This window comes from Gallinula chloropus, assembly GCF_964237585.1.
Source record: "Gallinula chloropus genome assembly, chromosome: 4".
Classification (NCBI taxonomy): Eukaryota; Metazoa; Chordata; class Aves; order Gruiformes; family Rallidae; genus Gallinula; species Gallinula chloropus.
The window spans coordinates 33,471,112-33,542,770 of record NC_140088.1 but is presented as its reverse complement, the minus strand read 5'-3'; the positions used below and the strand labels follow the sequence as shown (position 1 = coordinate 33,542,770).

The 71,659-nt window shown below is 45.3% G+C and overlaps 2 protein-coding genes across 2 annotated transcripts in view; one reads left to right on the top strand and one right to left on the bottom strand.

The window, feature by feature from the left end:
- Positions 1–15,147: 15,147 nt before the first annotated feature.
- Positions 15,148–54,333, top strand: ITPKA (inositol-trisphosphate 3-kinase A; the record flags this gene model as incomplete). The annotated part of the gene is made up of 7 exons (XM_084263106.1): positions 15,148–15,645; positions 40,196–40,292; positions 42,445–42,658; positions 45,424–45,628; positions 51,232–51,333; positions 52,323–52,394; positions 54,130–54,333. 7 exons carry the CDS (start codon positions 15,148–15,150, stop codon positions 54,331–54,333), a joined length of 1,392 nt encoding a protein of 463 aa, XP_084119232.1.
- An 8,949-nt stretch (positions 54,334–63,282) lies between these two features.
- LTK (leukocyte receptor tyrosine kinase) overlaps positions 63,283–71,659 on the bottom strand; it is a gene marked incomplete at both ends in the record, with an annotated part of 96,227 nt that continues 87,850 nt past the window's right edge. The window contains 6 exon segments of the mRNA XM_084263141.1: positions 63,283–64,056; positions 64,753–64,843; positions 65,192–65,326; positions 68,090–68,191; positions 68,758–68,850; positions 71,375–71,472. Of these exon segments, the coding sequence (XP_084119267.1) occupies positions 63,283–64,056; positions 64,753–64,843; positions 65,192–65,326; positions 68,090–68,191; positions 68,758–68,850; positions 71,375–71,472 (1,293 nt within the window).

Below are 71,659 nucleotides of genomic sequence, written 5' to 3'. Positions count from 1 at the left end.
TGTTTCTGCCCATAAGCAATCCTAATTTTTCATGGAGTATGAGAGACTTAACAGGCAAACGGTGCTTAGTGTTTTCTTGTTCAGAGAACTTCCCAAAGTGGGACAGCTGTGAACACAATAAAAGGTGTCCACAAAAGAACAGTGGGAGCAATGAAACTGGTGTTTGCTGCTCCACGGAAGTTTCCTCTGATGGAGGGGAAGAAGAGGAGACACCACCTGTGCAAGTCATTGCTCATCAAACAAACTGCAGCCCTCATGCACAGCTCATGCCGAAGGTACCACAGTTCAGCCATTGCTGGAGCACAGAGCAGAACTTAGCATGAGTACCCAAAGCCAGGTAGGCTACTCCGGTTTATATTTCTATGGTTTAGCAGAAGTATCAGGATTTACCTACAAATCTATGATTAATATCCCAAATCCCACCTCAGTTGACTGCGTTGTCCTCCCTTTTTTTCCCAGATGTTTCAGTGTTCACCTGAACTGCATGTATGGACTCCTGCCGAGTTCCCACAGTCAGGGGCCACCAAACAGGTGCTGCAGATGCCGACTTATTCAGGCACAGGTTGTTGCCAGGTGTGTGTTGCTGGACGTATTGCAACTATTGTAAGAGGGCTTCTTGTGTGAGAAAGTTGTTTAAGCACCTGCTCCACAAGTGAGGTATTACTACCAGGTGAGATGTGAATATATAGAGAGGGATATTTTGAAAGCATATTCCCCTTCAAAAAATATATTAAGCTTCCATTCAGATAGATTTAGTAGATAAGGGAGAAGGATGATTTTGAGATCATTGACATCAAGTTTTGGAGGCCCCTGTTAATTATAAACCAAAGGAGGCAGGAAACCCTGTCTTTCTCTGCAGGGTTAAGTTTTGTTTAACCCCAGAGATTTATTAAGATTTGTCCCCAGGAGTTGCTTACATGGTAAAGGAGCTCCTTGAGACTTTTAGCTTTTGATAAGCATGGAAAAGCAGTGATGAAGTTGGGAGAGAATCCACCTGACATCTGAACATTCAACAGTTATTTCTGGGTCTAGCCTGTTCCAGAAAGAGACCACAGGTAAGAAATAAAAATGGAAAAAATCAAGCAAATAAATATAAACAAATGATATAATATAAAGTTCTTCAATACGAGAGTGGTAGATCACTGGAACAGGTTGCCCAGAGAGGTAGTGGAGGCCCCATCCCTGGAGATATTCAAGGTCAGGCTTGATGGGGCTCTGAGCGGCCTGATCTAGTGAAGATGTCCCTGCTCACTGCAGGGGGGTTGGACTAGATGATGTCTAAAGGTCCCTTCCAACCCTACAGATTCTATGATTACCCTGAAGATTTTTGTTATTCAGTAACTGGTCTTTGTCAGTTAGGTTCCCATCTGGAAGATAGAGATGATGGGTGTGGCTTTTTGCAGGGGTATTGCTGCAACTATTGCTACCTTTAGGTTTTGTAATTTTACAGAAAGGCTCGCAGCAACGTATTTGTACAAATATCCTTTGTTGCTGTGGAGAGCCAGGCACCCACTTAGCTGTGCAGTGTCAGATTTTGGGTTTGTTGCCCCAGTCGCTGTGGTTTACATGCTGTGGGACTCTCAGGAGTCCCTGTCTTGCTGCTGGCAGTTGACTGTGCTGCCTTAGCCATTTGTTACAGCCACTGCCAAGGATTTTCGTTCTACTCAGGTTTTGGGGGTTTGTATATTAAACAGGTTTGGTCTCCATGTTCTCTAAACCGCTGGGTTAGAGGTTGATGAAAATATTTAATCTCTCTAAATTTCTAGTTATATCCATAAAAACCAGCTCTGCAACAGCTGTTCTGACCACTCCACGTGTAAACTGTTTGCTTTCATAGATTCTTTATGTTAAGTCTTGCAGCCCTAGTAAAGACCATGTACTGCAGTTCCTGTTTGATTTGCTTTGTTTTGGGTTTTATTTGAGGTTTTGCTGTGTAAGACAAAAGCATAATCAGGTCTGCCTAAACAGGCCTATAGCTTGGGTGCATATAGCACCCTGCAGTAACAATCGACCATTTAAATGCATCGTCAAAGAAGGTGTCACTATTCTTGTGCTGCTTGAAGGGTAAAATAGTTAAATCAGTACAGAAATGAGTATTTGCTTCTTCCCTCCCTTAGGAAAAAGCACAGCCAGTGTGTGCATCTCTACCAGAAAGCGGGGAAGAAGTGTTACTGTCCAGTTCTTGGTAGTATTTGATGGGCTGCACTGCAGCACTTCGTGTTCCCATCTGACTGCGAAGGCTTCCACAGAAAACTCCTCCAAGGCAGAGAACACGTGAACTCTGAGAAGCATGGCAGCACTTTCTAACACTGCTGTGCATTAGCAAACTGATGCAGTTACTGACACAGCACTGCAGCAACCAGCCAGAGGAGTGGCTTGGGCTTACAGGTATGTGTGTGTAGTGATTTCCACATTTGAATTAAGGCTCAAGAGGGCTCTAGATCATTTTTTTTTTTTTTTTACTTCTGAGCTAATGCATTAGTCCAAGTAGGATCTGGTTGCTGTGGCTCTTGAGTTTTGTGAAAGTCACAGTCCTTTATATGTGGAACAGGTGTATTCCATGCACACTGACCAACAAGAAATGCCTGTGAGCTCAAGATTGTCCAGCCTGGAGATTTCAAGTGGCCTTAGATGGCTGAGAATGAAGAAAAGTTGGAAAATACCACTGCAGTAGTTCAAGCATCTATGAGAATGAAGTCATTAAACACTTGGCTCCAACAGTATAGGTGGCAGATGAGAGGATCTGTGCTTTTGACCTCTACTGCTTACCTACTAATTATAACAATGTTGTTTTCCTCTCCTCAAGAAATAAAGAGCTAGCAGAGGTATCCACAACACTTTGCACCTGCACGAGGAGAACTGGGAACTTCAAGTTGAATCCTCTTACTGTAATGTGCAAGAACCTTTGGGACACCGGTGAGGGCCAGAAATGAAGTGTTTGGAACAAGAAGCCTGGGGGCTACAGCCCAACCCTGCTACATCTTGAAGTGGGGCTGATGACAATAAACAGTTCATCACAGACTCTCCTTGCCTCTTGAATTCTGTTCTATAACCAAGCCTACATTCATCTGACCTGCCCCTTTCAAAAGGTCTGGGGTGCCAGATACACTTTATGTCTTTTCTAGAAAAGTTTTTGGTGGAATTACCATGGGTGTTGAAATTAGCATTCAGCACTTTTCCACCCATACATGTAGTCATCAATTCTCCTGCAAAGAAATCTCCTGGGCAGCTTAGAAAATGAACGTGGAGGGATCCTCAAGAGACCCTCTGTGCTGAGATGTTACCTCTCGCTTGCTGGCTCATGGCATCAGAGTCCTGGCTCCCGCTGAACTTCCTGATTTGAACTCAGGGCCCTGCGCGCAATGCCAGCCGCTGGGTGTGCCTGGCCAGCACAGCTCCTCGGTGAGCAGCTGAGCGAGCTGTTTCTTATCAGGCGCTGGTTGTGTTTCGCAGGACTTGTGTTCATCTTCACCGCCCTCCTCAGAATGCTCTCCAGTTCATGTGATCTCCACCTCTCCTCAAGCGTGCTGCCCAAACCTGGGTGCAGGCCTGTGGCGAGTGCCGCAGAGACTGACAGCATAAGCTCAGATACGGCATGTATTGCGCTCCCATTTGTACTGCTAACTCAGTGACTTGTACTCCTGCATTGCTGAGCCATGGTCCTGCATCCCAACATCCCAGGATTCTAGGCGTGGATCCCAGGTTTGAACCCAGAGCTGTTCAAACTCTTCATCCTCATATGGCCAGACTTTTGGAGCTGTGGTTGGGTTTTTTGATGGGTTTTTTTTTTCCCTTTCTGTCTCTTGGCAGCTAGTACCCCTGGAAACGACAGATCTACAGGCCCGTCTGTCTTCGAAGCGTGCATCCAATTCTTCATCCCAGTTCCTACGGGGCCATCTGGTGGTGAAGTGCGAGCTGGGCGAGAGACGACTATCCGGAAAGAGGCCCTTGACGGCTCCTTCTGTGTTCCAGTCCTCTTGTATCTCGTGACTCTCATGCCTGTTCTTTCTCTCCCTCTGCTTCTTCCCCCCACCGCCCCGATCATCTCCCTCTTTTTCTGGAATAAGAATTCAGGGTCATCTTGGCCATTAGTGGTTTTCTTGTCCCGGTAGTTTGCTCCTAAATTTGCCTTAAATTGTCTTCCCTGGCTGGCTGAGATGTGAGGACTGCCTAGCTTCTGATGCTGGGCATTATCTTATGCTGCTCCAAGACCTCACTGCTTCTGTGCTGCACTTAGCTTCATAGAACCATAGAATGGTTTGGGTTGGAAAAGACCATCAAAATGATCGAGTTCAACCATCTATCACCTGCTCCACTTCTTCCCCAGTGAAAGCCTACTATCTTTTTTAATTTATTTTTTTTCCCTGAAACTGGGCAGGAAAATACAGCATTATGGATTTGACTCTCCAGCCCCCTTGTTAAGCTCTAACTGAACTTCATGGTTCAACAGTACACACAAATGAATTATAAAGATGGCTAATCTTCAGTTATCTACTGTTTAACAGTAATTTTCTTTTTGTGTGCTTTGATTCACCTCTGTCAATGCTTCAGGGAGCCGTTCAGCCATTTGCCCCCTTTGACTATCTCCTTATGAATTTGATCTTCATGTGTCAGTGGTCTGTGGAGAAAGGACAAGGGGCAATGGCTGCAAATTGGAGCACAGGAAGTTCTGCACCAACATGCAGAAGAACTTTTTCCCAGTGAGGGTGACAGAGCCCTGGGACAGGCTGCCCAGGGAGGTGGTGGAGTCTCCTTCTCTGGAGATATTCCAGACCCGTCTGGACGCCCATCTGTGCAATATGAGCTAGGGAGCTGCTTTGGCAGGGGGGTTGGACCTGATGATCTCTCGAGGTCCCTTCCAACCCCTATGATTCTGTGATAATCTGAAAAGCAGGGTGTGGTATGTTGCTATGTGTGAACATCTAACCTTTCATTAGGCATGTTCAGTGTACAGTGCAGCTCTGCACATCCAGTATTAATATCAGCCAAAATTCTGCTGATGTGTTTACATAATGAAATTTGCAGATAACATTGTTTCCCAGGAATCCATACATGTATGCATCAAAGGGAAAAGTTTTTCATGCAAATGACCAAAAACTGCCTGTGAGAGAAATGCAGTCCCTACGATGAAAATGAAATCCAGCAACCAATCCCCTAGGCACTTCCTATCTGTCTCCCTACATCATCTCAGCTCCATGGTTCCATTTCTGAAGGGGCTTATGGCCTCATGAGGCAATTTTGCAAACTTTTTGGCAAGTAATTTGATATAATAATACGAGAAATAGGATTCATTATTCCTCCAACTGAAACCAAAACATTAGGTTCTAGTTAGTAAATGTCATAATTGTCACTATTGACACTTTAAAAATACAAAAAACCCCAAGCTAAAACCAAAGTGTGTTTCTTCAGGTTGATAACAACCCCACTAGAGAAGCAAAGGTCTTCTCCTTGCAATTTCAAAGAGGATGTGGTTTTGCTTGCTTCCTGTCCGGTCATCCTGCAGCCTTGCAGAACTGTACTTACCTAAAGCAATAATGTATTGGATGCAGGAGTGAAACATCCTGGACAGTTTTCCCTTGTTTTGCTCAGGTTTTTTTCCATGATGTAAAGACCACATTAATATTTTTTTTATGACAGGACAACCCTGCAGTATTTTCCCCCTAGTACTTTTTCAGGCCTATTTTGACTATCGCTGTTTTTTAGGACAAGTTGTGTAACAAGTTCCATCAAAAAGATGGAACTGTGGAAAGCACCATGAGTTCAGGAGGTTGGAGGAACGCTTGATTATGAACCACCTGTTCTGTCGAAGGAATCAGAAGAATTTGTTGAAAGATTGATCACCTCTGGCTTATAATACAGTAATGAAGTTCCTTATGAGGAAGAATGGGTGGTTTAATCCAATCTTGCTTGCAGTGTCTTTTTCCAGCAATCTGCTGTCTTGGAAAAAGAAACAGAGATGGAAACCCCGTCTAATGATCTGCAACCCCAGTTTGGTTACCGAAGAGGACTCTTTGTGCTCTTAGCAATGGTAGAAACAACAAAGACAAATGCCAGATATTAGCTCAGTACATGGATATGACAGCATTAACTTTTGCAACATGGTCCTGGGTAGTTTGTTCATGTACAGAATTGAAGAAACCCATCAGAACAATGTTGTAGGAAGCCTCAGAATTTACCTACTGGGCTGGAGGAGAAGCAGAGTAATTTAAGTTCCGATTTGAAGTGAAAACCAAAGCCAAATCAAAATAAAAACCCCAACAGATCTGTGGCTCTAGGGAAAGTAGACCTCTCAGTCACCAATATTGATTTACTTCATCAGAAGTTGAGAGTTATGTTTTTTTAATAAAAGAATGAGATTATTTTCCATTCAGCCCACTGCCTGCTTTGCTTTCAAAATAAGATGACAAAAAGGTAATTAGAGCTTCATACACATTACTATAGAAAAACCTTGGAAGAGCTAGAAATGGTTATTTTACACACTATTTTATCTACTTTTTATACTGATTTACTCCTGCAACATCTAATGCAATAGGCTCTCCACTGTGACTGCTTACACAGTAGCAATGGTTATGTCATGGGCTACATCATTCCTGCATTAGCGTCATCGTTACAGTTACAGAGCTATCATTGCTTGACTGTTTACGGACACTTTTTAGGGGCACTAAAGTCGTGGTAGTTCTGGGGACATCTCGGTGATGACAAATGGGGGTTCCTTGTTCTGAAGGCAGAACCACTGATGTGGCTCTGTACAAACATTGAGCTTCATCTGGCTTTCGACAGTGCTTTGGTACAGATGGCCTAACAATGACTGTCACCACCAGGCAAGTCCATCTGTAGCTGCAAATGCAAAAGCCAGACATGACGTGAGGAGGTCGGTATGACGTCAGGTGGGGTCTCTGAGCTGTCCGCGGTGCTGAAGCGCGGCGGGACCGCTCGCACCCGAGGCCACACAAAGCGGGACACCCCCGTGGCACCACTCTTGCCTTAGGAGCGAGGCTGGAAATGTGCTTCGCGGGGTGTGTTTTAATCCCGAAGCTCTTGGTGGGCTTCATCAGTGACCCTTCTCCCTGACACACTAGTGATGGACCTGAGGAAGGTTCTTCGCAGCTCTGCTCAAAGGAAATGCTGGACACAAGTAGTGAGACATCCTCTGAAGACAGCGACAATAAGTGCAGATGTATATGAGTGCTAAGGGACTTCAAGACTGTGACTTCAAGACCTCAAGACTATGATTTCAAGTGAGGAAAGCATGTGCAAGTACTTCTCACTGGCAAATAAATACAAAGCATGCAAATATTTAATTTTTTATGAAAGAAGACAACAAGCCCCAGAGAAAATGTTTCCTAATTATTTGTCCTGGTTTCGGCTGGGATGGAGTTAATTCCTTTTCTAGCAGCAGATGGAATGCCGTGTTTGGGAGTTGGGATGAGAGCAGTGCTGATAGCACACGGATGCTCTTAGTTGTTGCCGAGCAATCAAGGACTTTTCAGTTGTTCATATTTCCCTGTTAACAAGAAGGGAGGGGACACAGCCAGGACAGGTGACCCGAACTGTCCAAAGGGGGTATTCTATGTCAATTACATCATGCTCAGCATAAAAGGGGGGGCCTGGTGGGAGGAGGAGCAGACAGCTCCAGGATGTGTGGTTTTGGGGAAGTTCTGGTTTCGGGACAGTTCTGAGCTCTACGGCCCGAGTTGTGTGGTTCAATGAGAAACTGCATCGTGTATCACCAGTTCCACATATTTTGCTATAAAGTCCCGTTATTATTATTCTGTCTATTTTTCTGCTATCCCAGTAAAGTATCCTTATCCCAACCATTGAGGTTTTGGTTCCTTGGGTTTTCTTCTCCTTCCCTTTCCCCCCTCTCTTAACTCCCCCCCTCGCCACCCCCCCCCTTAAAGAACAAGTGGCTCTGTGGTGCTTGGCTCTCAGCTGGGGAAAAACCACGACAATATTTTTGCAAATTATTTTAGTTTTCAATCTATCTTGTATTTCTACTTCTATTCTGTACTTCAGCTGATTCCAGAGGACAAATAATCAAGTCCCGTGAATAAAAATCCCTGTCAAATTCTTCATCATACTGGGATCTAGTCTACAAAGCTGCACAAATGTGTGTGTGATACGTGGGGAAAGTGAAGCCTCAAAAAGCCAGAATCAAAACTCAATACCCTTGGTGACTATTAAGCAGGTATCCTTTATGAAAGCATTATTCATTTCACTGAATCAAAAGTGAGCAGTGTTCTAGACAGAATGGCACTACTTGGCAATTAGGCCATGCCAAAGAATACCTATATATCCTAAAAAACTCCAAAAAACATCCAGAGCAATTTTGCACAAGTGCACATGAAACCTTTACATTAAAATGAAGCTGCTTGATCATCGTTTAGCAATTACTCCTGCTTATTTTCTCTTAAAATGTGGCATCACTAATACCACTAGAATGTGTCTATGACTCTTCAGGGTGTATTTTAGCACAGCACTGATGAATGAACTGGCAAAGCAAGCTGTGTAGGTAGACAAAGAATTCTTTAGCATGCTAACACCACCATCCCCATCCCCCAGTTATTCTATTGGTCAGTAAGAAATTTCAGGAGTTTTCCAGAAATTTTGCTCTTGAAAAGAGAAATAAAAGCCTGTAACTGTTGGGATATAAACTTCTGACCACATTTGTTTTGTAACATCATTAAAAAGTCTATTTCAATTCAACTACCACTTTGGATTAATTGTTGTAATAAATACTACTAGAGATGCTTTCTGTGGAAAACATCAGATTCTGCTCTAATCTTTGCTAAGAATCTAAACTAGTTATTTCAGACTTTTTTTTTCTCCTTTTCTGGATCTTAAAAATAATCTATACTTTTAAATGCATTAAAAGTGGCATAGACTCTTGACAAGAGGTCTTTTAATCAATTCTGACAGGGAAGAGCCATGATTTTTTCTTTAAGTACACCCCTGGATTGCAGTGGGAGCAGGTGAAATTAAACTTCTAGAAACAGCCCGCCTGTACATGCAATGGGACATACCCTGCTCTTACCTACACTATAATAAAACGGGTGTAGATACACAGAATTTAATGTGAGTGTTACTCTAAGCAGGAGCAAATGGGTTCCGATGTGCTGAGGTGGCTATAAGTGGCTAGTCAAAAATAACAACTGTGCTTGCTTAAAGCATAATGCTAATAAGTGGTTTCACTGGAGTAATTACCTTTAAATCAAATCTTCATACTGCAGCTCTCACGGTCAGCTCACTGGGACTGTAAGGAATGTGGTTGTTAGGCGGCAGCACTACCCGTATTCATCTTAAACACGACAGCAGAAATGCCTCTTGTTTCATTACAGCATTTTTGGTGTGGATTTGCTGCTAGGATGACAGTTGTGGGAGGTGAATCTTTAAAGATGAGAACAGGCAAACCAAGCAGAAACAGTGTGAGTATCTCCGATGCTCTTCGATGAAGCTGCAGCCACGCTGGGGGGGAGCACACAATCCATGCATCAAACTAACAAGTCTGCAGCCAGCGCTGCTGCAGCCTGGCTGCTCCTTTCAGCACACACTTCCCATTGTGGAACAGCACACCCATGGCCCCTTCTCCTCCCCCATTTTATTCTATTCCCTGGATATGTTGGTCCCCAGGCCAGGCTGAGAAGTGGGGGAAAAAGACTCTTTTTCTTCCATGAGGAAGAACAGCAACTGTCTGCAGCATGAGACGGGGCAGATGTGGGAGAAAAGTATTTTTTCTCCCAGGGGTTCTCCCTTCATTGCAACCTTCCCTCTCCTCACCTCCAAATTCCCTACATAGTAGCCCTAGACGCCCTTCCCTTCCCTTCCCTTCCCTTCCCTTCCCTTCCCTTCCCTTCCCTTCCCTTCCCTTCCCTTCCCTTCCCTTCCCTTCCCTTCCCTTCCCTTCCCTTCCCTTCCCTTCCCTTCCCTTCCCTTCCCTTCCCTTCCCTTCCCTTCCCTTCCCTTCCCTTCCCTTCCCTTCCCTTCCCTTCCCTTCCCTTCCCTTCCCTTCCCTTCCCTTCCCTTCCCTTCCCTTCCCTTCCCCTGGCTTTATCCCTGTGTCTTTTCTCACCATCATGGCTTATGATCTCCACCACTTGCAAACCCTTTTCCCCTTGGGGCAGTGAGGTGTGCCGTCGCCCCCACTAGTTCCCTCTCTTCCATCCCAGTACAGGAGGTAGCTGAATAGTTCAAGGTACTTTTGTTCAGGCGTATGACTTGGAGCTGCAATTTTATTTCCAGCCACGAGGGGACCTTCATAGTTTATTGTCTCTTTGCTGCATGTTCACCAGGTCGGTATGCTGAGACTTGTACAACCGTGCTCACTCCCACTAATACGCTACATCTCCCTCCTCTGCCTAGATCCCATTATCCCCTGCTAAGTCATCTCTCATATCCTTGGAATCCGCATCCAGCTTTATTCCACCACTGAAACCCAACAGCATCTCTCCAGTGTTTCAGCAGCAGCTTTGGATTCCCCTTACTATCAATCCCTTTATTTCCCTTATCCCCAGGTTATCAACTTTCCACAGCCCCTGGGCTGCTCAGGAGGAGCACTGTGAGGTACTAGCAGCTGAGCTGACAGCAAGGCTAAGGAATGGGAAAAGCATTTGCTGCATGTGCTGACCCACAGGCTCTGGGCCAGAGCTCCCAGGCAGGGGCCAGCTGAGGCACTGGCTGTGTCACTGTGCATCTTCATAACCCAGCCACGGGGTGATTGAAACAATTTCTGCCTGAGTTACAGCTGTGCTGCTGCTTAGGTAACAGCAGATTCCAAATCCTTTTCCATATGGTGTTTATTGAGCAGATGTCCGAAGTTTGTATCAGAAGTCTCCAAGGTTTGCATAGATCAATTGGGCAAATAGGCTACAAAATTAATCTGAAAAATGACGAGCTCCCATTTATTGCAGTGATTGCTTTCACCTGGGTTTGGAGGCTCATTCCCCTCTCACACACGGTAGCTATGCAGCTGGATAATTTGCTCTGGTCATGCAAACATAATGAAAAAGAGAATGTGACTGCAACATGCCCTGACCTGCTCAGTGAATCCAGCGAGTGGCAAGGCAGCAGCTACACCACCCAGCCGTCCCTTGGGGAGTGGGAGACTGGATGATGAAGCATCCTGCCCTCACTGCCCTGGGTCCTCCCAGCCCAGAACCTACTCTACTCCCACCTTCTCTGTGCAGGGAAACATCATCTTTCCACAGAGCGCCTCTGGATGGACAGCGCTCCTGAAGGAAGACCCCACTCCTGATGGGAAGTCGGCTCACCCATTGCTCTTCTTCTTTGCTTTCTGGGCGGAGTTGTGATCTCCACTTCAGCCATGGTGTAGGGGTTGGGGGGTGGGGGGTGTGCACCTTAGCCTTAGGCAGCAAAGGCCCCTCGAGCCCCAGCAGCCTTCAGGCCCACAAACCTTTCTTCCAGTCCTGAAAAAGGGCTTTCCTATGTGGAAACAGACCCATCTTTTTTCTTCCCCAATTATTTCCTGAAAGAGATAACTACTTAAAACTGTTACCTTGCTTGTAACTGTTACACCTGAGACATGTGAATCACAGCTCCCAATTACTTTTCAGGTCTTCTTAGGTCATGCTCCAGTTGGAATTGAAGGACATGGTGTTTCTCAGCTGTCATGCTCTAAGCCCTCTGAGAAGTCTCATGTGGGCAGTGAAGTATTTTATATGTGCTAAGCTCGTTAAACCTAAGGCTCCCTGCTAAATCATATTTAAACTGCTGTCTATGTGAAATCTTCCCTGTTAGAAGTGTCCATAGCATCTTCTTTGCCTTCAGATTGCCAAGGCTTAGAAACCCAGCGGGAATGCAAACTGAAAGGAAGTGAAAATAAGCAATATGTTAATGATAACAATGTTCAGAAAAGGATTTCATGGAAATGAAAGTTGTTATGTTTTTTTTTTTTTTAATCCTCCCCCCCTCAGTCAATACAACTAAAGGCAGAAAGTTCTTTTAGTAGCAGGAGTACGAAATGTGAAACCCCGGCAGTGAGAAGTAATACCGATCGAGTCAGAATGACTGTGACAAACAAAACTCTACCCCGCATGTGGGAACGTGATCTAGTGGTTACAGCAGCAGAGAGCAAATCTGAAATGCCTGTTGCTGCCCCTGACTCACCATGCTGTAGTCAACCACACTGTAGTCTGTAGTCAGCTCGTGTACTGTCCATACATCAGTCTACTCGCCTGGAAAACAGGAACACACATATCTCTTATCAGATCTAGCTCTTGCCCAAGCGTCATTGATGGATGCTGACAACCGGTCAGGAGTGAAGTGCAAAGTACAAGGCACTACCACTTTGCCAGGATGCCAGCACCAAGCCTTCCTTAAAACAGTTGTGCACTTACCAGCTAATGGCAGGATTCTCAACTGATGGAAGAATCTCTTTACTCCACTCTCCAGAAGCACTGATTTTGAGTTAAATCTTACACAGACTTCAGAAGTCAGTGGGTCTCTGAAGCTGATGCACTATAAAAGTAGTCAACTAAACCTATCTAATCTTATCCAACCAATCACCACTACTTCATGGTGTTAAAATGACATTTTTCTTTTTTTATGCATGGGTTAGCTTACTGAAATGAAATTTATTGCACATATTTTGTTTCTAGCCTCATTACCTGAAATGAAAACCTTTAAAATTATATTTTATAACTGAAATATTAACTAATCTTAGCCATACATGGAGTGAATTGGTGGGCTCAGAACCGTTGCTAAGGTTAAAGTTTCCTAAATACGGTTTCCCAATCATAGACCACACATAATCCTGTAATTGCAGAATCAGCAGACAGAGCAACGGCCAAAAGTGGCTGGAAACCGAAATGGCCTTCCACGTGCAGCAGAGCTCCCTGGGGTTCCTGTTTGGGCCGTGAAGGCTCACACTTAACCTCTCTCTGAACAACCCCCTTTTTTTCTATCTTGTGTACAGGCAAAAGCTGCTACAGCTGCGTAAAAGTAAAATCCTGTGTGTATGTGTAATCCTGGTTACCCATTTAACATCACTCTGTAAAGTCTTCTTGTAAAACCATCACTTACAAAATCATGCTTTTGATTACACTGTTACAACTTTGGGCACGTATTAGGCCTAGTCAGTCTTCAGTGAGGCCGCCTTTCTGCACTATGAAAATTGAAACTCGTTACTGAGTTAGCAGTAAGAGCAGTGACGCCGTATCTTATTTCAAAAAGAACTTAAACCCCTTCTGCTCTACCAGGAGGGAAATCCCACTGCTGGATGCTTTGGTGTTCTCCCTGCCCACTGGTGAAGAGCTGCACTGCCAACCATTTCCCCTGGCACTTTAACCACCAGTGTTTCTTTACATAATTTGGTGGTAGCTGTCACCCTGCCTCACCCACCGCAACAGCCCTTGGCAGATCCCACAGCTGGTTCTACATGAAGAACTAAAGCTGCCACAAGACTCGGTCATTTAAGCTGGAAATTTAAGATGGTCCAAATTGCTGGCTAGGCAACACTCAGTTTTAGAAAAAAAAAACAATTTGAAGGTGCCTGATTTTTTCCTTACAGAGTTCCCCAGCTGCTCTCCTGTCTGGTCCTCAGCATCTGCGAGCTGCGGGCTTTGTGAGCAGCGTGGCAGTTGCCCGGGGAGAAGGTGTGCCGCGTGGTGCCTGGTGAAACAGACTTTTCCAAAGACTACCTGCAATGTCGGGCTGATAAATAGGCAACTGCAACCAGATAAATCTGAATGAATCAGGACAGATTAGCACATTATTCATAGTATCGCAGGACCCAGGAGTCCCGGTAGCAGCCTGGGCCGCGCTGTGTTACGCGCTGAGGGAGCACAGCCCCTTTTGCGAGGAGCTTGCAGCCCAAGTACCAGGCAAGAGACAACAGATGGCGAGGAACAGATGGGAGAGTACAAGGAAACAATGAGATAAATGAGCAAAAACTAAGTTGAAGACTTTAGCGCTTGGTGCCAAGATTATTAATTTAACTAATCATCTCAGCTGATGTAACCCTACGGTGGGGCGCCTTTTTCCAAAGGTCTTAATCGCTACACTCACAACACGTGCCATAGCGCAGACTGCGCTTTAGATAAAGGCTGGGAGCAGAGCAGGGGCGAAGCGCAGGGGTTTCTTGGCCGGTGTTTGTTCTACAAAGGGGGCTGGGGTATCTCAGGAACCCGGGGCTCAGGGCGACCCGGTTAAGCACAGCTCAGCAGGCGAAGCGCTGATCGACGGAAGGATCAGGGTTTGCAGGAGGACAGCCCAAGCCCCGCGGCCCCCGCCTCACGCAGGCCAGCCGGCTCGCACACCGCCCGGGGACGTTACGTTGGAGACGGGCGCTGGGAAGGAACCTCCCCGCGCTCCGAGGCAGCCGCACCGGCAGCTGCCGCACCACGCGCTTCGGCGGGAGCCGGCGCGCTAAACGGGTCACTCACGCACAATGACCCGGTCACCCCTTCTCCCCCGCGGGGATGCCGAAGTCCCGCCGTGGCAGCCGTCGCACCGGGGCCGGGCGGCGCCATGAGGCGAGGGGGAGGGAGCGAAGGAGTGGGGGGAGCCGGGGCACGTCCCGCGGGCAGTGCTCTAGAGCGCCGGGGGCAGGCCCCAGGGGACGGCAATCCTCGGGGGGGCGTCAAAGGCGCCCCGCCCTCGCTGGGAGGGGGCTCGGCCGGGCCGGGCCAGGCCGCTCCTCCGGCCGCGCAGCCGCCGTGCCCGGGGAGCCGTTAGCCCGGCGTGAGGTAGCGGCGCGCGCAGAGGTAAGGCGGGAAGCGCCCGCCTGGGATACCCCGAGGTGTCCGCCGCTCCCCGGGGCCACCTCACGGAAAGCGAAACCAAAAGGGTCGTAGTCGGCGGTGGCGGTGGAGGGAGGGGGGGGGAGGGAAGAGGGGGCGGGGGGGAAGAGGCGGGCAGGGGCTCCCCGCGGCGCGGCTCAGTTCGCTCCTCCCCTCAGCGCCGAGGCGGAGCGGGGCGGTGGCGGTGGGGAGCAGGGGAGCGGGCTTAATGCGCTCCCATGGCCCTGGCGCCGGGTCAGCGGGAACGGTAGCCGGCTCCGGCTGTCGGCGCGGGTGAGTCAGAGCTACCCAGGGAGGGCGGGCTGGACATGAGCCTCGCCGCCGGGCTCCGAGCAGCGGCTGGAGACTGAGCCACAAAGAAGTTTCCCCGGCGGCGGCGCGGCGCTCCCCCATGCACGCTCCCGGCCGCCGGCCCTGGGACGCTGCCCGGCAGGCGCCCGGTACCGACCCCGCCATGGAGCCTCGCGCGGGGCTGCACAGCAGCCCGGACCTCAGCCTGGCCAAGCGGCTGAGCGTGGTGGAGCTCCGCGCCCTTTTCGAGGCTCGTTGCGCTGCCGTCGCCGCCGCCGCCGCCCGGCAGCTGCCCGACCCGGCGAAGAGGAGCTGCCGGCCCCCCAACGGGGTGCTGCCGCCCGTCATCCCCCGGCTCACCGTCACCGCCGAGGAGAGTGAGGAGGCGCAGGGCAGCCCCCAGGCGAAACCGCCGCATCCGGAGAGCGGTTGGCTGAGGACGGACGGGCACCTGCAGTCCCGCAGGCTTTCCACCTCCTCGCTCTCCTCTACGGGCTCCTCGTCCCTCCTGGAGGACTCGGAGGATGACGTGCTGAGCGACACGGAGGGCAGGAGCCAGGGCATTGTGCACTTGGAGCACGGCGAGGACAGCAACCAGGTAGGGGAACACAGGGGAGAGGGGACGGTTGGCCCGGGACGTGCTACCCCCTCCCTGGGACGGCGCTGCCGTGGGACGGCCAGGAGGGTCTGCTGGGTGCCCCTCCGGCTGCCTCGGGGTCACCAGGCGCCTCCTGTTTGGAGTGAGGTCTCCGTGACCCAACTCCACGCAAACTCCGGGAAACTCCTGTCCTGGGGCCAGCAGCAGCGCGATACGGTACACAAGCTGCTGCGCCGGTTTGAAAAACGCTGCTGCCTGTTGGCTCTTCTAACACCCGGCCAGGTGTGCGCTGTTTCCTTTCTGCTGTGAAATCGTGCTTGATGTCCCAAGAATGTGTGGGGACTTTTTTTTTTTCATCATAAGTGGGTTGTTGTTTGTTTTTTTTCTTTTCCTTTTTTTTTTTTCCCAGTCTCCTGTAGCAGATCTTCAAAATAAAATTTTTCCAGGCATTTACCAGCAGGTATTTTTTGTCTCTTCCAATCCTGGAGTCTTTGGTTGTCAATTTTTGAGCTGCTGCTTGCTGTGAGCATGACAGGAGACGGGGAGGAGCTTGGAATGGGTAGAATGCATGCTTTTGTCCATTCTGGCAATAGCACATTCTTCTCAGTAAATCTCCTCTGTAATTTGGCAGCTTTCACCCATGAAGTGCACTTTTGAAGGCATATAGTTAGTTGCTTTTTCATGATCTTTAATAGATATTTGCCTGACTCTTTACAATATGCTTCTTGGGGTTTTGTAACTGAAATATGTTGCTTTAGTGAATTGCCACTCCTACCTTTATTGAGACCACAACTTAAATTGTTGTCCTACTGCCAGCTCATTGGCACTGAATTGTTTCCAAGCAGAACATATGTTTTGAAATAATGTATAAGCAAGAAGTAATTCAGCTTGTAGGTGATACCTCCAGCTGGACTTTTCTCATGGTAATTGTGGGCTTACTGCTTTAGAGGACACACAGTACAGGAGCTAAAATGCTGTGCGCAATATTGGTTTTGTTTGCATCAACTTGTGGCCTGGTACTACTTAATTTGTCCTTTTGATCCCGAGATAGATAGAATCTGGTGTGGGGGAAACAATTATTACTGTATTGTTTGGCTTTTTTAAAATACATGCTATGCTAGTGGGGATTTTGTGAAAGTAGCAGAATAGAAGTTAATGGTGCAAAAAAGGACTGTTGGATCATTTGACTCAATATCACTGCTGTTGGAGTGGGCTGTATGTGTGGTTGAATTTAGTGATAACACTAACTGCTTAACTTGTCTGTGAATATAGGTTGAAGCAAAACCCGTTCCTCAGGCAAGAAGCCATGCTGCCTTTAAGGTTTTGCTCCTGCATCTTCGAATTTGTTGGTGTTGCATGCAATATTGAGTCTTAAATCATTCATTAGAATGGCATGCCTTAGATACATGCATGTCATAATGCATGCATCTAAAACATACAGCATAAGTGGATGTGAGTGGTATTACTTTCTTTTCAATTATATGAAGTTTCTAGGTAGGTTTTAGTCACCTTTTAATGACGAGGGAAAAAAATTAGGAGAAGGTCTTTAATAATGACTTACAGGCACACTAAGAATAGCTGTATTATAAGTATTTTAAACTCTAATGGAATGTCCTATTCATTCAGGTGTGTGGGAAATTGAGAACTTCAGTATTGTTATGATAAATCAGATTTTGGAGAAGTTTTTGCATGTTTCCCAAGTTTAGTGTGGCTGCAGGATTTTTTAATGCCTCATTGGTAAAGTAAGTATTCATTCAAATACAAAGTACTCCGGGGTTTTAATGGCCGAGTTACTTTTCCATACCTGCAGTGTAGGGGAAGATGGGGCACACTGCCTATCAGGAGCCTGCATTCTGACTGATGTCCTTTATCTTGCCACTTCTGTGGTAAGTTGGCAAGCCAGAGCTGGGACTGGTACCTAGGGCTCTGAAACAGCAGAACTAAGCATCCCCAACTTTGAGACTGCCTAATACATTAAGTGGGCCGAATCTTTCATCTACTTAATGCACACTCATGTACTTCATTCCTGCTTTCCTTGCTGCATTACCCACTGAGAGCTCGAATCCTGGGAATCTGCTGTTTTCCCTGCAGTCTGACACGCTGCCCTTCGTCTCAGGTGGCTGCTCTGTGGGCTTGCTGATACCTGGAGGTGACCAGGACAGGCTTGTTCTTGTGTTTGATGTCTGATGGTACTAGACAATGCTGTGATACTAGCAATCCCTATTCTCAGCTGTCCAGTCTTGAGAGGCACTGTTTGTTTGAACCTCTGTGTGGGTTCAGCTTTACAGAATGTGCCCTTTCTATTAATTCGTCTTCAGGCATGTTGGATAAGTGCATTTTGGAACAGAAGACTTTGGTTGTAAGGCAGGCATGTACATGTGAAAATAGCTAGAAATATTAGGATAACCCAAGGAATGGTTTTGTATTCTGAAGATCATGTTTAGTGGTAAATTGGCACATTTTGTTTTCATGTATTCTTTTTAGTGTAGGCAGTTTAATAGATGAAGGCTTGATCTTAGAGTGGAACATAAAGGACAGACTTTTCTGAAGAAAACTGGAATCAGAAGTAAGCCAAACTTGGTGTTTCCCTAATTCACGAGAAATTGTGACATTTAAAAATTTCCCTTGTATTGAAATTTCTAATACTTTCATTTGGAACTGTTAGAAGTTAATTCAGAGCCTGGCACCTTACTCATAAGCTCAGACCACTGCTGGATTGTCAAGCCTACTAGACTTTCCAGTGCCAACAGGGACCTTGGAAACTTGCCCAGGTCTTCAACTGCAGGAGTCGAAGTTCTGATAATGTTCCTGTTATCGGGGCTTCAAGGCTTCCATCTGCAGATCCAGGAGCTTGAGACCTAAGCTGAAGAAGGCTCTCCCAGGCCTCTCAGCTGGAAGCTTCTTTACTACTGAGCTGGAAACCAAAACCCTGTGAAGTCTTTGAAATATTGTGGGTTCCCAAGCTGCCTGTGCAGGCCCATGTGTGAGACAGGAAACTCTGGAGTTCTTCCTCTGGTTACCAGGCCTTAAATCCTGGGATGGTAGACCTGGGAGTGCTGTTCCCAGCAATGCCTATTGGACAGCTCTCTCTAGCAGCTCAAGAGGCGAACAGAGAGTTCTCCAAGAGAATGAGGGATGCATTTAAGTGTTTCACAGAGCATTTTGGGTTGGATGAATTGGCACATCACGACATGTTACATTTTTGTTTCTTATTGAGCACAGTACGTGGGCACATCCCTGGAGCCTTAGGGCCCCTGTTGCAGGAGAGAATACCTTGGGACTGGTGGCTGATGATTACAGTACAGTTTCAGCTCTACTCAGCAGGGAAAAAAATGCTCATCATATCTAGGCAAGCCCACCTTTGAGAGAAGCTCAGTGGGTAGGTGTTCCAGTTCCTTGGTACCCGCATTTACTTTTTCAGTAATTAGCAGAGGCTTTGGAAACGGGACTGCTCTGGCTTTCCTGGAGGAAGACTTCTCAAGCAATGAAGAGCTGAGAGCGTGAGAGAAGCTGCCTCTTCTGCTGTCCTGTTAGCTGAACTTGTGGTTCTGTGAAAACCAATTGCGCATAGCTGTGTCAATGTAATTTGCATAACATCGTAGCTGGAGCTTCACAAATCCTCGCAGTTAACTTAAAAATTATTGGTTAATTTTTAAACAGCCAATTGACAGAATAGATTTTACCCTAATGACAAGAGTTAACATCCCTGCCTTCCCTTGAATTTAAATGGGAAGTTTAGCTTTTCTACCCTTGCTTCAGGCCATCTGGAAAGTGTATATACACAGTTGGATCTTGGAGTGAAAGCACCAGTGGTCCATTTATAGTAATGGAGAGAGTGCAAGAGTTGTGTATTTTTGTCTTCATTCTGTGAGTTAGCAATTTTAAGAAATAAGTAAATCTGGTTAGCACCTTCTTTGTTGGGACAGAGACTTTAAAAAGTGGTTTTCACAGAGAATAAACACCATGATAATGTGCAGCAGCCTCTTGTTCTCTTTATAGGAGAATGTTATTTACTAGATAGAAACATGCCAGATAAATCTACTCGTTCTCATAACTGTGACCTGTCATTCCAAATTCCTAGATCTGTAACCATGAGAACAGCTGACAGCTTGCTAGAGAAAAAGCAGTGCAGTTCTTGATTGTGATGATACCAGTCCAGAAACTTTGGGGGATAGCCATTAGTGAAGCTTATTTGTTTCACTGATCTTACTGTTATTTTCCATAATACCAGGCACCTTAAAATGGACAAACATGTAGAGAGGGATGCACACTTCATAAATGCAGACCAAAAGTTTCAACTACTTTGACTCAGGGGTGGGTTACATAAGCTAATGCAGTAGAATAGAATTGTTATTTTTAAATGAAGAATGGAAACGAAGGGATGACATAAGTAAGGCTGTTAATGGGTTTTTAGCCTACTTTCCAAAGGAAAGAAAGCTTGTGTAATCACTCTATCAATTCCATTTTAACAACTGCAGTAATTTCAGCTGAATTTGGCAGTGGGATAGACATTTCCAAGTTCCTTCAAGAGCTCTTTAAAGTTCCACGAAGATCAGCCTCTGGATATAGGAGAGGAAACCAAAAAAAGAGTGTTTCCTTCTCAGGTGAAGAAAGTGCAAGTTCAATGGTTGTCTCCTGTTCTGCTTAACTAGCAAATTGGCGTGTGTGTACTGACTAGTCAGTCAGGGCTCACGTGTGTGAGCCAGCCACAGCAGGTAGTGCCTCTCGTTCTGAGGGTTAGCAGGAGAAACTATGGGAGGGATCACATGGTGCTGTAGGCTGGTGAGGTTAGGGAGTGTGGAAGGCCCTCATTAAGGAACAGGGGAAGAAGTTGAAGAAATCATTGGGGGATGTGCAAGTGTGAGAGGGATTGGAGGGGTTTTGGCAAGGTTTTATAGAGGACAGCGACAAACTGTAGTTATTCTGATGAGAGTGCAGGATGGTAGATACCAGTCAAGTAGAAAGCAGGCTTTATTAGTTTGCTGCTCATGGAACAACTACTTTTAATGGAATACATTTCATAGTTTAAAAAAAATACTGATTTATAACGACAGTCCTGTATACTGAAAACTTTTTGTTGTATACTGAACAAATACAAAATGAACAGTAGTAGATTATGTTCCACTTCCCACACAGCACAGTTATTGGGTCAAAACTCTGAACTGTGAGCCTTGTCTCAGTTTAAGGATGGTTTGTTCTCCACTGTACACTCAAGAGGTGGAGTATATCAAAACATCGGCAGTATCAGTTCTGGCGGTGACTGTTTATTAGTAATGTGGATTCGTGTCTGGTCGGAAATGAGTTAGATCTTACCAAATCAGTTGACAAAGAGGCAATTAAATGTCTTATCAGTTAAACATTTCTGATCCTGGATATATCTGACAGTATGATTTACAGGTTACAAGATTCTTCTCTTCTGAATCAGTTTCCCTCTGATATGATAGTTTTCACTTTTCATATGTATGGAAATCTTGTGGTTTGGGTGTACAGTTTAAAATTGTAGGACCTCTATTAAATTTTGTTCTTTTGGATCTATTGGATTAGGTATGTTTACAGGACTTCCCGTGCATGTGCACAGTTTGGACATCCTTAATATGCTTGTTATGTCTGGAAAGAGGGAAAGAAAGCAACAGCAACTCATCATCTGGTGATGCATTCATATTTAAAAGGGGATACGTAAAGAGGATTTTCTCAGGCTATCATCGACTCCAAGTTTAAGATTTATGTGTGAAAACCCATGCTGGTCTGAAAAGGAATAAGGGTAGTGGCTGGAGCAATAGTTTGGAAATTTTGTACGTCTATGTATATTTTTGGGTTCTGCCACTCTTACCCTATTAGACTGGTTTGATGAGGGTGAACTTTTTTGTAATTGAATGTGTGAGAGTTAACGTAGACAAAAATAACCTCTCAACTCACATCTGAGGTTTATTATAAATGGAATGTGTTAAAGTGAATCAGTTTGGTTAAATGCTCCCAGTGTGATGCCATTTAATATAGCTAATATTTCTGGAAGCTGAGAATGCACACTGTATTTATGTGGTAGCTGTTCTGTTTAGCAGGGACTGAGAGAAGAACTAAGGAACATCATACAGCATTTTGTGGTGATTATTTATAAATGGGATGGCAGAAAAGGTCATGTAATCCTTGCACATCTTGGAAGGAAGACGTGATCTTGTCTTACATACAGGACTAGTAGATCACTGTCTGTTTCTCTTCTATCTTCTCTGTCAGTGCAGGTTTTTTTTGTGGAGAAAGGGGGCTGAGGCAGAAAGAATTGGCTTGTCAATCCATGTTAATTTGGATCTTGCTTAGCGTAGGTTTAAGTGCTCTTCTCAACCTGCTTTATTGACAGAGCTTCCTCAAAAAAGCTCACAAGTTGGGCAAGATGGCATTGTCTGTCCATAGCATGGCATACCTGGGGAACAAGAAGCATTAAAAAACCCCAGAAGGTGTTTGCCTTCATCAGCCTCTTCTGAGCAGAAACACAGGGCAGGGGGAGAGGCTGTCTATCCAGCATCACCCTAGCAAACACACTGTTATATTGTTTCCAGTGGTTAACTGATTCATTTGTGTCAGTAATGGCGAATGCCTTCTGGGTAACACGTAGCCACCAGCATTTGGTTGGGTTTTTGTATTGGTAAATGCCGAACTTCCCACAAGGGGTGAAACTTTCCTTTCCATTTCAAAGCATGGAAGAATGAGACTGATGCTACAGAAACCTACCCTGGACCCATCAGGCCCAGCTGCTACTGCTCGTTACCAAACCTTCTATTCTTTGGCAGGCTTGGGAAGAAGTTAGCCAAAGACCAATTGGCAGCTCATTTGAAGCAATGTCAGAGACCTGGCACGCTCCAGATTTAGAGCTTGGGACAGAATCTCCCAGCTAGTGGGTGACTATAGCAAACATGACACAGATGCTGCTTTGTGGGAGCTTGGCATTAACCCAGAACCCAGGAACACTCCTTATCTACAGGCTGAAATATCCCAGTAAAGTGGCACAGCGAATGCAAACTCTTGAAACTTTGCACCAGCCTACCAATATCACCTTTGTTTTCCTCACATTCAAGTTCACTCCTCTGTTCTTCATCAGGCTTCTGACCTCGTCCATACTTGAGCCATGTTGGTAACAGCGGTGTGGTTACAGATGATAAAGAATAGGTACAGATATGTGTTATGTCTGTGTGTAATTGGCCCTGAAGTGAGTGATTCGTCAGTCCACCAAATCATTACCTGTTCAACAGGAAGCCAGGGTGCCTCAGAACTGTGTGGCAACAGCGCAATTCACTTGTGATGTGTCAGAAGAGAATGCAGACTGCTGTAGTCTTTGTACAACTTTCATGCGATAAGGGTAGTATCTCTTGGTAATTAACATTGAGCACTACATAGAAAGAGAATGCCTTTGTTTTCCAGTAATGATAGGAAATCATAGTTCAGTCAGTGTAGCTGATTCTCTCCCATGGTCTCTGCCACACCCTGACATACAATGGTCCAGTCTTAGCTATAGCTGCCTTCATTACGCTGAACTGCTACAGAGATTTCGGAATGCTCCGAAATCACCACCTCTGCTGGAAATCTTCAAACGTCCCCTGCGCATGTGGCACAGGTAGTGCTTCTCTTGTGCTTCCAAATGGGCAGACACACTGTCATGGGAAGCTATGCGCTTCTAATGCAGGCTAGTTGAGAGCAGAATTTTGGAGGCAAGGGAGGGAAGAGGACTGTGATAGGTACAGGATACATGCAGACAGAGAGGGGCTGATTTGGATTGGTTGTGAATGCCACTGGAAACGTGAGGAGAAAGACTAGACAGAAGACCAATACTTACTGGGCAAGCAGACTATTGCTTTAAAAACCAAGGAAAACACATTCTCAAAACACATCAGAAGAACATGAGGAAACAGTATTAAGAAATTATAATTCAGTCAAGCATTGAAAATATATGAAATGAAATAAAGTGACTGCAGTGTGGGTATGCTGAAATTCTACAGTCTTTAATTATGAGCAGGCATAGCACTTGGTGCACAGAATGCATGACTCTCAACTAGTAAGCAGCTGTTTTTCACATTTCTGATCAATTCAGAGGACAAGTTACGGTTCCATAGTGACTGATGTCATGTCTTGCGGCACCTCTGTTTCTTCGTAGGTAGGTGTGCAACAAATCAGGCAGATCACAGGAAGAGAAAGCCATGACTTCCCAATTTAAGGCTGTTGAATGCTGATGTGGAGAAGTGCTTGCCCTTCACAGTGTGCCTGGGAGAGACCAGGCAAGTTGTTTATGCAGACTGTCACCACATCCACCAATTGTATTTTTCTCATTCTTGGGAGTATGGGTCTTACTAGCAGAAATGATGAACATTCATACCTGCAACTGAAGTTACAGGGAACTGACACAACACTGTTCTACAGTACTGTATGACACTAGGTAGTAAGAAAAGCAGAAATTGACACCTCAGACTGAGCTTTCAAAATTAGTGGCTATTTTCATATAAACATGTTTCCTTCAGTATTTTCCCTAAGAGATATGAATAAAACAGTTTGCGTAATAGAGATTGTGAAAATATGTTTATCGAGTTTAGAAAGTGCTCTGCTACTGCAGTGATGGCTGTCTTTTATAACCACTCAAAAATCAGTAATTCTGCTTACAGTAGATTTACAGTAAGTGAAATAAAAATGGAAAAGCCAAAGAGGACAGAATTAAAAAAAAAAAAAAATCTGTTTTTTTATAGAGTTCAGGGATGTTTGTTTACACTGAGTAGGAACTACAATATGTTATTATATAATTAAAGATGATATCATTAGCTCTGCAGAAAGGAGTAAACACTTACATAAAGTGGATAACTTAAGATTCTTAAGATTGCACTTCAATTCTGAAAATTTCAAACTTTTGAGTGCTCAGTTTTGCATTTAAGACATTATTGAAGTTTGCAAACATAATCCTACATCCAAATGCATTCCAGTAGTGGAAGGCACTGACACATGGCAGTGGTGTTTTGTCCTCCCTTCCTTTCCAAAGCATCTGCTGCACAGTGTTCCAGAGCTGGCTGGCCTGTTTAACGTGCCCATGGCTGAAGGAGGAACTCAAAGGAGAGCTGTACTTGAGGAGGCTCTTGAGGCCCTGTGGGAGATGGCCCTCTAGTATTTGGCAAACCTGGGTCACAGCTGCCTCATACAGAGCTGAGCTCTCCTGTGTCTGAAGAGAGGGTTGGCTGAACACACCCTTCATAGCCGAGCTCTGTCAATCCCTTCTGTGTGCCCTGCCAAGCCATCTCCTTGGAAGGTAACTTCTGAAGACTAATGAGCGTCTACTGCAAATGAACCTGAGGTTCTTAATATTTGGTCAGGTTGACATCTGCTCTTCCTGTAGCCTGTTCCTGCTCTGAAAGCTATTCTTGCCAAATTTCAGGTTCCTTGCTTAAATTCAAGGTTAAAAGGCTTTTCAGAGGTTTCACCAGAGATTTTGTAACGGGATTGGTGTGTAGCTTTTTCTAGCCTTGGAAACAGCTGAGGTTTTGTTGGGATTGTTTAAACTGAAGCAAACAAAATTTTGCCCCTCTTTGAGGTAACTTAGAGCCATTCTCAGGAGAATGTAACACACAGAAGCAGAAAAACTTCTCGTGCACTGATGCTTTAGTGGCTGTACAGGAAATCAGGGGGTTGAGACCTAGATCTTCTGAGAGAGACAGAGCTAGAGCAAGTCTTAAAAGGTGGCCTCTCTATTTTTCTTCATCGCTGTATAATTATGTGATGCAGTGATAGAAAGGATAAAAATCTGTGTGAACAGTGTTTGTGCATGCAGATTGGCTGTTTGTTATCTTTTGTGGGGTTTGAGTGGGTTGTTGGCTAAGTGCACTTGACCTGAATGTTCTAATCACGATAAGCTCTGCTTGCTGTGGGCTCCTTCCTCGGCCGTTCCCACCCATGCGTGTTCTGTAGGAACAGCGGCACCAGTTCCACAAAGGGTCAGCTTTGTTCAGAGGAGTGTGTAATTTGAAGAAACTGGGAAACCTTCCTACGCTCCAGCTTTCACTTTTCATAGTGCAAAATGCTGAGTGTCAGAATTTTGGGCTCATAATTGGATACAGTTTGTATTGTCTTGCTCTGTGGAATTTAGATGAGGAACTTTTATGCCTTCTTTGTACTAACGCAGCAGGAGTAAGCAATTTAATCCCAAGATACTAGTTTCGGGGCAGAACGTGCCATTCTGTTGAAAATCCTAGGAGAGGATTTTAAAGTGGAGATTCCTGACTTCTGGATGCTTTTGCCTGTGACTTACTCATGACACCACCATGGCTACCAGAGGCATTCAGTAGAAAAAAATGATGAAGCCATCTTTTAAATAGGTTAGGAAGAAGCGGGTCTCTGCAGTTCTTTCTGGCCTAATGATCTGCATGGATTTGGGCACTAATCAGGCCCCTGTAACGGTTTCCTGGCTCGTTTTTCCCCAAAGTTTATAGCAAGACCAAAGATAATATGTGACTGGCTGCCATCACCAATGAGACCATGGAGTAAGTCCTATGCTAATAGCCTGGTGCTTGTTAATTGTATGCCATCTGTCTCCAACTCTTCTTCCAGCAGTAGGACTTGCTGAAGTGACAGAAAATGAATCTTTTTTTTGATCCCTGTCATTCATTGAGATTTTCTGCATTGTCTCTAGAAATATGGCTTCTCAAATTGCCATAGCTGCGTCTCAATCCCAGCCTGCCTTTTCAGTCCTCTCATTATATAGGCCGCAATTCTGTCTGGGACAATGGATGGCTACAGGATGAATATAGCAAGTCACCTATTTTCTTTTTACAATGTATTCTTCAAAAAAAGAGCAGACAGGGCTGCAAAATCGGTCTTGGCTTGTGAAGTTACTTCTCTGTGTGGTTTGTTCCCCTGTATGCAGTGTAAGCCATAAACCACCAGCAAATCAGCGTAAGCCATAAACCACATGAAAATGGCATTCCAAATGTCTAACTTTTGTTTGCTGAGGCCCGGTGTGTTCACGTTGGTCACTCTTGGGCTTTGCTGTCTATGTCCAGTCTGGAATAGAAGCTGCTGCTTGCTCTGTGTTTCAGGAGGTTGGTGTAGGTGGCTGTGCAAGCTACAGGCATGTGGTTTGCCGTTCTGTTGCTAGCAGCCAACCATATGAAATCCTTTTAAGTTTCATGGAGGGTTTTTTTTGTCTCTTGCAGTATGAGATAAAAGCTTTGGTGGATAAGTAATTAGGTATAAAGTACTCATTTATTTTTGTTTTATTTTTATGTGGATTTGCATCTTAATAATTGGCAATTGATGTTTGTGCTTCTAAAAAGGTGGGATTTTGCTTGTAAACACATTTGTTTACCTTCAGGGCAGAGGAAACATACTTTGTACAACACGTTCACTGTTGTTGAAATGCCCACAACTCTTTAGGAAAGCAGATGCCTCGTTTCAGTTTCAGTCTTTCGTTGAGTCACTCCTGCTTATGTAAGGTCTGAATTTGACTCCCTTTCTTAAGGCTACATTATGGAAATTAAAATCTTAAATAATCCCTTGTCTGCTGGGACTACCTGCTTCTGATACGGAGGAGGAATTCAACTTGCCTTTCTTGTGTTGTTCTGTTAACAGAAATTCTCTTTTGATCCTGTAATTTTGCTCAAGGGAGAAGTCATCTTTCCTCCAGATTCCTCACATAGTTCCAAGTTGTGACTGGGGGCAGGAAGAGTTTCTGTAATCTTAGGTTTGCTCCAAAAGCAAACAACTACCTTATAACCCAGAAGGTCCTCTCACTCCTGTGGGGGAAAGTGAGGGGTTCCCGTTTCCATTTAATTCTGGGTTTCACCATCATCGCCACGTTCCATTTTTGGGCTCCTATCCCATCTGGGATGCTGGCCTCGCTTGTTCTGTTCTGATGCTAACCCAACTAGGAGCATGGTGTTTATGTTTTTTGGGGTTTGTTTTGTGTTTTTTTGGGGTGTTTTGGGTTTTTTAAAATCCTTTCAACACAGTGGTTTGGAATAATCTCACAGTTACTATGTTAAAACTCAGAGTTATTAAAGTGGTTGCTGAAGGATGTGGCTTTCCCCTAGGTAAATACCACACCCGGCTAAATAACAGTGCCTATCGCATATTGACACTTGCATTCCATTGCAGAGGGTGGGCCCTATTTGAACAGTGGCATACGTGACAGGTGAAGCAGTAACTGCTTATGCTTCTTCAGAGGAAAATGGAGGTGTGAGTTTGGAGGAGACAAAGGAGGAGAGGAAAGATGGAGGACTGGACTTTGTCTTGTGATGGATTAGAAGAGCAGATGGCAAACTGTTACCAGTGTATGTCTGATCTGTTTTTTACATGACATATTTTTAGACTCTAATAATCCTTTTCACTTAACACTATATTGCTGCTTATTTTATACTTGAATGCCTTATTTGAACACCTCTAATTTAGTTTACAAGCATTAATTACATGAATTGTTAAACAGTGTTCTGCAGTTGAGCTATTACAGCCTGCAGTTGTGGGAACTGGAGCAAAGGAAGGGCATGTGTCTGGACCTAGGTCCCACACTGAGGCAGTGGAGTTTGCTCAAATCTTTTGCAAATGAGTATCTGACGTTTTAGGATGTTAGAAGTGGAATTATCATGGTAGGAAAGAAAAAAGTTATGTAAGCACATTTTAAAAATAAATATCTGTCAGTGGCCTCTTTGTTTGTATGTGCACATGTGCATGCATGAGTACAGCAATTTCAGAAATCCTGATTGCCAGACAAGCGGTGGTCTGAGTGACTTAACTTTTTAAATTAATCTTTTAATACTTTTTAGGAAATGGAAATAGAACACAGTAAGGAGTCATGTAACTTTCTGTACTGTCGTGCAGGACGTAGGTATCTTTAGACCATTGATGATGAACTGTCTTGGTGCTTGTGATGAGAACTCCTTTAACAGTATTGGAACTCATTGATGCTGGGATCAGCCCAGTTCTGTCTGGGTGACAGGTGTCTCCTATAACTGACCTAGGCCACGATTTTACAGACAGTTGTCAAGCCGGTTTGAAAACGCATTGGTACCTCTGGAAAGCCCTTTTTTGATACCTCACCTGAGTGTTTTGGTGTTGTTGCAGATTAAAGCCACTTGTTCTTGTCCTTCCCAGTGGACATGGAGAACAATTGACTGCTCTTATAGTTATGAAAACTTGTTGTGTACTAGAAAACAGTTGCTGTGCTTAGTCCTCTCAGGACAAACAAACAAATCTTTCAACCTCAGCAATGCAATATTGTTATTCATCCCTGAACTTTTCTCCAGTTTGTCAAATCTTTCATGGAATAGTGACTAAAATGGAGCACATTGATCACAGGTAACCAGTAGATTCTTACAACAACCTTAATTCTAACCTTGTGCTTCCTATCCTTTCCTACCAGAAAAAAAAAAAAATATAGCACAGTAGTCTCCCACTGTTACATTCCTTTGAGGTAGTATCTCAAATGGGATATAGCTTCTGGGACCCTCACATGAGGGTATGTTGAAAACATACCTGTGTTCACTGGCCCACGCTGCTAGGGTTAGGAAGAGACAAGTCTTTGACCAGTTAATAGAAGATGATTTTGTAATTTCTGTCTGATGGTAGCAGTTTGTGGTGACTGGGAAAGTGTCAGTAGAATTATTTTCCTTCATATCATAGAATCATAGAATGGCATGGGTTGGAAGGGACTGCAAGGATCATAGAGCTCCAACCCTCCTGCCACAGGCAGGGACACCAACCTCAGGCCTGGACCTACACAAGGTTGCCCAGGGTTACATCCAACCTGTTCCTGAACACTTTCAGGGACGGGGCATCCACTACTTCTCTGAGCAGCCTGTTCCAGCACCTCACCAATCTTTCTGTAAAGAACTTCCCCCTAATATCTAATCTAAACCTTCCTTTCTTTAGTTTTAATCCATTCCCCCTTGTCCTGCCCTTGTCTATCCTTTTAAAAAGATGAATCCCCACCTGCCTATAAGCTCCTTTCAGGTACTGGAAAGCTGCAATGAGGTCCCCCTGCAGCCTTCTCTTCTCCAGGCTGAACAAGCCCAGCTCCCCCAGCCTCTCTTTGTAGGGAAGGTGCTCCAGCCCTCTAATCATTTTTGTGGTCTCCTATGAATCTTCTCCAACAGTTCCATATCTTCCTTGTATTGAGGGCCCCAGGCCTGGACACAGTACTCCAGATGGGGCCTCACGAGGGCAGAGTAGAGAGGGACAATCACCTCCCTGTCCCTGCTGGCCACCCCTGTTCTGATGGAGCCCAGGATACCATTGGCCTTGCGAGCTGCAAGAGCACCCTGCTGGCTCAGGTTAAGTTTCTCATCCACCAGAATCCCCAGGTCCTTCTCATCAGGGCTACTCTCAAGGAGCTCTTCTCCCAGTCTGTATCTGTGTCTGGGATTCTTCCGGCCCAGGTGCAACACCTTACACTTGGCAGTGTTGAACCTCATTAGGTTCCCCCGGGCCCATCTTTCCAGCCTGTCAAGATCCCTCTGGATGGCTTCCTTTCCTTCCAGGGTGTCGACCACACCACTCAGCTTGGTGTCATCCGCAAACTTGCTGAGGGTGCACTCAATTCCATCATCGATGTCATTGATAAAGATGTTAAAGAGAACCGGTCCCAAGACAGACCCCTGGGGGACACCACTTGTCACCGGCCTCCACCTGGACATAGACCCATTGACCACCACACTTTGGCTACGGTCTGTTAACCAGTTTCTTATCCACTGGATGGTCCACCCATGAAATCCACATCTCTCCAATTTAGAGATAAGAATGTGATGGGGGACTGTGTCAAAGGCCTTGCACAAGTCCAGGTAGATGACATTGGTTGCCTTCCCTTTATCTACCGATGCTGTCACTCCATCACAGAAGGTCACCAGATTGTTCAGATTGGAGATTCTCCTGTGGCCACTGAATCACAGGGGAGTTAAACTGGTGTTGAGCCTAGCCCTGACCTGCTGGGCAGGCTGGATACAGCTCTGTGTGTAGGTAACAGTCTGCACCACCTTAGCAAATAAGATGAAACACATGCTCAGCTTCCTTCCCAAGTGCCTGGAGTTGACTCAGGGGAGATTAACTTCTTGAAGTTATTTCCTGGCTTGTTGCCAGAACACAGTCTCTTGATGTTATGCAGAAACCACACCTGATTTAAATGGATTGGCACTTCTTGTAGTACAATTGGATTTGAGGTCATACACAGGTCACAAATGACAAATGTATGCCTTAACAAATTGTGCTTATGTTTTAGGCTGAGCCTATTTATTGCTCTATGTATAGAGAAGTCTGCATGTGTCCAGGTTTTAAGTATTCCCAAATATTCATCCTGTTTGGAACCGGTAATTCTGTGTCCTACCTAATAGGATGTTAGGCTTGTTTTTTCATCTAAAGACGTTGTCTATCCGGCTGTCCTTTTCTCATGACCGATGATGTCAATCAGTGACCTATGACAAGCAGAGGATAAATGGAGAATAGGCAGAGTTCCCCAATTGCCAAACCATGGCATAGGAAGATGCAGTTGTTTTGGAGGTTAAGAATGACTTCTTTCCTTCTGCCACGCCATCTGCTAAAGTGAGGTTTGATTTATCACAAAATTGTTCTGGGTGATGGACAGCCTGGATAAATCTCAAGCGTCAGGGCTCTGAAAGTGAATCAACTTTCCTGTAGTGAGGAACTTTCCATTTACTTCTTGGATAGTAACATTTCAGTTTTCAGCAAGACTGATGTTCTGGCAGAACCTCTTTGGTTAGTTTTCCTGAGTTCAGTATGGACAGGTGCCAGAGATCCACCCTGTCTTTCAGAGCAGAGCACAAGCTGTGAAGGTAGAGATAATGGCTATACTTATTGCCTGCTATCAAAGGTAGACATTTCAGTATCTCTTAAAACAGAAAATGTTTATTCTTAGTTAAATAATATCTTTTAGTTAACATTATTTGCTTCTATGTCATTGCTGTGAGAAAAGTAAAGGGAACCCTTGTGACAGTGCAGCTTTAAAGCCATCTAAAAATTCCTTGACTATTTTGACTTTTGGCTGGGAATGACGTAAATTGTAGATATTTCACTTGATGATGATCAGAAACAAAATGCCAATGTTGATTCCAGCAGAATAGTCAGTAAACTGTGTCTCTTGCTGTTGCGTGCAGAAAGGTAAGTTATACTTTAATTTCTCTGTGTTTCATTTTCCTCTCATTTGGAGAGAGACTGCTCTGGGAATTGCAAGTAGAATCGAGCTGTGGAGTGGGACATGGGATTTTGTGCTCCTGGTGTATCAGTCTGATACTGACCATCTGTTTCTCTTTCCTTCACTTCTTCCTTTAGTCTGGACAGAGCAAATACCCAGCAAGCTTACTAAGTACCCTAAAGGGTAGTGAGCCAAAAGATCTATGCATCTCACTGCATGGTGAGGCATGACAGAGGATAAAACTAAGGAACCTGAGGCTTCTGTCTCGCAGCGTTGTTTCTGCTTATTGCCTTATGTATTTCTCATGACTCTGAAGATTTAGCCCAGCCCATCTTGAGTGTGGTACAAACAGGAAATGAAAATGCTGCAGTCAGAGGATACACCTGCCAAGCGCTGGTTGAGCAGCTGTGGCCCTCACCCATGGTTGAGTGCAAAACCGGAAACATCAAAGGCTAAGTTCTTCTCAAAGCTTTGGAGGCTTGATGGTAAAAGAGAGGCAGGGAGAGATGGAGGTGTAGTCACAGTCTGCCTGGCAGTCTGATGAGAGGTGCTGATCAGGAAGTTGGTCATGTATCATGCAGACTGCTGTTCTCCTTTAGGAGTGTGTGTTCTCCCTTGCTGTTGATCATCAGCCTTACAGCACCAGCTGGCACTCATGCGCCATAGGAAGGTCAGCCGTGTGACAAAGCAGCCAGTGTTAGCTCCCTTGGGGACTGAGGTAGATACAAGGATGGTCGAGGCTCCCAAGGCGTCTGGCATGTGGAGATTGCTCAGTGATTTCGCTGATAAGGGACATGGTTACACTGTATTTCTTGAGTGACAGCTGACAGCATTTGAAGTAGCACAGCTGCCTTGGTGGAAGGCCAGTTACAGTGACATGGAGGAATTGCTGGTTTATGTTGGTTGGCATAGCACCTCTGACAGTCTGAAGAATGATGCTAGTATCAGGTCAAGGCACACGCTTCTTGAAGTAGGTGCTTGAATCTCTGGACTCTGGGCTGGGCTATCCATTGATGTAAGTATCCTCAGAGCAACATTTCAGTGAACAGTCGCTACTGTGCAGACTAGTGCTTGTGGGCATCAGGAAAGCTGCTGCCCAGTGACAAGATAAGATGAAATGTGGTAATAACAATGCTAAGTCAGTTGCTGTAAGAGCCTCACCCCATCTTGGAAGCTCAATCAGGAGTTGTGCTCTGAAACTTAGTTAATAAGGTTTGTGTGTTTGCTCATATACTCCTGTTGGAGCTTGCTTGCAGAGCATTCTTGTTGACTTGCTCTTTCACCTCCCACCCATTGAGATCTTTGTCTCGATTTGTGATTCATGTCTGATTCAGCCAAGTGGGTAGTAGACTTGGCAGCAAGAATCTCCCTAGTTTGAGGATTCCAGAAACCTTTAATAAGGGACAAAAGCAGAGATCCAGCTCCTGAAAAGTATAAAGTAAGTGCATGATATAACAAATTCAAGGTTTTTTTGTTATTTTGGGTAACTTTTGTTTTAATTATGGACAAATCTTGTACCTTGTTTCTCTGCACAGAACCTTTGTGCATATTTAAAGTTATCTTTCTCTCCACAAATATGGGAAGAATAACATGTATGCTGCACCTTCTCCATTGCAGTATGGTACTCTCTTAGGTCTTCTAAGTTTCTTCAAATACCAAATGATCCTAAGCCTAGGAGTTGTTACAGTATGGACGATTTAAAAAAAAATTAAAATAGTAGTAATGTAATTTTGACCGCAATGAAAAGCTTTTACTAGCCACTTTAGATAATTTAAGAGTGTCTCTGTGTGTTTATATGTATATATGTGTGTATATATTAGTAGAAGAAAAACTGAGGATAATTATAATTCACTTATATTGGGCATAAAAGTGTCTGCTGCTCCAGCATGTGGACCTGACCAAATCACCAGCATGCCTGTTTCGGGTCTGCAACGACAACTACTCTGTCACAAACTGAAAGAACTCAAAACCAGAATCCTCAGTAGGCAAATTCTGTGACTGTAAACGGAAAGATACCACGTTGCTCAGCAACTCTCACTGTCTTTTACATTTTTTTTTCTTATATAACATCGCTCAAATCCCCAGATCTCTACATGAGATGAAAACATATGGTAGGTTGTCCCAGAGCTGCACTCCCTTGAAAAAATGAAATCCCTTTGAAGCTGGCTGCTGTGAAGCTGCACCCATGGAAAACCCATTGGTTTGGTGGGAATTACACTGATAATAACTTGTCTTGGTAGAATAGTGACATTGACAAAGCAGATTCTTTGTTGAAGTGTTTGTGATTTTATTTTTTCAATAGGTTGGAATTATAGTACTGTAGGTACTGATTACAGTCACGCACAGACAGAAGCATTTCTAATTACAGGGCAATTAAATTAGGCTAGTAATTGCCTTCTATGGAAGCTTTTTGTGGTAACAGCAGGTAGTGGCTGCGTCGGGACAGATGAAAGCAAAGTTCTGGCCAGGCTAGGCTTAGTTCATTACAGTGATATGGTTAATAGCTTTGGACCTACATTTAAGCTCTTTGTCTGTGCAGGTCCAATATGTCAGGTAAAAGCCAATTCAAATGAAGAGACAATACTGAAAATGGAGAGCAAAGCTGAATATGTTGATTTAATTTTCCAAATTGAATTAAATAATTGACTAAAGGAGCATAAAGTAGTAAGAAAGCAAACTAGCTTTCAAGCTGAGTTATTTCAGTTTTAATAAACTAAGGTAAATAAAACAATCAAGGACTTTGTACATAAAATTAACTCACAGTGTTTTAAAAACATTTCATTGGCTTAAGTAAATGTACATACTATAAAAAGTAAAACTGAAGCAATAATAAAAGTGTAAAACATACACAGAGTTTAAAAGGAACAAATATTAACAGAAAGCTGTTTGCAGGACTAGACCCTGCCACCTGCTCACACTGATACTTAGAACAGCTCTGTGAATAATCTTACAATCCCATGAGGATTTGTTGTATCACCCAAAGAGAGGACTGTGGGTGCAAGTGTGCGACCCAGGAAGAAAGAAAGGAAAGAAGGAAGGGGGGAAGTCATAGCAGAAAAGTGGGGCACTGGAGGCTGACTAATACTGTGCATGGATAAGTCATAACTGATACTCAGCTTAGTAATGCTTAGTGTTAGATCAGGGACTGCTTGTAGAAAGCAGTTCCAGCTAATGGTCTGGCGGCTCCGCAGGTGTTAATTTTCCAGTCCCCATTGTTACGGTTACTGTGTCCGTGGAGAGGCCAACACCCATCACCTTCTCGCATGCTTGCTCACTTGCCCTGTGTTGGCTGAGATTGTTGGGCAAGGTATTGCACGGTGCTTTTGCTTTAAGGGCACATGGCTCTTGTGGAATTATTTTGAAACACATGTAGTAACTTTTTGATAATTATAGTTTTCTATACTCCTTGCAAGTCCCTGGGGAGGAACCTTGTTCCTTCCAGGAGTTAGAGAGACACTGAGTAGGCAGTGGCAACCAGCATTGCAGATCAGATTTCAGCCCCCATGTCCCAGAGTGCCAGAATTTAGCCTAAATGATGTAAAGGCTTTAAGAGAACAGTAGATTATGATGACTGACAATTAAGCATTCTTTCTTAAAGCCTTTTAAGAAAAGAAAAAAGATTGGAAAGAATTTTCTCACTATCCTTTTGTTTCTTGCTGTCATAATAGCTCTCTGTAGGCTTGCGTAGGTTTGCACAAAAAAAAAAAAAGACAACAGGATCTTGCATGAAGAAACTGCTGAATTTTTCCTGGAAAAAGGATTTAAAGGGTCATTCTGCTATAATCTAGCAGAATTCCCATAAAAATTTACGAGCTCAGGCTGGAAACTCCTCTCCCACTCTCCTGGTGATGGAAAACCGAACTTTTTAGGGACCCTGTTGACTTATGTTACACTTAAGAACAAAAGTACACTGAAACTCACTAGAGTTTTGGTAGCATGCTAGGATTATTAAAATTGATGGATTTTTCTTTTTCTGCAGAAAAGGTTTTACTTATTCAGCACACCCTCCTACTTACTGGTTTAGATGTGATTGGTGTTTTTAATTGTTGTAATTGCTTCACTTAGTCCTAACTTATGCAAATTCCTGCGCACCTTAGTTACCTGTTCATCAGTGCTTGCCTAAGGATAGGTACATGTGTTTAAGATATTCACAGAACTGAGATCTTTGTTTTCATTTTACCTTTAAATAAGGAAAAGATTTTATTTACTTTTCTGCAGAACAGTAGAGGAAGGGTAAGGTCCATATCCTCTGTTAGGGAGATAGTCAGAGGGGTTTACCTGTCCCTGAGATACTCAGCATATGTGCAGAGAGAGATTTTGGTTGTTTTATACTTCCAGTAAAGCAACAACAAAAAAGAAAACCCCACAACCCAATTCAGGAAATCTGCACTCATCTGCTCAGTGAGTTTGGCTATTAGGAGGTTATAGCTCTTGTCTAGAAATGGTGTGAGTGTTTTGAGAAGGCTGGCTAGTTTCTGTGAATTATTTCTTGGGGACAGTGAGGCCTGAGTCAAAACCCCTTAAAATGGATGAAATGCTTCCTGGTGAGTTTTGTGGGTTTGCTCAGTCAAGTCTCCTGCACGGTCACCATGGCTATGCTTCTGTGTAGTAGTAACATAGGAACTTATGAGAACTATCTCATCATGAGAAAAGGCCTGGAGAAAGCAGTGCTCACGGGAACCAGTGGCTCTCAGTTGCTCATCTTTGCTGTTTCTTAATGGGGTAGGCATGATGGCAGCAGCAACCTATATCCAGGGTTGAATAGGTTGGGAATCCTCATCTGGCACCATCTTGTGTGCATATGCCAGTACTAACACAGAGCAAGTCTGCCACATCTGCTGCATGGATGTGTGCTGCTCTTTGGTGCTGTGTTTCAAATTCGGAAGAGTAATCCAGATGCAATTCCAAGCCGGAGTCCTCTGTGTGCAATGTAGCTGCATTGCAGGGATGGGTTCCCCCGCTGCCTTTCCCTGAATTTTTGTTTGTTTGCTACCAGGGACACTGTTGAGAAGCACAGCCCGTCACACAGGCTGATCCTGTACAGGAAATTAGCTTTTTCTTTATCATCCCACACCTTTTATTGCTTAGGGGGATATATATGGTGTGTCATTATAGTTCACACTGAGTAACTTATATGCTGAATCTAAGAATGCTAATGTTTCTCATGTTTGCCTCTTGGCCCTTTTGGAACGGTTTCCCTTTTCCTATTGGAAAACTCTTTTGAGTATGTTGATTGCAAGAGGCATTTAAAACAATATTTGACTGAGGCAGTCCTAATACAGAAATATCTGAATTTTCCCTGCATATATGCGAATAGTATACACTGGCTGGGAATCTTGAAGAAATGAGGGCTTGGAGAAACCTGTGCAGAACAAAAGGTCGAGGACAACTGAGCGGGAATCTAGAAGAAGCAGGGACTGAGGGAGATACAGACTGCAAATACAAATGGGCAGTGGTAGCAGTCCTTTTGCCTTTGCAGCATAAAGCAGTGATTTTAAAAGCACTTTGCTAACAAAGAGGAAGAGATCTTGCTTTAGAAATAGAAGTGAGAAAGATTCCTCCCACAGCAGGCACACAAAGTTTTCATCTTCCCACTCACACCACTGCTCCAACAGCACGCAGCCCTGTTTGCATCCTGGCGATTTGCATCCTGGGTTGAGTGAGTTGGGAGACTGGAAGTTGCCGTAGAGGAATGTGCAACTGCTGAACCTCACGCCGATGGCAGCATGCCCCATGGGATGGGTCTGGAAGCAATCCTTTCTCTCCTAGCTTGAGCCAAATGCTTTGCCTGTCTTGAAAGGGGAAAGAGGGTTGTGAAGATATTATTTAAAATAAATTAAAAAAAAATAAAAAATGTCACTGCTTGCTTATAGGATGAGTAGCTTAAACATGCTCATCCAAGGCAGCTGTAACCTAAGCAGCCAAAGTCCACCGAAGCTGGGGCTGAATTTGGCCTATGTCTTTCCTTCACACCCACAGTACAAATAAAAACTGCAGCTTCTTAGGGCTGGGTGGGAGGGAGGAGGAGGGAAAGCCACTGGAGTGGGGTGCTGCATTGACAGTTGATATGCATTCCTTGAAAAACCAAGCTTCTCATCACTTCTGGATTTAGCAGTGTGACAAGTTATTGAGAGGCAGTATGCAGTTTGTTGAGAGTGAGACATTGTGATGAATATAGGACCTTATGGGAGAGTTACAGAGCAGTGCAGACTTCTGGTTAAGGAATGGGGAAAACCACAGACTTACCCTGATAATTGGGCTGGAATCATCAAAAACTTAATCTTTGGCAGGAGTTATAATCAAAGGGGTCATTTTAATTCAGAATGATGTTTACTTTCAACTGTTACTTAAGTAACTTAGGGTTGTGTCCCTCTGGAGTAGAAACATCAGAGTAGACTGAGGGCTTCTGCTATCAGTTAAATCTGGGAAGTACGCTATACAAAAGTAGTTAATGTTTTGCTACTTGGGTACCAATATTTACATTGCACTTTCCTCTAGAAGGAGTCTATGGACACTTATAAGTGGTGTACAAGTGTGTCTCTCATCGTCACTAAACAGCATCTAGGTCCATGATAGATCCAAGTCCCTGTCCAGCACTGCAAGGTTGCAGTTTGGAATGACTTAAGGCAGATGATACAGGCTATGAAATTCAAATGTGAAAGGGTCATTTAATCCTGCAGAAGGTATCTATGTAACTGGCATTTAGCTAGAGCTAGAAACATCTGTGGAGTTGCAGGAAGTGTAACTAAGTCTTCATGATTCTTAAGCATCCAGATTTTCTTTGGATGCTTCCTCTCACTGGTACACTTTGCAAAAGTACTGCTGCTCCATGGGGCACTTTGAGAGTGGCTTCATCTCATCTTGAACTGTGTTCAAAAACAAAGTAAGTTAAATAGGAAGAAGCAATTTTATTTCAGAATAAGTATGCTCATATGGTAGTTGTGTTATGTCAGTTTAATTTGTAGCACAGCTTAAAACTTTATTGTGAAGAAAAATCCTTAAAGATCACTTGCATCTGTTAGTTCACATACCCTCTAGGTAGGTTCTAAGATAGCTGGGGGGCTTTGCCCTCACACAGTGACCAGCATTGCTGGAGGATGCAATGTGGTGTAAGTGGAGAGGTTTGGGGAAGGATGTCCAGGTCAGAGTGTGATCTGAAGAGCTATATTTTGCCTGTGTATCATCGCCTGCAATTTCACATGTTGTCTTTGTCACTTCTGTGGAAGTATGATGTAGAAGACAGTAAAAATCAGTTGTCCTGAGCACCTCCTCTGTTGGATCAATATCCCTGCTAGGCTAGGCATGGTTGTTTCAAAGGTGAATTTTTGTGGTGTTGAGCGATGACCTAAACTTGTTTTCAGTGCAGTCAATGCCTGCCAGTGATTTTGGTGAATCCCAGTTAGGACATTGATTGAAGACTTCTGTCCACACAGCCTTAACCCCAACTATACTTGATCTCAGCAAAAACTCCTCAGCACTAAATTGTGCTCAGGTACTGTGCAGCTCTTTTTTTTTCCCCAGCAGAGAGTATCATGTTCTACTGACAGAAGAAACTACACGTTGTCCTTGTTTGTGAAGCACCTTGGTAGCCCTCAGAGTGCAACAGTGTTTTCTCCCACCCAGGTTTCAGTTCCAGAGCATGAGACTTTTTCACTTTCTTTTTTTTTTCTTTTTTCATTTCTGCCTTTGGGAAGGAGCACTGGGCTGCTGCCTATGAGCAGCTGTTGTGTTTCCCTGTCTGCCTGCAGGATATCCTGGCAGCTGCACTGCCTGGCAGCCAAAGGTGGCCAGAGCAGTGCCCAGCTTTGTTAAAAAGTAACAAGATTGGGAAAGAGGGGAGGGAGGAGAAAAATCCGTGGCCTGGAGTAGATTTTATAGTGCACAGTCAGTGTGCAGTGCTCTGAATCTGTCACAGTGAGACTCACCTGCTGACTCGGAGAAGGCCGTTAATCATGAGGTGATGCTGAAGTTCTCTGAGAAAGGAAGTATTGCTGACAGTGGCAAACAGCTTATGTTCGCATCTCATGGAAACTTAAATGTGTGCAAGTATGTGTGCAGCATCTGCTCTCTGCATACTGCATGACTCAGACACAGAGAGGGTCAGCTGTGGCTAAGAACAGGCCTGTGATGTGCAGTATGACTTTTTATTTTCTTGCAGGCAGCTTTGTTGTGGATGCTAGGGCCTTATATTTAAATATTTGTCCGTTCTTGGTTTTGTGTGCATATTATTTTTTTTCAATGGTGATCATAGTGCCTGTTTTGTGGTTCCACCTTTGAGTGCTTAAAAATTAAGGCAGGAATAATTCAGTGTGCATGAATCTGTGTCGTAGGTTTGTGGCATGTCAGGATTTCAGCTTTTGCCCAACTTAATATTTCTTTTTCTTTGTATTCCAGAAAAAGGCATGGCATACAATTAAAACCATGGTTAACTTACCGGTCATTAGCCCCTTCAAGAAACGCTACTCGTGGGTGCAGCTGGCTGGGCATACAGGTGAGATGGATATCTTCAACGCGTTTGTCTCCAGAGTGGGGATGGCAGCAGCAATGAGAACAGCGTTTCGGTGTTTATTTCCTTCCTTTGGGTCAAAAGGAAGCAGGCATCTTTCTCTTGTGGTGGGGATAGGGAAGGGAGAGTGAGATACCTGAGATGAGCAAGGAAGTGGTGGTCAGACTCTGGGGAAGGGCCAGGCTCCCGATGCATGCTTGTAAGGTGATATGTGTAAAAAACATGCTGGAGGGAAACAAGAGGGACTGGGGAGTTGAAGCCCTAGTCTGTCGCTGTTGTTTGTGGCGTGGAATCATATTTCTTGATTGTTTAGCCAATATGCTAGTTCCCTAGTGGGAAGGATTGCTGTCCATGCCTGTATGCATCTTAGCCCTGGCAAGGACAGGGTTTCTAATACCAACCCCAAACCCCTCATCTGAGTTTAAGCCCATGAGTGGAAAACAAATCTGATGAAAATGGACTTGCTGATCGGGTGTTTGTGTTGCGAATCTGCCGTTGTTCGCTGTGCAAGTCCAAGGAATAGCTCAGCTAGCTGGTTCGAGTTTTGAAGCTGTAGAAGTTGGTGAGTGTGCTCACGATATAGGCTTTGTTTCATCAGTAAGACAGAAAAAGAACAACAAAGGGAAGTCACCAGGTTTGCTTCTCTTGTGCTTCAATTAATTCCTATGCAGCCCTTGTTCCTAAAGTGCTAGTGCGGGGTTTATTAGTACACATGTGGGCAGGCACCTACGCTGCATCGTGCTTTAATGCAGTACCTGAACCACCTCTTTATATGCTAATGCACAAATATGATGCGTTCCAAAGCTGTGTGGAGAAACGTGCTGAGTCCTAGGAATGGAGTAGCTGCATTTTGCACAGTGGTGTTGGTGGTACTGACTTGTGTCATGCAGAGTGCCAAGATGACCCAGTCTTATTGGAGTTTTTAATCATAGTGTGTATGGGGTTGGCTTTGTGTGTGTGGGGTGAGGCACCCGTCATGTAATCATAACCCTTCCAGGGGCTTCTGTGGTGGGGTGAAAGAGGAGGGTTAAGAGGTTACTAGAAGCTGATGAGGAGAGATATTGCTCCAGTTTGCTTTATATAGTTTTCTGTGGTTGCATTTAGTCCATCCTTTCTGCAGCTGTTCTTCTCTGATATGACAAGTTCTTCTTATACTAAAACCTGGGCCACCACCACCATCACCCTTGGTCTGCAGCAGTGCCAGCTCTAGGATTTTTCGGAGAAGAACCAGTTTGCAATGGCTGAAGAATCCTGCTGTGATAGAAGTTCAGCATTAGCTCCAGGATTAATGAGACTCATGCTTTGGCACCTATTTTATGTTATGTAAATTAAGGAGTACCTCTGAAGGAAATGTGTACTTTCTTCACATATTATTGGCAGGTTGCTGGACAGGAGAGCACCTGGACAGGAGACTCCAGAGAGCTGGAGTTGAATTCCTGACAATCTTGGCCTATGCAGACTGTCATTTGTACTGGATACTGTTCAGACACAGAGCTGTAGAAAAACAATTGCACTGCAGGCTGTACCTGCAGGTTAGCAGAGCTTGGGAGGAGAGGCAGTACTGGGAGGTACGCACACTCACGGTCAGTGTGTGTGTGTGGAAAGGGCAGCGCTTGGCTTCTGGCCTGTGTGTGGCTGTTTAACGATCCTTGATTGACTGTGCTGCCCCGGTATGTACACACTCAGCATGCAGGTATACCCCATGTGAGGATTAAGGACAAAGCCAACACTGGCAGTGCTATGCAGCTTTAAAATAGCCTGTCAGAGGATTAATGAATTCTGGCTCATGGCTTCTTCCTGTGCATTTTAATAAGTATAGTAGTGTTTAATATCCTAACAAAGAGTTTAGAATGGAAAATAAAACAAACACCTGATGGCCTGGAGCAGCTGCACTCCTTAAAGCTATAAATTCTGACGTGGGAATGTATCCAAACAGAGTTTCACTGCCAATGGCTGTGTTTGTCCTGTTCTTTATGAACAGCATGTTATCTTTTTTTGTTCGGGGAAATCTTTAACTGGTGTCACAAAGCTGAGGTAGATGAAGCTGGAGTGGTGGGGGAAGGTGTTTTTCTTTTTTTTTTTTTTTTTGTTTTTTTTGGGTCAGTCTTGTCAGCATTTGTTTGATTTTCTTTTTTAGGGAGTTTCAAGGCAGCTGATAGTGGGAAGATTCTGAAACGCTTCTCGGAGAATGAAAAGGAGTGTTTTGAGCGACTCATGAAAGATCCGCTACGCTCCTGCGTCCCTTGCTTCCACGGTGTGGTGGAGAGAGATGGCGAGAGCTACATTCAGCTGGATGACTTGCTTACTGATTTTGAAGGGCCTTGTGTGATGGACTGCAAGATGGGGATCAGGTGGGGAACATGAGAGAGAAAGTACTTTCTAACCCAAATGTATTTGCAGGAAGTGGAGGGAGGGGCAAATGTGGTTATATTCTGTCTGGTGGACTTTGGTAACATTTCTGGAGCCTTGGGATTCAGCCCAGACACCCTCATGTTGATTTGGTGATTGCCTTGGACAACCTGAGGAGAGAATGTCCCATTGTTACCTGATTGTACATGGATTCTGGAAACTAACTCGTCTGTAGCCCCAAAGACTATCCATGTCAAGCAATTTTTAGGGGTGATTTAAGGTTCATCTTTGGTGGCCTTATAGTACGTGGGGAAAAAAAATGACACAATTCACTGCCAGATACACTGCCAGTTCCTTCAGTCTTTGTGCAGTCACACATGCACAAAGAAACCCTACAAAGAGTAAAATACCTATCTCCAAATGCGAATGAATGAATAGCAGTGTGAAATCCCATTCCCAGCGCTTCAGTGAGTCTTCACTGGTATTGATCTTTTCTACAAAGAGTTGACCATCTGCTCAGGACTGACCTGTGCTTTTCCCTACTCTAACGACATCCTGTTCTGCAGATTCTCTCCATTCCTTTTCTTGCCTGTGATAAAAGGAAATCTAAGTGTAACAATTAGGGAAGGAATGTGTTGAGAGCCTGAGTGTCAGTATAGAGAAGTAGGAACTATCATAGTAGTTTTTTGGGTGCCAGCTCAGATGCTCAAGAATCATTGTCATAAATGAGTTATTCAACTTAAAAGAGTGCAGGCAAGCCTTTTCAAATAGGTGCAGAATCTTAAATGAATTGTCAGCTAAAACAGAGTAGAAATAGGTAACACTGGGATGCCCAGAAGAAAGAGGAGATGGATTTGCAACAGTGCGTGTTTTATTCAAAGTCATTGGTGTTCTGGTAATGAGTAACAGCATCTCCTAAACACCAGCCTGGTTTATTACACTGTGATGAAGAAAGTACACGCCCAGCACCTGACAAAGTACAAGCTTTGTGGAGGGAGAAGTTCTGAAAGTCTGGTGGAATGTGGAGAACATGGACAGTGCCTTTGTAATGGTTACCAGATTAATGGGTTGAGTGATAACAGCAAATTGTGGAAGGTTTGTCACCCTTCCTTCCTGTTCTTAGTTACCTTTTCTGGTTTGGAACTACTCAGATAATCTGCTTTACTCTTTCCTTTTTACTATATCAAGAGTGAGTCTTTATGCATCTGAAAGTGAAAACTTAATTCCTTTCTGAGGTTCCCCCCCCCCCAAAAAAAAAGACACATGACTAATGTTAGATTTTTTTTTTTTGAGGGGAGAGAGAAGACAGACTTCAGCCCTATTTGCTTCTGATTTCATTGTGAGTGATCTCTCCTAACTGTTCTCTGAAAATACAGCTCTGTTTCACAGCACAGTACGAATTCAGCTTTCTCCCAGTCTGTAAGCAGCAGGACATAACAGTAACATGTATCAATAAGTAATGGTATAGATAGAACAAGAAGTGAATGACACTATTCCTGATTCCTGCCACTGTTTCACTCAGTATGCCCACAGAGTCACAGAATCACAAAATTGTAGGGGTTGGAAGGGACCTCAAGAGATCATCGGGTCCAACCCCCTGCCAAAGCAGCTCCCTAGCTCATGTTGCACAGATGGGCGTCCAGACGGGTCTGGAATATCTCCAGAGAAGGAGACTCCACCACCTCCCTGGGCAGCCTGTCCCAGGGCTCTGTCACCCTCACTGGGAAAAAGTTCTTCCGCATGTTGGTGCGGAGCTTCCTGTGCTCCAACTTGCAGCCATTGCCCCTTGTCCTGTCTCCACAGACCACTGAAAAGGGGCTGGCTGATTCCCCCCGCATTCCATGCTTAAGTTAATTATAGACATTAATTAGATCCCCTCTTAGTCTTCTCTTCTCAAGACTGAACAGCCCCAGCTTATTCAGCCTTTCCTTGTAGGGGAGATGCTCCAGGCCCTTAATCATCTTTTTAGCCCTTCTCTGGACTCTCTCCAGGAGATCCCTGTCCTTTTTATACCAGGGAGCCCAGAACTGGACACAATACTCCAGGTGGGGCCTGACCAGGGCAGAGCAGAGGGGGAGGATCACCTCCTTTGACCTGCTGGCCACACTCCTCCTGATACACCCCAGGATCCCATTGGCTCTCTTAGCCACCAGGGCACACTGCCCAACCTGTCATCTACCAGGATCCCCAGGTCCTTCTCCATTGAGCTCTTCTCCAGCAGGTCATCCCCCAGCCTGTACTGAAACGAACAGTTGTTCCTTCCCAGGTGCAAGACTCTACACTTGCTTTTGTTGAACCTCATCTGGTTTCTCCCTGCCCAGCTCTCCAGCCTGTCCAGGTCTCTCTGGATGGCAGCGCAGTGTTCCTGTGTGTCAGCCACTCCTCCCAGCTTTGTATCATCGGGTACTTGCTGAGGGTGGATGCTATTCCCTCATCAAGGTCGTCGATGAAGATGTTAAACAGGACTGGACCCAACAGTGAGCCCTGGGGAACACCACTAATCACAGGTCTCCAGTCAGACTCTGCTCCACTGATCAACACCCTCTGGGCTCGGTCCAACAGCCAATTCTCAACCCACCTCACTGCTCATCTATCCCATGCTCTCTCAGCTTTGTTATCAGGATGTCATTAGTCTGTGTTCTTCAGTTTCCCCAAACTGGGGTAATGATAACACTTGCCTGGTTGATGTGTTTTACAACTTTGTTAGTTGTAAAAAGAAATATTTGGGGAGTCCTCACAGTGTTGTTGGGATGTGATGTTTTTGCAGGACATACTTGGAGGAGGAGTTGACTAAAGCCCGTGAGAAACCAAAGCTGCGTAAGGACATGTACAAGAAAATGATTGAAGTGGATCCTCTTGCACCCACAGCTGAAGAGAACGCCCAGCACGCTGTCACCAAACCCCGATACATGCAGTGGAGGGAAACCATCAGCTCTAGTGCCAACCTGGGCTTCAGGATTGAAGGGATTAAGGTAATAGTTTCACTTATTTCACTTATTCCACTTGGAAATGAAACTTTGATTTGTTGACTAATTTGCTGTGTGCATCAGTAGCCAGGTTTCCCAAAGGATTATGTAAAAACACACCAATTGAAACCACGGAGTTCAGTGTATTGTGGTTTTAAAGCATCCATTGTAATTATAGCAGAGTGAAGTTAAGCATCAAATGCCCATCAGCCATACTTGGTTCAACTAGCTGACCCATTGCAGGAAGGACTCAAGCAGGCACACAGTGTAAATAGAAAGAAAATAGTGTGAAAATTACTGTTACAAGGGAGAATTCAGAACTGAAGAGATAACCGCCTCTCTCCATGCAATTACTTGTTTTATCCAGGAGCTATACATATTTATTCCAAGTGAATCACAGTAGTGTCTTTGTTCCAGTTATGTTTATTTACAAGGCAAGTTAAAAGCATTAGCTTAGATGTTCTTGGGATCAAGGAAACCCCTTTTCCTTTTAAGTACCTGACAAGATCTAATATAGATGGAGCTGAAATAAAGCCAAAAGAATCAAAACCTAAAATTTCTCCATCAACAAAGTCTATCTGCCTTTCTTACTGGATATGTTTGTGCCCCTGTACAATTCCTAGGATACTACCTTACAGCCACAGAACAACAACCTTGGCAATTTTCTTTCCTACCTGTTACTTCTTTATATTTGTTCTGCCCCATGGCAATGTCAGATACTTACCCAGAAACCCATCGGGAACTGCTCTTAGGATATCAGACACCTGACTCAGTTACTGGGGTGTTAACACTTGCTGGAATCCAGAAGTGTGTTTTCTGCTTGTGGATTGAGATAAGGACAGGGAGAGATCACTGTCACGGGCAAAACAGAATCGACATAAGAAAAAAAAAGAAGTTAACCTAATTTATTACCAGGCAAAGCAGAGCAGGATAATGAGAAACAAACCCAAATCTTAAGCTATCTTCCCCCCAACCCTTTCCTCTTGGGCTCAATTTCACTCCCAATCTCTCATCCTCCTTCCCTGCAGTGGCACAAGGGGATGGAGAATGGGGGCTGAAGTCAGTGCATCATGTGTCTCTGCTGCTGCTTCTTCCTTAGGGGGAGATCTCTTCACACTTCCCTTGCTCCAGCATGGGGTCCCTCTCACAGGAGACCGTCCTCCATGAACTTCTCCAAAGTGAATCTTTCCCATGTGCTACAGTTCTTCACAAACTGCTCGAGTGTGGGTCTCTTCCACAGGGCATAGACCTTCAGGACCAGACTGCTCCAGTGTGGGCCCACCATGGGGTCACAAGCCCTGCCAGGAAACCTGCCCTAGCATGGGCTCTTTCCGTGGGTTGCAGATCCTGCCAGGAGCTTGCTCCAAAACTGGCTTTCCACAGGGTCACAGCCTCCTTTGGGTGTTTCCACCTGCTCTGGCATGGGCGTCTTCCTATGGGCTCTAGGTGGATATCTGCTCCATCCTCCTCCATGGGCTGCAGGGGAACAGGCTCCCTCACCATGGTCTTCTCTAGGGGCTGCAGGGGAATCTCTGCTCTGCTGCCTGGAGCACCTCCTTCTTTTGCACTGACCTTGGTGTCTGCAGAGTTTCTCACATCTTCACTCCTCTCTCTGGCAGCAAAAAGCTGCTGCTAGTGGGGTGTTTTTTTCCCTTCCTTAAATATGTTACTGCAGGGGCACTATTACTGTTGCTGATGGGGTTGGCCTAAGTCAATGTCAGGTCCGTCTTGAACCTGGCTGGTATTGACTCTGTCAGATCTACAGGAAGCTTCTTGCAGCAGCCACCCTTGTAGCCCCCCACCAACAGAACCTTGCTGTGCAAACCCAAAGCTGTAGGCCCGGCACAGCCAGCCTTAAACTAGTTTGCCTGTGTTTAGCTAGTGGTATACTTGTACCAGCACAGAGTGTGGTCAGGGCTGCCCAAAACCACCTGCACACTGGCTGAGTGTTTGTTACCTGAAGCCCATGATGGGACAGCTGTGAAGCATGGGTTACCCTGGGTGGTTTTGGGATGTTCCCAGAGCATAGACATTTAATTTAAGTATGGAAATTATAACCTGGATTAGTTTTGCTCCTGTTTTGTCGTTCAAGCACATAAGAAAAAAGGGATAAAAGACGGTCACAATGACAACACCCCTTTCTTCTCTGCTACCCTGTGGTGTCTTCTCCCTTCTTCATTCACAGATTCTCCTGCTGTGATACAGGAACTAGGGCTTCCAGCTCATGCTGTGCTGGCCCCCTGTACGCTGTGCCACCCACTCCTGGCTGTTAGACGCAGGCATCCTCATGCAAGAACTGTCTCAGTGGTAGATGATCTGGCTCCAGTCCAGCCAAGACACTTCCTGTCTTACCTTTTAGCCATCTAATGATGTTATCAAGGTACTGGTTTTATTCCTAAACCACTGAAGTCTTTGGACACTCAGTGTAATGGAATCAGAAACCCAGATGATCTCAAGACCTCTTTACATCTGTTCTCAGAAAGATGGTTTGTCAGTGTAGAAGACCCACAGATTTATGGTGAGTCCTGGAGAGCAACTGAGCTAAGGGAGCAGAGGGGGGAGCTCTGGTAAACCCTTCTGGCTTGTTTGTGGTTTGGCTGGTTATCAGATGCGGGTAGGAGCAGTAGAGCACACAGACTCTGATACTGCAGGAGCACTCCAGTACCTTTTTCCCTGTCTCCCTGTGCTGTTAGGAGGGATGTAGGTATCACACTCTTATTTTGTTACATGGAGATCTGGTGACAGAATCGAGTGTTCAAACAATACAGCCAGCCCGTTTCACTGTGGCTGAACTGCATGTCCAGTCCTGTATATTGACAGAGGAGCGAAGCCTTGCTGCAGAGCGCCCCATTTTGAGAGGAGAGCCTCTAAGGATCTGTGGTGCCAGCTAGTGGTTGATGGGGGAAAAGGGGTTCTTCTGCCTGAGTACACCGTTAACTCCTGGAGTGATCTGAGCAGATAAGTTGGGTTTGGTCATTCAGAAATATTCCTGCCCGTTGGCTGCAGAGTGAGAAGGAGAAGCAAAGAAACTGGAATCATAGAAACCCTTCTGTGAAGTGACTGCTGATCAATGAGACCTGATTCACCATATGCACTCCCTTTATTCCTCCTCCTTTCTCTTTAGGTTGATCCATCTCTCTCCCTTGCCTTGCTTCTGTATCTCTGAAATCAAGACAAGTTCATTCATGGGGTGTGTCCCTCTTATCCGGTGGTTCGAACAATTTTTGGTTTCCTTACAGCTGACACTTGACATTTAGTTTCTTGTGCCTGACAGATTCAGAATGCAGGTTTCCTCTTTGGAAAGGGCTGCCTGAAGGCTAGGAATCACCAACATCATCTCTACAGTGCTAACTCAGTAGTTCTGCAGAGCAGGCTTGCACAGGGCTGAGAATCAGGAGTTTTGAATCTCTGTGCAGTTTGGGAAGCTACTTCTTCCTTTGGTACCATTCCTTTAGCATAATTAGAATTCCTTTGGCTGTAAATCAGGGATAGCCATCTTCCCAGGAGGACATCAGGTTTGATTCATAAATCTTTTGTGAACCCATGAGATCTCAACCTTAACCCAGAGCCCTTTAAGGGGAAGTCTGCAAAGCAAACTGAGCTAGCCCACTCAGGGTAAGATAGGTAGCACCATTTTATGGAGCTGCCAAACCTGCCCTCCTGCTAGCTGTATCACTGTCACATCTAGTGAGAAGTGCTGAAAGGGGCCCACTGGCTGCACTGTGCAACAGACTGCCCTGATGTCCAGGAATGCATGTGGAGGCCTTGAGAAAGATAGGACTTCCAAGAGCGTGTGCGTCAGGCAGGGGCCTCCTGGGGATCAAGAACATCCAGTCTCATTGCAAGGACCTGGCATAGAGATGGTGCCCTTCAGACTCTGGATGTTTGCAGCAAGTTAAGGACAGGCAGCAGTTACATTTCCTGTCGACCCCTGCAAAGGAGCAAGATCATGGAAGTGTTACTGAGTAACAGGAAAGCAAGGAACTAGTCTGTCTGTACAAACAACAACAACAAAAAAAAAGGATGAAAAGCACAGCAGCTCTTCCAGACTTTGCTGTGGGGTTTGGGGCATGGGGGAAAATTATTTTTAAAACAACCTTGCTCTAGAGAAGAGATACAAGGCAGCAGACTAAATTCCAAATTTCTATGTGCTGCTGAGTATTATCTTACATCAGATCAGATGGCTCCTAACTTGCACTGCCTACCTGCTGAACTCCCCTTACATAACTCAAACATCTCATGAGGCTGACATGCTACACTTGTATCTGGCCCACAGCCTTGGAATAAAATTCTGTTTATTCTACTGCTAGAAAGTCTGGTAGGTGGGAGGCTGTTCTGTGTGGCTTTGCCATTCAGGCAGTTCATTGTCTTGCATGATAAATCTGGAAATTTAGCGTTACCAGGTTATTTTTTGTGTGTATATACTGGGGGCCCAGTTCTGCTGTGGAGTAAACAGAGTTTGACCTGATGAGGTTGGAGCTGAATTTACTCAGTTTTAGCGTGGTGACTTTTAAAGTGTGGGAAGGAACACATTTTGATGACCTGTTGACTTACACTTGTAATGAGATCATAGAATGACAGACTGTATTAGGTTGGAAGGGACCTTTAAAGGCCATCTGCTCTGTCCCCCCTGCAGTGAGCAGGGACATCTTCACCAGATCAGGTCGCTCAGAGCCCCATCAAGCCTGACTACCTCTCTGGGCATTCAAAGGAGGGATTTCATTAGACTGATACAATGGAGCAGAATACAATTTGATAATCTTGCAGGCTTTAGTGGAGACAGGCTACCAACTGCAGTAATTGTTGTATTTTACACAGATGTCCTAAAAACTCATATTTGTGTCTCTGGAACAGGAATGTTCTCGGAGAAATGCATATTCCTATATCTCTGGTGGCAGATACCTTCGATTCATGCACTGTTCTTTCTTGTAGCTCCACAAGCACAAATTGGTTATTTCCAGCACATAAAAAGACTTGTTTTTTCAGTGGCAGGATGCTTCTGCACTGAGCCTTGCTGCTAGCACAAAGATAGGCGGAGTTTTTTCAGGACCCAGTTGGATGCAAGCATGCCCACCCTATCCTCTGCCAAAATTCACATACCTGCTTTGTCACTGCTGGCATTGCAAAGTTTTGCAATTCTTGCATTTCCCTATTGAAAAACAAACACACAAAAAAAACAGACAAAAAAGAACTAGTAAAACTAAGTTTGAAAATATCTCCTTACACCCTCAGCCAGGGTTCAGCTGTACCAAGTTAGATGAGAGAACCACCAAAGAGGTCACCGTGGTTTGCCCCATTGAACTTTGCACTGCTAGTACTGGCACGTGAGAGAACCCTGCTGCAGGCTGGTAATGTCATGAGGTGGTTTTTGGGTTTTTTGTTTAAACTGCGCTCAACAGGAAATGAAGTGCCATTTAAAGTTATCCAATCAGCTCTAGTATCTGTTCCCCTCCACTTCTTGCTTGGTTTATTGCCTTTCTTCCTGTTCAACTACTCACTTTCATCTGGTTAGTAAGAGCTGAGCTGTTGATGGTTCAGGAGGTTGTCTGATGAGGGGAATGATACGCATGTAGTATAAATCATCTTTGTCTTTGTGTGGCTTTATGCAGAAGGCAGATGGAACATGTAACACAAACTTCAAAACTACGAAGACACAGGAGCAAGTTCTACAGGTTTTTGTGGAATTCATTGAGGGCAACACAACTATTCTGGTGAGTCTGAACTCTTCAGGTTTACTGAGCTTTGACCCGATGAACTTGCTTCAGGACTGTGCTTCCTCTAGTGCAAGAATTAAACTACCAAGGAAGAAAATGGGGTCGATTTCCAGTCCCTCTCAGCAGATGTGGGCACCATGCTAGCAAAATGCCAGTCAAGCTAACAAAGCCATCAGCTTTGACCATGGCTGTTAGATGCATCAGGGGGAGGATGATGTGTAAGTAAGGATTGTGTTGGCTGGAAAACTTGTGATTTGGGATTTTTAGTCTGGAGAGGATAAAACCGAAGCATGGGGGGAGGAAGTGAGATTGGTGGCTGGCTGAGCTCCTGTGTGTGAGACTCAGCTCAAAGAACAAGTCACGTGTGCTACTTCACAGGCAGCACAGCAGGCATGTGGTAGATGGCATGACGTGTCTCTTGTCTTTGGAACTTCAGAGGCTGCCACCGTGTTCTAGTGCAGTGCAGAAGCCATTACGAAGGCAGGTTAGCCCCTCAGGAGGAGGGTGCTTGGGAATACACGGCAGCATTAAAAATGTATCCTAGAGCTTTATGTGTTTGGCCTTGATTTTTCTTTTTTATTCTCCCCACCCCCCTCACCACGTGGTTGGGAGTCCAATCTCTCTGACACAATTTAATTCTCTGTTCAGCGTGGGAAACAGAGATAATTTTAATTGCTTGAGACTTTTTTTTTATTAAAAAGAAGGAAAAAAGGATGCAGAGTCTCACTGTATCCACAGCAAGATGACAGGTAAGCATGCTTGGTGTAACACTTGCAGAAGAGGAACTGTCTGTTCATTCATTATGAAAACCTGTTGAAGTGTATTTTCAGGTTGATTTTCAAATGTCTAACCTGTTGTTTTGAAGGACCTCTAGCCTAAAATTAACGTGATTTCTTAATCCTGTTGACTCTTGTAAACCAAGTATCTTCATTCATTCTTTACTTAAGGGTTTATGGATGGTTGTGTTTTTTCTCTTCCTCCTCCAGAAAAAATACCTCAAGCGTCTGCAGGAAATTCATATCATTCTTGAATCCTCAGACTTCTTCAAGCGACACGAGGTGAGCAGCGCGTGAGATGCTGTCGGTGCGCTGCCGCTTCGTGTGGTCATTCGGGCATACCTTCCGATAGCTCGGTGTGTTAGCTGAGTGTAAATCTGCAGGTGACACTGAGCTGGGAGGAAGTGTTGATCTGCCTGAGGGTAGGGAGGCTCTTCAGAGGGATCTGAACAGACTGGACTGGTGGGCTGAGACCAATGGGATGAGGTTTAACTAGGCCAAGTGTGGAGTGCTGCACATGGGACATAACAACCCTGTGCAGCGCTACAGGCTTGGGGGAGACTGGCTGGAGAACTGTCAGGCAGAGAAGGATGTGGGGGTGTTGGTTGACTGCAGGCTGAATATTAGCCAGCAGTGTGCCCAGGTGCTCAGGAACGCCAATGGCATCTTGGCTTGTATTAGGAACAGTGTGGCCAGCAGGTCCAGGGAGGTGATTGTGCCCCTGTACTCAGCGCTGGTGAGGCCACACCTCGAGTGCTGTGTCCAGTTCTGGGCTCCTCACCATAAGAAGGACATTGAGGTCCTGGAGTGAGTGCGGAGAAGGGCAACCAGGCTGGTGAAGGGGCTGGAGGGCAAATCCTATGAGGAGCGGCTGAGGGAGCTGGGGATGTTTAGCCTGGAGAAGAGGAGGCTGAGGGGAGACCTTACCACCACCTGCAACTACCTGAAAGGAGGGTTCAGAGAGGTGGGAGATGGTCTCTTCAGTCAGGTGACAGGAGATAGGACAAGGGGAAATGGCACAAAGCTGCATCAGGGCAGGTTCAGATTAGATGTTAGGAGAAAGTTCTTCACTGAAAGAGTTTTCAGGGCCTGGAACAGGCTGCCCAGGGACATGATTGAGTCACCTTCCCTGGATGTATTTAAAAGATGGGTAGATGAGGTGCTCAGGGATATGGTTTAGCATAGGACAGGAATGATTGGACTTGATGATCTTAAAGGTCTTTTCCAACCTTGAGATCCTGTGTGTGTGTGTTAACAACACAGGTAGCGCAAAGCTTACATCACAGTGATGCAGAAGATTAGACTAGTTGAGGAGTAATGCATCCTCCTGTCTTTATAACATCCTAGTGCTTACAGCTCTATGCCACTGTAGGGAATGGTTTATTAGTACCAGTTCTCCTGTGGTCCCTCTAACCTTGGTGTGTTCCAGTGGGAATCTTTATGGGGAAACGGTACTGTGGAAGCTTGTGTTTGGGACAGTAGCGTTCAGTTCCGGTTTGACAGTGAAGGCTTTGTTAGTTATACTGACTTACACTGAAACCCTCTGTGCTCCTGCTACATTCTCTTTGTGTGCTTTGCTGTGGAGAAGGCATCGTTAGCATTGTAAACGCTGCTTGTGGCAGCTCAAGAGCCTGAGAACAGACATTTTATTTTACTTTGTTGATTTCCCCGTGTCACTGGAGGCATTTTTGTGAATCGTGGGGCATGGTCTTTCTCTGAAAGTAGTCACTGGCTTTTGCTGAATCTCTCATTGAGACCTGCTGCCAAGTGAGCTGGAGAACTGCTTTTCTTCCTGTTGTCTAGCGGGGCCCTTTTCCCACCCGCATGGGCTTTTATATGTCACTGATAGATGCAGTAATGCAGATGGGGCGTGTAGTGTCTAATGAAGCCAAAGAAAGTCTCCTGGGACACAGGTGAGAAGGTCACCTGAGCAGGCCATCTTCTTAGTAGGAAATGTTAAGTGATGAGATGAGCTACGGAAGCGTTATTAACCACATCACCTCAATCTGTCTTCCAGGTCGTTGGGAGTTCACTACTTTTTGTACATGATGCCAGTGGGAATGCCAATGTGTGGCTGATCGATTTTGGAAAGACCACCCTTCTCCCTGATGGGCAGACACTGGATCACAGGATCCCCTGGCAAGAAGGCAACAGGGAGGATGGGTACTTGCTGGGGTTGGACAATTTGATTGGCATCTTGGAAAGTATCACTGAAAGATGAGTTGAGAATGGCACAAAACTTGCAGGGCTGCTCTGTAACTTTCTGCTCTACTGGGATCACTCAGTTAGAAGGAAACATTTAACTCTCTCAAGCTCCTGAGGTCATCAGCCCTCTATGAACCTAAATAACTCCAGATTGGTCTGTATTGCACCAGCCGAACTTCAGACTGGTCCTCAGAGAATGAAGATGTCCATACTCAGGAATCGCACCAGCATGAGTCAAGAGGTCTGTGTGGTAAACCAGAACGATTCTGATTTCTGGCAAACAGATGGGACTCTGTATTACCTCTTAGTGAACCAGAGCAAGCACTTGGGGATTCAGGGTAGGAATAACGATTTTTCAGGGAAGCACGTAGTTATGAAACCAGCAAGAGTGTCTTTATTCCCTCTCAGTCCAAGTCTCCTTGCGCCTGTGAACACTATAGGTTGGACCAACAGCTTCTGCTGCATTGCGTTAGAGTGTGCACGAAGTAGAAATGGATGGTAGTCACAGGAAATGTGGAGCAAAGGGAGAAAGCAGGTTGTGGTGGTTGGATGTGGCAACTGCTGTTGACCGTTCCTTCTCTTCCTTACCTTAGACGCGATTCACTTCTATCTGAGAACAGCCTTTGCTTTTCGTGTAGCCTCTCAGGAGACTACAAAAACTCTAGGGAGAGAATGGCAGCCTATTGTCTCCAAAATCATTTGACTTTCAGACTGGGTGGGCTGTTGGAAAAGTGCCTAGTGTGGCAAGTTTGGCCTCTTGCAGCTGAACTGCAGTTTTGAAAACCAACAACGACTCTTTCGCACGCAGACCAGGGAACTAAGGCTTCTTCCAAGGCTTGTTTATCGTGAAAGATAAAACTCCTTTATATGTGCACGCGCGCGCACTAGTAGCCAGCAGCCAATGTGATCTCTTAAGATCATGGTTTGACTGTCTCCTAGTGCATGTGACTTCTTGGCCATGTTCCTGCTCCCCAATACTGGCGCAGTGATCAGGAAGGTAATGGCTCTGCATTCACCAAGCTACACTAATGATGAGAGAACTCCCAGGCATCCTTCCTCCAGGGTATCAGCTGTTAACTCAGGGCAGTTTGGGGGAAGGAATGTCAGTACATCACACCCCCTAGTCCCTGTCTGGAAATGCAGGGCCAGCTGTGGTTCATTCTTCTTTTGTTGTGGCCCAGGCACAGCCACTGAATTTTCACAGTGCTTGGGTTAAAATCAAGAAAGACTGAAGTGATTTCTTGTGATGGCTTCATGTACATTCTCTGTTGGTTGCCTCTAGTCACTTGAACAGCTCTGCAAGTACTAGCAGTTTAAGTACTACCGACATTCACATGTTCGCTCACATTCCAAGTCTTCACATGAATAACGTGATGACACAGATACAAGACTTACAGTACTACTTGATTGTTAATCCCCTTGCAACATCTAAAGCTAGCAATGCACACAGCTGGTGTCCTGTGCTCAGGAGATTGTGAGCACTTTAGACTATATGAAGGCAACTCCATGCTTTGGGAAACTATTTCAGTAATCATCACGACTGTAAGCAAAAAAGACTGTGGAGATCTGGAACAAAATCTGTGACATTTGTAACTAGAATTGAAGAGCCTAAAATAATTTTGAGGAGTTACTTTAGCTAACACACTACTGTGCTAAGAGATCAGTCAGGTTTAATGACTCTTTCATCACCTCTAAACAAAACTGCAGTATTAATAATGCAAGCTCAGTTATGACCTAAAAGCTAGATGACATAGAATGGGTGTTCTGTAGGAAGTAACGACACGTGGAAACTTTTCATCCTAAAAAGTGAGACTGGTAATTATTTTTGCAATTCACTGCAACTGCAGACTTCTGTGGCCTCCCAGTGTCCCTCTCACTCTTATTTTCATGACATTATAGTAAGGAATTTTCCACTTTGATATTTCAGAGGGTTTACACTTTTTAGACACAGTGAGCCTTCAATAGCGAGCGCGCGTAGCATCGTGCCAGACGCCTCCGAACTTTTGAATTGCTGTGAGATGACAAATTAATCTGTGGTGAATTTCACGCTGTGCAGCCAACAGGTAAGCCATTGGTTAGGGGGCTCAAGGGGAATAGGAAGTAACTAGATCTCACAGGGGAGGACCTCAATAACAGTGACTCTTCTGTGAGACTACAATTGCTGGCAGTCCTACTATCACAATAAAAAAGAATTAGAAAAGTTAGAAATGATAGAATTAATTAGTGGTTTGCCTAATTAATCTTCAGAGTTAAATTTCTTCTGTTACCAGGTGTATGAATCTCTTGCACCAGTGTAACTTACTTTCTAGAGGGGAGATTTAGAGAGGGAAAGTTGATGCTTGAAAGTCAGTTGAGAATTAGAGACAAACTCCTAGAATGACTGTCCTGGTCTAAAGGAAAACTAGAAGCAGCGTGGTACCACTAGCTTGAAAATCACAACTGCTGCTAGTACATGATCTTGCTGCTAGTACATGAGCTTGCAGTACGTGATCTTGGGGGGAGAACATAGAGAATGATCCATTCCTCTGCAGTTGCCAAAATGGTCAGGGGAAAAAGAAAACCTCTGCTTCAGCAGCCCCTGCTCTGGAAATTCATTCTAGATGAGAACTAGTTCTAGCAAGTTAGTGCTGAAACGGCCCCAAGGGATCAGAAGGGGAGAAGCCACTCTGCTGCTGCTGTTACGGGAAAGGACAGAGGAAGCAGCTGTCCATTAAGAAAACTGCACAGGTAGGACTGCAGCTGAGCCCTGAGCTCTAAGGGGCTGGAGCCTATGAGCTCATGAGCAAATCACAACAGGGTATGTTAGATACCTTGCTTTACATCAGCTGGCCCAGAGTGCCCATCTGTGTACCCACAATGGTGAGTGTGAGGAGGAAACGTGGCCTTCTTATGCTAGTGGTGAGTTGCCTTGAATTAGCTTGTATTTACTGGAGCATCAACAGGATGCCTTTGCACAGGTGTGTTAACGTAGGAGAGCTGATGGGTGAGAACCAAGGTATTTGTTCACATACAAGTCCAGAACGTAGATCTTTAATGCTTCCACTGAGATACTGAATCACTCTGGAGACACCCAGAGCAGGTGTGTTTCCACAGCATGGTAAGAGATGCTGACCCAGAGGCACTGTGGTGCTGAGCAGCTAACTTCTAACTCTGGCACCAAGGTCTCTAACTCACTAGTTAGGTGCAGCGATGCTTACTGCTGTAGCTGCTGCAATCTAGCAGCAGGACTTCTCTCCCTTAGCTTTGTCAGTGACCTGGGCTTTTTTGCCTCTGACAACTGTCCCAGGGCTCAGTTTTGTTCCCATTTTGCAGATGGGAATCGTACCTACTTACCTCACAGGACTGGTGTGAGGCTGTCCTTTGCTACTGCTTGCAAGATGCTGTGAGATTCTTTGGAGTAAGGTGCAATATAGAAAGAAATGCACAAAGAATACATCAGATAAGTTTTAAAACTATGGGTGTCGAGGCCCCACAAGGATATAAATTTGGATGAAACTTAACCAAACTGGTAGAAATTAGATTCCTCATAATTTTACACAGGGGGATGGGGAATTCACTGATCTGGTTCCTATTATAGGGAAAGATTTCAATGGGAGTTGGACCAAACCCTTAAGTATCTCAGAGGGCTCTTGCTATTTTTTTTTTGTATTGCTGTTGTTATTATTTGTATTCTTAAGGTACCGAGATCAAACAGCCTGTATCATCCACAGTGCATCCGTTCTGAACACTACAATGCAATGCTGACCATGGTCACTTTTGACATTGACTGTATTGGTTGAGTGTTTGTTACTCTGAAGTGTGTATGCTACTAAATAAATGAGACTTTTTTTTCCTTCAGCCATCCACTGTGTCTTGGTCACAGACACCGACAGTAAGAGCTTTCCTTCAGGAATTTCTTTAGAGCAGGGACAAAAACTGCTCTAAAACTTTGGTGTTTCTTGTGCTTTTGGTTTTTAGCATCTACTATTTCCTAAAACATACCCAGTTCTAAGACCTCTTCCATCTAACACCAGAGCTTGGTTCCAAAATCTCTTAGCTAAGTTTACTTTAGAACCTGATGCACACAAAGCTTGACAGCTTCCTTAGGTAAGCTCTGTCTCCAGAGTCTCAGTTCAAAGCCTGCAGTGTATCAAAACACTGTGCACTGAAAGGCACCGGGCAGACTCAGAGCACTTAACTGTTCAGGGGCCAGTTTCGTGTGGCAGCGGGGAACAAGCAGCCAACCCTCTGGAACTGGCAGCTCTCTTCAGCAAAAGCCTGTGTCCTCGTACCCGTGTGTGGGGAGAGTTTAGTGAGAGGAAACAAATAGCCATCGTTAGTGTCTCTTTATTAGTGTTGCAAATATAGAAGTATACACTTGTCCAGCTGTAAATTGCATAGAAGCAGCCGTGTCATTTACTTATGTACAGCAGTCACCCAGAAAGGCAGGCTGGCAAGAACTGCTGCCATGGTCAGAGGTAACGGCACCCCAAAAACCAACACATCTAAATTAAAAAGCCATGTGACGAGAGGGGAAGATGGTAGTGATGTCATGCTTAAGATCTCTGCATCAGACTGAAAGGGGTGACCAGCATGGAGGAAAGTGAGCAAGGCCTGTCTACAGGAGAAACTGTCTCTCAGAGCTTTGCTGCTCGAGGGCCTGAGGGGGCGTGGACCCTGGCTGACACAGCTGTGGAGCTGCAAATACAGCGTGGACAGCAGGACTCCCAGCAGTGGCATCTTCTCTTTTGGGTAAGTAGAATGGGGGGTGTTGGAGGTAGGAGTAAGTTATAGCCTGTAACTATTTCATTAGGATTGTGAAGCTTCCTTAGTGCATGCCTGCCCACTGGCACATTGGTGGAGAACTTACCTCAGGAAAAGAGTTGCTATGAGGGGGACACCTTAAATCAGTGCAGTTAAGAGTTCTGTTTCTTTAAAGGCAAAATGAAGAAAACTTGAGGAGAGAGAAGGTAAGGGAGAAATCGGCAACAAGAAAATCAATAGAGGTGAAAAGAAAGCAGAGGAATTAAAATTTGCATTATTATTTCATCTTTTGTCATTCAGTCCCCTCAAACTGTAGGCATGAGGTTGGATGAGGCAACACAAGGTACTAATGCTGAGCCCAGAAGAAGGAAAATTAACAACCAACCAACAACTATACACACACAAATCTAACCCCATGTTTGGAACACGTTAAAAGACAGATACCCGTCAGGAAGGGCAATTCATAATAGTCCTGGCTGATTCTCCAGTAGGGAAGGGTTGGAAGACTTTTCACATGGATTATAGGACTGAATTCATCCCAGATCTCCAGCTCATGTAATTCCTCTAGGAAAAAAAATCAGGTTTTGGCTTTCAGTTGCCAGAGTAATCTAATTTTGCCCCTATGGCTTCAACTCGTAGATTGCACACTAAAGTGTCTCCTTTAAAAAACAATTACTTCAAGCAAGTGATATTTTGAAATGAAGTGATACATGAAATGTGCAACTAAACAGCATTAAGTTCCAGTCCTGGAATTGGAGGACTGAGGGTTGTGGTATATGTCACTGTGGTTGTTACTTTTCTCTGTGGATAATATGCCCTGGACAGCACGTAGCATTTCAGCAGCACAACAGGAGCACTAATTCCTCCAGGATATTAATGAAAAATTCATTATCTTGAGTGTTTTTAAAAAGCAGCAAAGAGATCAGATCCGCACAGAAAAACCATTACAGGCCAAAGATTCACAGCACCTGTGCTGACAGGTTGGCTTTGAGGGAGCTAAGAGCTTAGATAAAATTAAGGTTGCCAACGCAGATTCTTTTAAAATCCCAGGCCTCTTTTTTAGTGCCCACTCCATGTTCAGTCTTGTTACAAGACACTGTATCTGGCTGAGAACCTCCCTAAGCTCTGTGCTGTCGTAGACCAGCAAGAGAAGTCTAGGAAGTAATCACTGCATGCTCATTAAGTTCTTACATTTGCTCTTCCACACCCTGGTGTGGAAGATACTGATAAGATACTGATAAGATACTGAGCAGGGTGGAGTTTTATTGTGGCTCAGTGTAGTTCCATCTAAGCTCTTCCTGTAAGTTAAGTACTTTGATGCAGCTAATTCAGTAAAACCATGTGTTTGTCCAAAGTTCTGGGCCTGAAGAACTCACATTTTATTTACAGGATGCAGGGGTAGCTGCGGCCAGGCCTGCCTGGGGCACTGGTAGCAGAACCGTGCTCTTCTCTCCCTTTACTTTTCAAGGGTTTGTTTAGTTCTACCATTGTTGGCCTGAATTGGGGAATTAAGCCAAAGCAAGTGCTGCATGTGGGGAAAACTGGCAGCTCAAGCCGGGTAAGTGCAGGGCCAGCAGGGCTCCTACCTGCTTCTCACTGGAATCTTGGTATTGCACCATGAACACCTGTCTTGTGCCTGCTTTATGGAGGCTGCAGGAAGAAGAGGTGGTATAGTCAACTTCCATGTTTCGCCTCTCCCCACCGGCTTCCCGCCCATGCCAGAGGCTGAGGAGAATTGAAAGCAGAGTTGTAACGGGCCTTCAAAAGCATGGTCAGAACCACCCTAGAGCTCTGCTCTACAAGGGTTGGAAAGCGACTGGTAGCCACGTTCCCTGCAGCTGAACCAGGATCACTACACCCTCTACTGTGCGTTTTTCACATAGGCAGGGAGGAAGGGTGGGAGTGCTGAGGCCCAGTCGCAACTGCCGGAGCGTTCGATAGCTCACCTTTGGGGACAGGCTAGTGCCGCACAAACCGTAGGACTTACATAATCGGAACAGTAAGGATGCTGACGTTAGTCCAGTCAGCTAAGAGTAGGCTATTTACTCCTGACCAGCATGTTCCAAAGGTGGCCAGCCTAACATATGACCCAAAAAATGCCAGCCTCTGCCAGAGGAAGAATCAGAACATTTCCTGCTAACTGGGTTTCCTGCCTCATCTAACTGGGCTGTAGCAGCTCTTGGACAGAAGATAGGACAGGCAATGAGCTAAACTTGAGACATGCCAGAGAGCTAAAGCACAAGTGAAATGGGAAGAAGGACAGGAGGTGAGTGAGGGTAACCATCTCCCTTGGTCACTCAGTCCGTCAGTCCCCACACCGCCCCTGGAATCTGCCCTGACACACGGGACCCCAGTGCTCTGACCACCTGCCTTTCCCAATGTGGACTTGGAATTACTGCCATGTCACACAGGTCATGGATGAAAGGCAGCCATCATCATCACCCAGGGCTGAACCTGACAGCACATAAAACTATTCACCCTAAAGCTGTAGGATCCTTAAACAGGCAGATACGAAGTCCCACCAACGAAGCATAAACCTGGGCTGGAGATGTGTCCTGCTCAGGGTAGACTCACCCTTCACTCTGTTCTTTTCTGTACCACATCTCAGTAGTGTCCATCCCTGGTTGACGCAGAGGACAGGAACACTGTCTTGTCAAAGCAAACGTTCTCCTGCCAGCCCACATCTTCAGACTCTACATGCAGCTGGTTGCTAAGCCTGAAGCTGTAACAGTGCACCTCTTCCCTCGGAAGGGAACCACACAGAATCTGTGACTGACATCTGACCATTCATTGTGATCAGATGTGAAAGCAGAATGTAATCTATCACTGTAGGTCAGCAGTGCAACTTTCAGGAGTGGGACAAGGACAAAATGCTTCTGAGACTGTTCATGCTTAATCCAAGTGCTTTACTCTTTCAGTCTCCTTATTTTGCAGGCTTTAACCAGTAACCATCAGTTTAGACCCTAAGCAACAGAAGGCAGCCTTAGAAACGAGCTGTCTTCAAAACAAACACCACCACCCTTACCAGCGAGTCTGTATGCTTGGAAGCAGGGAAATGATGGTACACTCAGGTGTGTGAGGCCAAGCCAGGATTTCAGCTTTCTCAAATGATCAAGCTATTCTACATTCCCATGTAATGTGCACACTGTAAGGCAGTGTTGGTATTAGGTTCCCCTTCAATCTGCCCCCCCTCCCCCTTGCATTATTTCATGTCTACCTCAGAGGGGTAGGTATTAAACCCAAGCAGAACTCCAGTGCAACAAATACTAGACAGTTACCCGAGACCCTCAGCTTAACGCTTACCAACACAGCACAGAAACTACCATTGAATATCGAAGTACTTACTTATAAAAATAAAGTTCATCCCACGTCAAGTCCAGTAAAAGACAAAGCCAGTCCAGTTCTCATTACCCCACACAGCTCACCCTTTTTTGGAAACCCATCTGTCCCTTCCACGCCAGGCGCCGTGAGGAAAGCAACACCATGAGGCAAGCTGCACATTCCCCTCACTAATTCAGAGGGATACTATGGCAGCTCCACCAGCTTGTCTTAATAGTAAACTTATTTTCCTCTTCATTGCTTGCTTTCAAAGCACATGCTCAGAGGAGCCTGGATTTATTGTTTTTCATCCTTCTTACTGCTTCTAACGCGAGCAGTAGCTTCGTTTTGATGTTTTTTTTTCTGCAGGGTCCACTAATGAAACAGATGCAAATGTGGCTGCTGTTTATTTACTTCCCTTCCAGTGTGTGAGCATCATTAGTAAGTAATCAGGCCTGTAAAAAGCTCTGGGGAGTACAGCAGCCTCTGCAAGCTGTTTGCTAATGGCACAGGATGTGTTTTTTAGTTTCGTCGGTCAAAAAGAAGCGCAACCTGTGCTGGTCATGGTGTCCATCAAAATGCTGTGGTTGGATGGCAGGTCCATTTCTGGTCGCCTGAGCGGGTTGAGGAGGAGGCCTTTCAGTACTGTTTTCTGACTCAGCACAGCAACACCACCATTGTTCTCCAAGGCTAAGCTGGTTTCAGTGGGACACGTTTGGTGGACAGAGATAGAAACGCAACTGTCTTTATGGTCTGGGGGTGCTGTGGGTAGGAGGAGGAAGCAGAACATAGCTGATGTTGAAATATCACCCATGTGAAAGAACTTAAATGGAGGAAGTAAGTGAAATAGGAAGCAGCCCTTCCAGACACACACACTCCCTGATCTTTGGAAGAACCATTTCTGTTATACTGGAGTAACACTCAGGTCATCTGACAAAGACAGCCCAGAGTCCCTCTCTCTCGATGTTTTCTCTGTTTTATAAAAGGGCTTTTCATTTCTGTGCAGGCTGGCGCTCCTCAGCACAGCTGCTCTGACCTCTGCCAGGGCTGGGGGCTGGGGGTCAGTGCTATAGCACAGGTCATCATAAGCATAATTTACATTGCCACAGGGGAAGCTCTGGAGTTTCACCAGTTCAATGCCACCGATATCCAGGTGAGGGCAGTTGCTTCGACTTGGAGATGCTGGGGAAGCCCGAGAGCTAGGAGAACTGCAGTTCCCATCAAAGCCTGAATCTTCCCGCTCTGGAGTTGCTTTGAGCTTGGAGCTGGGGCTGACGTGACAGATGTTCTCTAGCACCCACGATCCATAGGTTGGGTTCCAAAGATTTTTCGTTTTGTTTTTCAGTCTGTGGGTTGAGGGATTGCTGAGCTCCAGCTTCTGGTTTGAGGTCTGCTGGAACCAGGACCCGCTGTTGAAATCGCTGAGGCATGGCAGGCTGGGCCCTCGAGCAGTCCGGTTGCTCAGGTTCTCCACCAGTAGCTCTTGTGGGCATTGCACGAGTTTGTGCCCAGCATGGTGGGCGTCCAGTGTTTTAGGTGTCGTCTGAGGTGTGAGGGAAGGGCTTACCAACAGGGGCACTATCCCACTGGAAATGTTTGGGCGCATGACTGTACTCCCTTCATCCTCTGGTGCGGGGCCACACTCCATGGGCAGCTCAGTATTGATCACATCAGGGTCCTGAAAAGACAGACACGCATCTGTTCTGCCCTGAGCACCTCGAGGGTGGCACCTGCATTCTCAGAGAAACAGCTATGAGAGGGAACAAGCTTTTGGCAGAGGCTGACAGCCGGTTGTGATGTGACACCCAGGTGATGTGTGACATCTGGATACCCCATCTTGTTAAGACTTTATGTGCTCCCTTTGAGCAGAGCCTGTGCTTTATTGAAATCATTCAAAACATCTGCCAGCATAAAATTTCTCCATCGGGAAGTTGGATCCAGGCCTGTAGCCATAAAATGGTCCCAGACGGTGAGCTCACCATGCCATCTCATTCCACACCCTACCCATTCCATACCAATTCAGCTGCAGCTCTTGAGCAACGCTAGGCAAGGTTGGAATACAGACCTTGAAAGAGATTCTAAATAACTTTCTTTCACAGGATGAAGGACATTTTGCTACTGAATAAGCCGAGCTGAAAACACCCACTTGCACAGGAACAGCATAATCTCATTTTGGTTGGGCTGAAGATGGGAGAGTGGGGTTGGGTACCAGAAAACCCAAATAAAAAGAGCAGTTGAAGCAACAGCACTACCACAATTGGGAAAATAGATCCATTTCTCAGGACTCTTCCCTTACTTTGGGCACTAAAGACAGTGCCTTTGGATAGCTGGCATTCCATGAATCCACTTGAATAACAAAGACACATACAAATACCTGCGTGCAATACTTGATTCTTTCCAGGATGGTGGAGAAGTTTGGCCGATACTCTGGGCTGTGCTGCCAGCACTGGGTCATGATCCGGTACCTTAAAATAACAATAATAATTTTTAAACAAAACATCGATCAAGAAAAATAATTCTGTAAAAAGGGTTTCAGTATGAAGCGGTCGTAGGTCCAGAGGAGCTGCACTCAGTACATGGCCCAAAGGAGAAAAGATGCTGTTTCTGTGTCCTTGGATCCCGAGCCATTAGGGGACCCCTAATTAAAGCAAATCCTGTAGATCTCATACAAAAGGCAGTGGCTCAGGGGACGTTTGGTAATGCCCACCTAACCCTGGGGGCAACCACCATTCCCTGACCAATGCATCTGGCTGCCTTTGTCTGACCTGTTTGATACCCCCTCCCTTGGCTTATGTGAGTAAGGAAATACTTACACTGGCCCTGGACAGTTTTTTGGTGGATCCATTCTTCCTCCACTAGTGACAAATTCCAGCACTTCCTGATTGGTTTTGCAAGGGTAGGGCATGTAGCCTAGAGAGAAAATCTCCCAAAGCAGCACGCCAAAGGACCTGTGTCAGAAACCAGCCAACAATACCAATTAGGTTTCTTCTGTGCTCCACAAACCTGGCACAAAGCTGTGTAGGTAACACCACAGCAACAACCCCCTCAAAGCTGTAGGCCAGCCTCAGTAATGTGCAATTAGCATGATTATGAGTCAACTGATATTAAAAAAACCAAACCCTACCATCAATCAAAACCTTTGCTCGAGCTCCAAAACTCGCTTTGCAGAGGTTTCAAAATACTTGAGCAACTCTGAAGTTGTTCTTTCTGCTGCAGTTGTTATTTCTAGAGCAGGAAATGCCAGAGGACCCTCTGCATGGTCTGACTGAAAAGAACTGTTTGTTTTGGCATGGAGATTCTTACCTTACTTGGGAAGACTTGAGATGGTTGAATCAGTGTTTGGGAAGAGGCTACTTGAGAATAGACTCAAGTACGAGACACACAGCAAATCTGAACGGCAGCAGCATTTATAGTTTTGTTCATGACACAGTTGCTCTCCTTTTTCACAGTTATGGGTCAGTTGGGCAGTGACACTGAAATAGTGTGTGACTTTAGACCCAAGAGGGGTCTGTCAGGCTTTAAAATAAAGCTGCTGGAGCAGGGGAACCTCCATCTCATCACCAACAGTTTGATGCCGGTGCCAGCAATAGATGCCCAGAGCAGGGGAAAGGCAGTGGAAGAGCACCTGGAGTGCAGGACAAAGGAAATCCAGTCACCCAGCTTCATCCAGGCCCAACTCAAATGCCTCTGTGCAAACACCAGCAGCATGGGGTATGAACAAGAGGAGTTGAAGATGTGCTCACATCTGCAGGGCTGTGTTCTCATTGGCACTGTGGTGGGATGGCTCCTGTGAGTGCAGTGTTGGAATAGAATGATACAGGCTCCTTAGGAAGGACAGGCAGGGGAGATGAGGGCTGTTGTGATCTATGTCAATGACTAGCTGGAGCACATGGAGCTCTGCCTGGGGATAGATGAGGAGCCCACCGAGAGCTTATGGGTCAGGATTAAAAGGGGGACAGGGACAGGGGACACACTATAGTGGGGGTCTGCTACAGGCCACCCAACCAGGAAGACCAAGCGGATGAGGCCCTCTTTAGACAGCTAGGAGCAGCCTCACATTCACAAATCCTGGTCCTCATGAGGAAATTCAGTCACCCTGATAGCTGTGTTGGAGGGACAGCGAAGTTTAACAAAGCCAAGTGCAAAGTCCTGCACAGGGGTCAGGGCAATCCCAAGCACAACTACAGGCTGGGCAGAGACTGGATTGAGAGCAGCCCTGAGGAGAAGGACTTGGAATTACTGGTGGATGAGAAGCTCAGCATGAGCCAGCAACATGCACTGGCAGCCCAGAAACTGTGTCCTGGGCTGCATCCAAAAAAAACCGTGACCAGCAGGTCAAGGGGGGGTGATTCTGCGCCTCTCCTCCATTCTTATAAGACCCTGCCTGGAGTACTACATCCAGCTCTGGGGCCCTCAACTTGAGGGGGACATGGAGCTGTTGGAGAAAATCTAGAGGAGGGCCATGAAGATGACCAGAGGGCTGAAGACAGGCTGAAAAAGTTTGGGTTGTTCAGCTTGGAGAAGAGAAGACTCTGGAGACACCTTATTGCAGCTTTCCAGTACATAAAAGGGCATACAGGGAAAGCTGGAGAGAGGCTGTTTTTCAGGGAGTGCAGCAATAGGACAAGGTGTGATGGCCTTAAGATGAAGGAGGGGAAATTTAGATGAGATATTAGGATGAAATTCTTCCCTGTGAGGGCAGTGAGGCACTAAGAAGCTGTGGCTGCGCCCTTCCTGGCAGCGTTCAAGGCCAGGGTGGATGGTGCTTTGGACAACCTGATATAGGGGAGGGTGTCCCTGCCAATGGCAGGGGGTTGGAACCAGATGATTTTTGTGATGCCTTCTAACCCAAACCGGTCTGGGATTCTATGACTTCAGCAGGGTCAAAATTTTAAGAGTCTGTGAAGATGGGAGAAATTTCCAGCACGGGCATGTTACTTATAAATAGCCTGTTACAGGAACTGCAGCACTTTCCCTCAGCACAGCTAGCACGGGCTGCTGACAGTTAAGCGCTGATAAGCAATCCCTTGTCTTCCGGCATCACTGACAACTTCAGGAAACTGGGTCAGTGTGGCATTTGAGGGAACGCCTCAGCACACTGAGGAATCTACTGCCCAGGGAGAGAGGCGTTCTGCAGCAGCGGGAACGCCGCCCTCCCCCAGCACCTGGGCGGGAACGCGCTACTGCTCGGGGGCTGCTTATTTTAAAGAAAAGATCCAGTGACATGAAGAATCAATAAATAGTTTCCTCAGCAACCATCAAGGATTTCTGAGTAAATCTGCTGTCACTTCATATACAATGGGACAAAATCCCCCATACAAACCAGTACAGAGTAACTTATATATAAGCAGGCCTTGTCGCTGATGGAAACGGAGTGGCAGATACTGAGGACTGAGGGAAGATTCTGGTGCTATTTACATGGGTTCTTAACCAACCTCCTGGGAATCTAAACTCCTTTCTCTTTTCAGTTCTTTATTGCCTTTATGTGACACTCTACATTTATGTACAGTGAATATTCAGTGCCTCCATTCCCATTAGATGTTTTAGTTCTTATTTGGAGTTCTGTAGCTGTGCTTTTACTGGCTGCAGAGAACAGACTTCGGTTTTGCTGGAAAATTCTGCCCAGCAGACTCTTTTTTTCCTTTAGCAGTAAATTTCTTGACCCTTATCACCAAAGTACCACCAGTGATTAAAACAAAGACATTTGTTACCAGGTATCTGTTTTGGAAGTGAAAATGCCCTCTAGAAAAGCTTCTGGTGGCATCCACTTGACAGGAAGCATGGCCCTTCCTCCCTTGCGGTAGTAGCTTGCTCTGGGAAAGATAAAATGCATGGAGAATGTCACACAGTCTGAAAGGGCTCAGATACATAAAAGATCTTATCACCACAGCAACAGCAGCTGAGTATTGAAGGCAGCAATGGGGCCAAGTGAGAAAAAAGTCATCAACACAAGTAATGCATTCAAGTGGTATTTTATACTCTCTCTGCAACTGGGCTGGAAACTGGGGTGCGCAGCTTGAAGGCACCAAATTTACTGATGCTTTGCACAGGGTGCTGATGCAGCAAGTCTTCTTGATGTCATAAACTGAGAATTAGGGTGTTTTAGTTTTCATTTTTAAAATTTTTTAAAATTTGCCTATGCTTGGTTTAGAGTCCACCTGTATTTGCAGTGTTCCCTGGGGCCCAGTTTGGAATAAACACAGTTGAAGGAGGCATAGATGTGTTAATTTACAGTCTGTTAACTCCTGTTAGTTAACTGGTAACCAGATTCAAACACATAATGGATGGTTCCTCTGCTTCAGATTCCATGAGACAATTCAAGCTGGTCAAAAGAACAAAAATTACCAAGTTCAAAGGACTGAAACTGCCTTTTACTTACCTGTAAATATCCCTGGCCATCCCAAAATCACCAATTTTGGCTATCCGTCCTGCTCCAGTGCAGGTCAAGAGGCAATTCCTTGCAGCTATATCTCTTAAAAAAAAAAAAACAAACAAACAATTCTAAACTCTGAAGTAGCTAAAGAAATAAAGCAAATTAGACCCAGCCCTGCAAGTCTTAGCTGTCATCTTTGCAGAAACAAGTAGAGCCTTATTAAAAAAAAACAATCATGCCAGCTATCTTATCTTTATACTAACCACAAGCCTTAAACTGCATTTACATTATGTTTTCTACCCAGTGTTTTCCAAGCATTCCCCACTCTCCTCTCCTTCGCTAAGGCAGAAAACAGAGTCAGTGTCAGACCAGGGACAGATAACATCTCTTTCGCTTCAACCACAGGATGACAGATTTCTTTCTTGCTCTACTTTTGTCTTTAAAGAGTGGGGTCTCAGCAGTGTTGCCAGATATATGATGGTGTTGGGCAGTCTCAGTAACATGCCTGAAATGTCAACATAGGACCAGATTCACTCAACTGTTGCTTTGCTGCTTCTGGATATCTCCTGTGGAACCAAGCAACGCTACATATGGGAGCAGCCATTTGCTGGGTGCAGGTTTAGCTTGTGACAAATGGCAGTGATGACTGCGTGGCCAAGAGTGAAGAATTTGTTCATTTTGAATAAGCATTCTGAAAAGGAACTCATTAAAAATCATACCACCGTAGGGGTCCTGCTGACTGCCAAGAAAAATGAAATCCTTGAACAACTCATATGTTTCTTCCCACTGCCAGCCTTGAAAAATCCCTCGGGATTTGGAAGTCAAGCTTAGCTTTCTCTTCCAACATCAGCTGTGACTCCTAGAGAACAAGACCTGCCCTAGTGACTTCTCCGCAACCCAACTACACTACCACATCCCCCAGGATACCAGTTATCTGTAACAATAACCTTCTTCCCTTCCCTATCAGCTCGAAGTAATACTGACATCACTAACAGATGCTAACACAGAACCTGAGCAAAATTCCATCTATACTGATTTCCCAAATTGCTGGCTAAACCAAAACCACTCAGGTTGCTTACACTAGATAGAGATCTAACCATGCAAAACCTGAGCCCAACGGCTTTTAAAGAAAGTGATATGCTGCTGTTAAGAGAGTCAAGCACCAGTTTCTTCCGTTTATCTGCTGAAATGGAGACTGGTCTTGTGATGACTGCTAGGCTGCGCCATATGATAAGAAAACCAGGGAACATCTACCTGACAGGAGAAATGAAAATTGGTTTTATAAAACACTTGTGGAGAAAATTTCTGGTTTGTATTGGACTTCTTGCAGCACAAGTAAATAATGGTCCTTACCATAAACTCCCTAGATCGGGGTGGGTGAAGGTTGATGAAGGATATTACTATTACAGTAAGGGTTTGTAAAAACATAATGCAGTGGTGATTAGCTCTGAAGTTTCCAATTTGAATTCTGCTCTCTCACACACTTAGTAAGACATCCGAGAGCCCAAACTTGTTGTACGCTCTTACTGCTCTTTTTTAATGACAGAAAACTCTAATCCCTTTCTCAAAGGAACTTGTTTATTGTTCTGATGTAGAGCAGACTGAAACCTCTCCCAGATGCTCTACTAATAAAGCCACGACACGCCCCACATCTCAGTCTGACGGCTCTTTTGATCTGGCTGCTCCTTGCCACTTGCTCCCCTCAGTTCCCCCAGCCGCTGCCCTCCCGTGCCTAGCGCTGCTGCTCTGTTCTGCGCAGCGTCACGCGTACGTCCACGTGCCTGCACGTGGGGGTGAATCAGTTGTCTACTTGCATAACCCCAGGCTGTGTGTTGGTTTAGTTAGAGCCCGTGTGACCCTCTTGTGTGCAGCCTCTCCTCGCATTTATACACAAGGGCTGAACTCAGCATGGAGTTCATGCTCAGGAAGGAGTTCAGTTGCATGTTACGCCCGGGAACATTTTGAGCTGAAACAGCTCTTAATCAGAAGCAAAGGAGTCCAATATCCAGCTGGGGATTTTAAAAGGCTACTGTATAATAACTTTTACCTCTCCTATAGCAACATTTTCTTGCTCTACAAAAGAGGAGAAAGCGTGAACAGGCAAATGTGGGCTCCCCAGGACCACGGAGCCAGTCAGATGCTGAGCTGGGAACTAAGGCTCAGAATGTGTGCTTTTCCTCCTATTCTTATCCCTTTCCTACCCTTCCCCGGTCAATGGCTCAAACATTACAGGGTGTCTCTGTTAAATCAATACAGGCAGATCAGAAAAGAGACAACTACAGCCTCGTTGTTTTACAAGCCAATACAGAGTGACACTACCATCTAGTGGTCTATAGGGCTAATCTCAAAAGTGCCTACACTGTAGGCACCTGAAAATTAACACCTGAAAACTTTCACTGCAAAGTAAAGATTCCTTTTCCCGCAGCAGTGCAAAGAGAGTGCAGAGCCCAACGCCCACCAGAAAGCAGTGAGACCAGCCTGGATATCTAAGCACAGGCATGTATTGGTAGACATGTATCTTTGCCTCCCTCCTGGAGATTAACCTTGTCTAATCCACTGCAGAGAGAAGCCTTGTGAGCCTCACGCACCTTGAGATGCACCAGAAGGGACTGTTTCTCCTTACCTGTGGATGAAATGATTCTCTTCCAGGTATTTACAGCCACAGGCAATATCCCTCGCTATGTTCAGCAGGTCCTGCATGGTCAGCGTGGATGGCTGATTCTGGAAAAGGACACACAGAACCTGGTAAGGGAGGAACAGTGGAGTAGAGAAACGTAGTTCAGTCAGGGGATCGTCAGAGAGGGGCAGCAGAAGGGAGAGGGAGAGACAAACACACAGGGAGGGGAAAGGGTTAAGGGAGTCAGGAGCAACGAGGAGCACAAGCAGATCTAAGTAAAGAGACAGAAAA